Source organism: Micropterus dolomieu, linkage group LG05 (genome assembly GCF_021292245.1).
Source record: "Micropterus dolomieu isolate WLL.071019.BEF.003 ecotype Adirondacks linkage group LG05, ASM2129224v1, whole genome shotgun sequence".
Lineage (NCBI taxonomy): Eukaryota > Metazoa > Chordata > Actinopteri > Centrarchiformes > Centrarchidae > Micropterus > Micropterus dolomieu.
In genome coordinates this window covers 24,548,247-24,620,061 of record NC_060154.1, presented here as the reverse complement: position 1 = coordinate 24,620,061, position 71,815 = coordinate 24,548,247, and the positions used below count along the sequence as shown (strand labels likewise).

The 71,815-nt window shown below is 41.9% G+C and overlaps 3 protein-coding genes across 8 annotated transcripts; 1 reads left to right on the top strand and 2 right to left on the bottom strand.

Annotated features, from left to right (window-relative positions):
• Positions 1 to 17,660: 17,660 nt before the first annotated feature.
• Positions 17,661 to 47,576, bottom strand: plpp3 (phospholipid phosphatase 3). Of its 2 annotated transcripts, none has more exons than XM_046048675.1 (7): positions 47,072 to 47,576; positions 33,231 to 33,385; positions 30,065 to 30,157; positions 28,839 to 29,026; positions 28,681 to 28,738; positions 25,067 to 25,243; positions 17,661 to 19,918 (listed from the first exon to the last, which is right to left on the bottom strand). In XM_046048675.1, the coding sequence occupies exons 1-7, from the start codon at positions 47,208 to 47,210 to the stop codon at positions 19,790 to 19,792; spliced, it is 939 nt and encodes a 312-aa protein (XP_045904631.1). In that variant the 5' UTR covers positions 47,211 to 47,576; the 3' UTR covers positions 17,661 to 19,789. The 2 variants fall into 2 exon arrangements, with proteins under 2 accessions (XP_045904631.1, XP_045904630.1); XM_046048674.1 differs by lacking the exon at positions 33,231 to 33,385 and adding an exon at positions 32,659 to 32,816 and having other exon boundaries at positions 47,072 to 47,570.
• Positions 47,577 to 49,311: 1,735 nt separating this feature from the next.
• prkaa2 (protein kinase, AMP-activated, alpha 2 catalytic subunit) lies at positions 49,312 to 63,725 on the top strand. Of its 5 annotated transcripts, none has more exons than XM_046048669.1 (10): positions 49,312 to 49,467; positions 50,788 to 50,929; positions 51,935 to 52,028; positions 52,982 to 53,126; positions 54,092 to 54,179; positions 55,941 to 56,165; positions 56,677 to 56,839; positions 58,001 to 58,339; positions 58,426 to 58,552; positions 60,254 to 63,725. In XM_046048669.1, the coding sequence occupies exons 1-10, from the start codon at positions 49,368 to 49,370 to the stop codon at positions 60,502 to 60,504; spliced, it is 1,674 nt and encodes a 557-aa protein (XP_045904625.1). In that variant the 5' UTR covers positions 49,312 to 49,367; the 3' UTR covers positions 60,505 to 63,725. The 5 variants fall into 5 exon arrangements, with proteins under 5 accessions (XP_045904625.1, XP_045904629.1, XP_045904626.1 ...); XM_046048673.1 differs by having other exon boundaries at positions 49,384 to 49,403; XM_046048670.1 differs by lacking the exon at positions 49,312 to 49,467 and adding an exon at positions 49,710 to 49,996.
• A 475-nt stretch (positions 63,726 to 64,200) lies between these two features.
• LOC123971515 (FYN-binding protein 1) lies at positions 64,201 to 69,630 on the bottom strand. The gene is made up of 12 exons (XM_046050395.1): positions 69,610 to 69,630; positions 67,794 to 67,953; positions 67,328 to 67,451; positions 67,192 to 67,226; positions 67,025 to 67,109; positions 66,825 to 66,859; positions 66,392 to 66,461; positions 66,012 to 66,083; positions 65,885 to 65,901; positions 65,557 to 65,590; positions 65,077 to 65,188; positions 64,201 to 64,990 (listed from the first exon to the last, which is right to left on the bottom strand). Exons 1-11 carry the CDS (start codon positions 69,625 to 69,627, stop codon positions 65,092 to 65,094), a joined length of 747 nt encoding a protein of 248 aa, XP_045906351.1. The 5' UTR covers positions 69,628 to 69,630; the 3' UTR covers positions 64,201 to 64,990; positions 65,077 to 65,091.
• Between the last annotated feature and the right edge of the window lie 2,185 nt (positions 69,631 to 71,815).

Here is a 71,815-nt window from a genome sequence, read left to right as displayed (position 1 = left end):
AGAGGCATTTTGCTCAGTCTGCTGTTGTCTTGTTTTATAGCAGTTGTAACAAAAAATCAGTGACACTGAGAATTGTATAAGAGCCATGAGACTCAACAGGCTTACTGCAGATCACATTCAAATTTCACATCTTCAGTCATGCTGTATAAATAGTGCTTCTGTGAATGTTAAATATAAAGAAATTCAAACACACACACTCTCCTGGGAACTTGGCCTACGTTCCACCTGAGTTTAGAGACTCTCAGAGTCGGTGGTACATTTCCCAGCTCCAAGGTCCCTGCCTCGGTCTCTCTGTCTCTGCCTCTCTCCCTTTAGGTATGAAACACTGGAGCTTTGGCTGCATACAGAAAACTGCATGTTTGTGTGTGAATGAGGGATTGTGGGTCTGTGACCAAACCAGCTGCCAGCAGGGAGAGAACCAGGACGTTACCCTGCTGGATCTGAGCCCTAACCTGGACACACACTCTGAACCTTTCCCCTGTCAGCGTCAGCATAAATCCTGGGACCCCTGAAACTAGATACATGCCCCCCTGTTTCTGTCCTTACCCAAAAATGGACACCCTTCTTCTATGACTTCAGGGTCTATTAGTTTATGCTGATCTGAAACCACATTTGAATTCATGCATATTTTTTTGACCAGGTAAAACAGCATCCAAAGCAGCAATCATGTATTTCTAAACTGATGTTTAGACTGGAGGAAAAGTGAATTGTAATGGTGGCCCTATTGACATTAAGTCATAGAAAAGACATAAGAAACAAATTTTCTTTAGGGTGTATAAATTGAGATGCAGACTGGTTAGAAATGTTTCAAATAGAGCAAACAAATCTGTTCTTCTGAGAGCAGTATGAGACAAGAGGCTACAGCAAGAGAGGGGGTTGGGTGATGCCACAGAGGATATGACACATGCCTTTGGTGTGCGAGACCCAGGTTCAAATCCCCACTGTGAAACATCCACTAATGTGCCCCTGAGCAAGACACTCAACCCCTAGTTGCTCCAGAGGTGTGTGACTTCTGATAACAATTGTAAGCTGATTTTGTTAAAAATGCATCAGCTAAATTAATAAATGTAATGTAATGGGTTTGGATGAAATCTGGAAGTTTTTAAACCATTTGGAGGCTGAACTGTCAAACAAGCCATCCCAGTATCCCTAGGAGTTCCATTGATAGTGGACAGGATTTAAGACCAGTGGCAATGTTTACTACCAATGCAGGAAGTGGAATGGTATACCCTTTATGTAGCCAGGTGTAAGTGTGAGGAGAGAGGTGGAGAATGGGTGCATAGCATGCCTGACCTTCATTCAGGAGTTCGACTCCATATTTTATTTGTTATAATCATGATCCTTTTATAATGTAACATCAGCACATAAGGCAGGAAGCACGCAAATTGTTCAAAACGTTCTTGTCTGGAGATAGGGTTGCACAAACACATGCCGCACACACATGATCAGTGGATGTACTGCTGGCTAGCAACAGCTAAAATTTGTAGAGTTGCTGTAATTAGGTGCATGTGGCAAATGCAGTGCTGGAGTCAAATTTGCACAAATAAAGCCATGTTCACATTCAATCCTTATACACCTTTAAAGGGACACTTTTTAAAATGATTTTACATATGAAGTTCAGTTCACATGTCATGAGGAGTAATACTCAACCTGTGAAAAAAGACTCTGATTGTTGTGGTGGCAGCCCGGCTGACGGTGAGTGTCCTGTTTATTTCTCCTTGTTTTTGCTTGTGATTCTGTTTTCCCCTGGTGTTTTCCTGTACTCTGCCTGCCTCCCTGTGTCTCCTCCCCTGCGTGTGTTCTCCCTCTCTCTTTCCACCCGTTCCCGAGCCCAGCCAACGACCCGCACCTGCACCTCGTCAGCCACCTCCTCTGCCTGCCACACCTGCCAGCAATCAACCTCATCCCTGCCTGTATATCAACCCCGGTTCTTCACACCATCTCTGCTTGATCGTTGTTGCTCCTAACCTTGTGCTGCAAGTTCACTCAAGTGCCTTAACTCCCCAGTAGATCCTCTCAGTTCTCCAGCTCTTGGTTTTTCCCTTCCCAGGTTCACTTACCCTCATCCTCTGTCCTGTCAGCTGGGCTCGCCCACCGGTCGTCTCCTCTTGGGCAACCTCCATGGCGCTCCCCCGGCTCCCCTCGCTTCTCGCCAGTCCACCTGCCACCACACCGTTCCCTTCCCCGGTCCCCTGCCTCCCACGGCTCCCTCGCCTCTCCTCCTCCTCTTCCCCAGCCCCTCTGTTTCCCCTAAATAAACTACCCTTTTACTGAGTGTTGCATTTGGGTCCGTTCTGTCCTGTTCCGTAACATCTGATTATGTCATTGTGATTGTGATGAGACTTATATTTGAAAGCTTATGTTATAAACCAGACAGGTTTTAAAAGAAGTGAGTATATAGGAGGCAGTCATCTAATGAAAACGCTATTGTGTTGCATTGTGGGAAATGGATGAACCTGTGTTTTTTGGAGTCTGAGCAAGCGGGAAGCTTCCGGTCTGAGAAGCGAGGCCAACGCGGAAGTCCCTTAAACCTGCATTCTATTGAACGGCCTGCAGGGGTGACTCCTCTGGTTAATAATTTTAAAATGCCCTACTTCTGACCTGATTTACCTCAGTAAACACTTTCATAAAGAGTTTATGGTCTCAATTTAGTTTCATGTCTTCTTCAATACAACATGATGTTGGTTTAATAAATTATAGTCCCATTTAGAGGAAAATAAAGCAGAGTATGCTTCAGGGCGGGACTATCTGTGATTGACAGTCGTTACCACGGTGACCTGTCAATCAAACTACAGTGACTCATACCCACGCCACTGTGTAAATTTATCCAGCGCCGTTGAAAAAGCTTAGATTAGGAGTTGGCTGTTCATTTTCTCTGGTGAGTACATTTAGTTTTAAGACTGTTACAAAATTGTCAGCCCTGTTAAAATGACGGTTATAGGGGCATTATGTAGTTTCCAGCGCCCACTAGCGGTGCGGTTCTAAGATTGTAACCAGGTGTGTGCTTGTACGCGTGCTCGCTTGAAGTCATGAGCGAGCATAATCTGAAACACAACCAGTTTCATACAGAAATACCACAATAAACGCAGAATCACCAGAATGCTGGCTGTGGTTTTTCTCCAGACATGTTCAGGCTCTGTTACTTCAACGTTCCCATCTCAGAGGCAGATCAACACCTTTCATTCAGCGCAGCCAGCCGCATATTGGCACCTTACTCCTGAAAAAAGGCAGAGTGACAGCTGCTATAGAGAGACAGGGAGAACAGACAGAGCTGGAAACTCAGGCTCAGGAGGAAACTCCCACTGCAACGTTACAGTAATAGTTTTATCTACTGCAGGTTGAACTAATCCATCCTTGTTACATGATAACGTTACATTTACTGCATTTAGCCGACGTGCTACATCGTTAGCTCGCCTGCTGCTTTCAGTAACTATCTTTACTATCTGTGAAACTGTTACCGGAGGCTCAGCAATGTCAGCACAGCTACATGTATTGGATGATAATGAAACTGTTAGTGAGCTGTACTGAATATTATAATTAGATTGTGTCACACTTTATAACAGTCATACCGCACTAACTAACTTTACTGTAACTAGTGATAGTGGATGGCTCTTCCTCTGGGTTGTTGTGATCGTTTTGTTGTGTTTTATGTTATGTGGATCACGTTAGTTACAGCGACGGAGAGGTGGCGAAGCTGTGTACCTGAGTATCGGTACAACCACAATAAATCTAAACTGGACGTTACGAAGCAAACAGCGGCAGGTCCGAGCTACTGTAGTGTTAGCTGGCTGCTCCTGGCTGCATCACTATAGGATAGTAAACAAATCGCTCCACATTTGCTTTTTGACGTTACATCCTTTCTTGCAGGCTAAATCAACAGTGGTACACAGGATAGTGTGTAATATAATATGGGTCGCGATAGTTGGTGAATTAATGTGGAAATTAAGCGATTGGATAACATTAGCAACTGCTTGCTGTTAGCCTGCGAGCTAATGGCTTTCTCCGTGTCTTAGCAGCTTTACTAATGCTCACTTTGTTCTAACTCTACATCATCTGAACCTGTTTGGTCTGATGGGCTTCAGCACATACACCTTTATTGTTGTTTTGTATCCTTACGTGGAGACTGTGTTTTGCTGTGTGCTTGTGTTTTATAGTGTTAGTGGACTGCATGTCGTTAGCTGCCGTTTTGTCGCTGTACATTAAAAGCAGAATAGTGGCTGATGCAAGCAACGGAGAAAACAGGCGTGTGCTTCATTTCTAAGTGAGTTTTAAGCCCATTGACAATAAGGCAATGACAATTTGATTTATTAAAATCAAAAATTTACATACAGCCCCTTTAACATGAATTACAGATGCACCTAGCAAAGCAAGCTAGCTAGCTCAATACAGAGCCATTGACTCCACCGTCTCTTCCAAATATGGTCACGTCTGGTGCCACTGGTTGCAGAAAATCAACATGGAGGCGCCCTAACGGCTGAACTCGAGCCTTCAAAACGGCAGTCCAGAAACCAACGGGTGATGTCATGATGACTGCGTCCACTTCTTTTATACAGTCATATGAGTTTGACCCATACTAGGGATTAAAGGTCAAGATACCTTGATCTCTGCTGCCTCTCTCTCTTGTCAGACCCCCAACTTTATGGAAATGCAATTTTGCTGGAGCACCTCACTACGTTCCCACAGTGAATCCAGCACCATCTACAGTAAAATGCCTGGTGAGAAGGCTGGTAGCAATATTGAAAAATGTTAACTCTCTGAGGGAATGGCATTCTTTGGCAAAGTTTATTAAAGCCGCAGTATGTTAAATTCTTGCTTTCACTTACTCTCAAATACCAAACATATCTGTCCGACCATGGATCTTGAGGACACAAACACAATGAGATACAAACACAAACATACAAAAGACAAGCAAACTGACAGAGAGCAGATAATAGACAGAGCCCAGAGAGGAGGAGACGGGTCACAGCAGGAAGCCGAGACAGGCAGATCACTGCTGCCAGATAGGAGGACTGTCCGTTCTGTGTCCTACAGCCATAAAAACCTTTTACCTTTCATCCTCCAGCACTCTGTGCTACCTGTTAACCCCTGACCTTCAAAACATGATCTCCTGTATCCTGACCTCTGACCTTTCACCTCTGGAGGTCATGGTCAGTGTCCGGCTATTTCTCTACTCTTCTAACTTCCCTTCATGCTTAGCTGAGATACCTATGAGAGGTTACTTTGCTTATGATTTAGTTTGATTAAAAAATAATAATCCCCAGTCCCCCCTCTTGCTAAACCAAATCAGTCATTCAGGATTGCCTGGAAATGAGCAACAACACATAAAAAGCAGGCCAGGGGTTGAGGGGATTGTTGTTGATGCAGCGCTTACGTCTGTAATCTCAGATGAGATTGAAACCAGATGTCGGGATGACGAGAAGTGGGAGGCAGGAGGAAGAGGAGGGAAGGAGCTGTGTCGAAGGTAAGTGAAGGGGAGGAGGGAAATAACAATGTGTAACCCCTGAGTGCCCTGCTTTTTGTCTTGAATACCATCCACATCTTTCCCTGAGAGAGGGATATTGTGGGAGCAAGATCGTGCCGCACCTCGTAAATCTGCACATTTTCCTGTCGTAATAATGTTAAAGTTCCATAACGTGAAACTTTAGATCCTTTGAAGAGGCCTCCCAACAGTTTACCTCTTGTTTTCCTCCTTCAGTTGTTCGTTATTTCAAGCATCTCTTCCTTCATTTTCTTTCCTTCTTTTCCTTCTGTATTACTCTACTTACAGAAGACAGCATATAAGGGCACTGAAAGCCATTCAAGTCCCGCAAATAAGTCTGAGAGAACAGACATACTGCAGATGTGATGACTGGCTTGTCCAGAGTGGAAGGCCTTCACCTCTGGAGTGTCTTGCTTTTCCATGGAACAAACAATTGATGAGTGACTCTCACAGCAAGGACATAATGCAGAGTAGTCCAATGATGCATTATCTATGGTAAAAAAAAAAAAGATGATGTTGGGGTTCCAGTTGTTGTGAGAATGAGAAAAATGTGAGGAAAAGGACACTGGAATCAACTGGTTCTGGTTCTTGGGGGGCCTTCATAGAAACTGTTTGACCGCCTGACACATATACAAGCCATATAGTGACATGATTCGCCTGTGCTTTAACTCTGATGGCTTGTGTTTTAAGACTGATAATTGTTGACTACTTAGCTCAGATTGCAAAAGTACAAAGTTAAAGTAAGAAAGATGTTTTGCTTAATGTGTCTCTGCAGTCTCAAGCTCGCCCTCCGGAGACCTATGGTTGTACATGATCATATTTCAGATTAAACTGATGTCCAGTAAAGAGGAAGTGAAAGTCTCTTGCTGGCAACTCCACCCTCAACTCAACCCCGTCACGCACATTAGTGGAGGCGTGAAAAGAGGTGTGAAAATAAGAAGAGGGTCAAGAGTTTTCCTCTTTTAAATATATATTATTTAAGTTTAGAATATTCATTAATACATTTTAAAATTTGGTTATATATAAAATATATTTTATATGGATCCCCTGATAATGTCTGAATAATTGTTTTGATCAGCAAAGAAGGCACTATTTGCTAATGTGACATCAACAGCTGTTAAAAGACAAGAACCTTCATTTTGTGAATATAGGAGCAGGGGAGGACTTTCTCTCCTTTTGAAATCAGAAAGAGATGAGAAGAATAGAATGAGTGTTGACATGAATTGATTTAATGTATTTTACATTTGGAGGGATGCATTTAAATTTTGTTTTGATTTTGATTTGTGCATGCATCCAAGATTATGTAAGAGAAGAGATGTTCATTTATTTTGCTTGAGAAGTATAACCTACTATATTTTGCCTTTATGCGTTAAACATTTAAAGGACTATGCTAACATGAGTTATAGAGATCTGCATGATATGTTTTATTACCTTATTTGGAAAATTGTTTGTGAACTGAGGCAAAGGGGTGTTGCAACTGCTGGACAGAAGGACCATCTACCCATAAAAGAAAAAGTAATGTAAAAACCAATCAATGTGATGAACAAGTCCAATGATTGGGGTCCTCCCTATTTATTTCTTTATTTAAGTTGCTGACCCTAGAGCTCTGCGCGAACTTTTGGGGGCTTGTTGAAATTAAATGCGTTTCTCTTTGGGTGGACGCCTTAAGAAAACTAGAAAGAGTTCTTAGTCTCATTTTTTGTCTTTGTTTTCTTCCCCCTCTTCTGGACTGGTAAGTTAGTATTTATTTAACATCCACACTGCCTACATTAACACACCTCATTACAGATAACCAGTAAACTGGCCCTTTAAGGATCTCACTCCAGGTTATGTGTTCAGCAACCTACTCTCTGGTTTCTAAAGCGAGAGAGGGAGAGGGGTTGGCTAGGGAACTTTTGAATCTGGAGTTAGAAATTCAATACAGAAGGTCAGGCCAGTACTTAGTGTTGAAACTAGCTTGTTATCAGAGGTCGACTTTTTCTTAAGTGGAGTCTGCATTCATAGTGCGCTAAGGGCGCCTGGAGATGGTGACCCGAGAGAGCGGGGTTCCTTGCGGTGGGCCACTTGTCGCTACACAGTAAAAGAGACTGCTGTTTTGCCCAAAGCTTGAAACTTCATATTTGTCAGTGTACTCTTAATACACTAAAGATACACAGGAAAAAATATTAATCCTTTCTTTCTGCCTCTCACATTTAAATCCATGTTCCAAGACACAGGCTTAGACACATGTTTCTCAATGGTTGGGGTTACAAAATCCAGTGAGACCAAATAATGTGTTTGGTAATGAAATACCAGACTGATAAAAATGTGAGTAATTGTATTACAGTCCAGAATGTAAAATATATTAAGATTTAATTGGTAATATGTTAGCATCAATAAATTATTACCACATTAATTGTAATGACCTTTTTTGTGCATTTGCGTAATAACTCTGTCTCCCCTTCACTTCTATGGAAGCCCACGCAGTCCCAAAAAATGAACTAGTACATGTTTAATTCTTTTGTAGTTTTTTTTGCTTTACAAAATGCTGTGAGCTTAACTTGAATGGAGGAACTTTGATAACAAACAGTGGGGAAAAGCTTTTGAGGGGGGACAGTGGTGTCCTAGCCTCTCATCCCGCTGTTACATGTCGTTGCAGCTGCTTCTGAAGCCTGGATTGCTCTGACCCGAGGCCACCGAGCACTGAAGGTGCATCTTTCACAAGACAAGTTGTTGTGAGAGGGATCAGGGTCCTGGCGAGGCTCTCACCGTGGAGAGCAAGCCCAACAAGGGATGAGGATTCGCAGGGCGAACAGCTCCTTCTGCCTCCGTACAAACTTGTGGGTTTGGAGGTGTTATGGAAAATTGTGTCCTCTTACATTTAAACTTTTATGCATGTTCTTTTACTACTATTATTATTACTATTGTTATTACTAAGTTTGTATGTATTGTGTTTTTATCCTTAACCTTTCCTTCTTCTATATTCCTTATGTTAGTCTGTCCACATTTACTAGGGTTTAGGTCAGAGCTGTGAGATTGTTTTGGTGTTTTCCTCTCTTGTTGTTCCTCTCCTCTCCTGGAATGTTCATTCAAGTCTGAGAGAGGATCTCTGTTCCCCAAAACATAGAAACCTATACTGTGTAAATGATGATGCATCCCTTTGCTCGGGGCCAGACACCCAAAGCTGCCCTAGGCAGCAGGTCTCTGGACCCAGCTGCATATGTGTTGTAGTACTTCTCTGTTTATTCTCTTTTGTTAATAAATTCTTCAAAGACAATGGTTTGTTGTTAGTCAATCATTTGCTTAATCCCTCACCAGCAAGATACATATTTCCACGACAATTTGGCACCCAGATGGGATGGACGAGGGATTCGGACTCTGTTGAAGGACAGAAGCCGGCTTATTTTGGAAAGAACTTGCACAGTGAGAAATTAGTACATAATTGAGTGAAAAGATCAAAGACAACGGTTTGTTGTAACTCAATTATTTGCTCAACCCCTCTCCAGGAATATAGTTTCCATAACAGGAGGGAGTGCCTTAGCGCAGTGATATGAGCAGCAGAGAGAGACACGGCAGGTTTCGCATTCTGTGTTAGATTTTTGCCTACTGTAGCTTTAACGACACTCACATTCATTAGTTCAAACATGAGCACGTTCAGTGAACAACTCCGTCCAAATCACACAGACAGACTGATTTTAACTGATTTTTAAATCACAACAGGACATTGCTTACTCAGTAAGTGGGTAAAAGAAGGTTTCCCGTGTCCAAGGGCATTACAGTCAACAACCAACAGGCTAGTAGACATGAATAGGCAACACTTAAATAAAATGGAGACAAAAACTTTATGCGGTGTGAGGCTAAAGAATGCAAGAGAGAGAGTTGGAGGCATGCTATTGTTCCAGCACAAACAAAGCAATTAGCAACATCCTGTTTGTGACAGGCTGGTCTTAGTTTTGAAAAACCACTTGGACTAATTATGGTATTTTTAGCAAGAATGGTCTCATTTGTTTATAGTCAGTACCAAGATACACTTGTCTCAATCAATCGGACAGTAATGATGTCTGAAAATACATGTTGCATGCTGAACATTACTAGTTGAACACAACTCGCATTCGGAAAGCTTGCTCTGTCAAATAGCTAATGACATAATTGTTTTCCCCAAAAGTCAGCGTGTCAGCGGTTATGTTGTCAGCGCAGCACACTTTCTTTCTCATTTAGGAATGAAGCTCTTCAACCTATGACGGCAATAAAGACATCACTGACATTCTCTCAGAGAAGCCATAAAACATTAATTGACAGTTATTGTTCAGACTCCCATTATCTTGTTGCTCTCCAGACCTCAGAAAGACAACAAACAAGCGTCTGGCTGGGACAGTTTACTGCACTGTGTCACACCTCTGCATTTCTTTAGCTGTGCTCAGTGAAAGTCTTCTGTAGGGGGTCAGTGTTTAGTGAAAGTGGTCTCCATCTATTCTCTCAGTGTTTGACTCATTTCCTTTCTTTATGTGTAACATCTGCGTGCATCGGGGGGAAATGAAAGTGTCCTGTGAGGAGCCAGAGATGAAAGGTTTGTGGTGGTACTAAAGGAGTCAATTCCTGTAACTCAAATGTGTCAATGGTGGTTAGATAGTTTTGTCACTGGGTCATAGATTCGAGAACAGTGCACACAGTTGTACAAATGCGTGCACAAGGAGAGTGTGGGAATGGACTGGCCGTTTTGGGAGAACCAAAAGGCAGAACATGGTGTTAATTGTGGGCCAAGCAGAGACAATTGTGAAATCTACCGTGAAGGCCTCCGCTCAGTCCATGTCACCCCATCCCCCCGTCTGTATGGCTCATCTGCTTCTGTCTCTCATCCCTCACGCTGTCGGCTCTTTTCTTTTCATTTTCTTTGCTCAAGTGCTCGCAAGCCTGCTAGCATGGCTCTATGGCATGGCAATATCGGTGGGTCCACTTTGGTCTAGGCTGAAATATCTTCACAACATGGAATGGACCATTTTCATGTTTCCCAGATGATGTGTCCTACTTATTTGGTGATTTCCTCTTGATCAACTTGTCCCTTTAGTGCTACCATGAGGTTCACATTTGTAGTTTTAAGTGAAACAACAATTGGATTGCCATAACACTTCGTATAAATCACTCCCCCCTCAAGATGAATTGTAATAACTGTATTTCTCCAACACCACCATCAGGTCATAATTTCAGTTATTCAAATATTTTGGTTTATAATTAAATACCTGCAAAACTGACCACCCATAAGCCTTAGCTATACTTTGGATTTAGTGGTTGTTGGCAAATGTTAACATGCTAACACGCAAAACTAAGATGATAAACTAAGATGAATGACTTTGGTGATCCCAGATCTGATCTATTTATCTATCTACCTATGGATACGTTCAGTCTGCAGGCCCAAATGACCCAAATCCAACCAAAGTCACATGGAATCTGATCTTTTCCAGTTCGGATTTGGGACACTTTCATATGTGGTCCAAATCCAACAAAGATCCGATCTTTTAAAATGCGACCCGAGTCTGGACATGGATCGGAATTGATGCGACTTTGATATCACTCTAGAGCAGCTGTTTCACGCGGTGAACCAAAAAGCTCCACAAAAGCAATAATTAAACATGTGGCTCTCTTTCTCCTCTACCTTGCTATCATCTGCTCACAAATTCCGCAAGCTCTCTTCCGAGTTACGTGCATGCTACTTCTCCGAGCGGACGTATTGGGGAGAGAAAGAGAGTGAGTTGTGTGGCAGTTGCATTGTAAGGTGTCAGAAACCGTAATAAGAAGAACAGAAAGTTGTGAACACACTTAATTCGGGAGAAATGTGACCAGTGAGAAGACAATTAAATAGGTGAGTCTCTCGTGAAAATTGGAGAGAGTTAGCAAGTAGGAGCTAATTGGAGCTAACCAGTGTGGCTTGTTTACTTCTTTACAACAGTGTGCTGTGTGTGACGTCATGTTATTCTTCTGCGCATGCGGGTCACTTTCAGGCCTTGGACAGTTCACACTGCAGTCTGATATGGGCCACATTTAAACAATAATGTGAACTGTAAAACAAATAAATAGGATCTGGGAAAAAAATCAGAATTGAGCATTAAGGTCTGCAGTCTGAACGTAGCCTAATCTATGTCTTCATCCTCCCATGTCCTATTTCCCATGTCTCTGAACTGTCAGTCGTGACACTAAAGCCTCGTAAACCTCTGTGGATACCAGATACCAAATGCAGTCAATCAATGATTCCTGCTTTACTGTTGACTTTCAACCTTAATACACACACATTCCAGTAAATTCCTCAGAGCGAACATCACAGCTTTACGAGTACGATGGATGGGCCAAATGTCAGGAGCAGGTATTCAGCTTGTTGTCAGCAAGGCAGATGCATAGTCCCTGAGTGCTGAGCTCACAGTTGGCTCCCTGCAGGATGACAAAACAGATGCGTAAATGCTCCGAAGACACACACTCACATGGATGACCAGTAAATCAGGCAGTAGCCTCTGGATCGCAGCCAGAGGGACTGAGCTGAATTCTGACTCTTAATAATCAGCCAGTGGCTCAGCGCTGCTGGAGAATTTGTGTGTGCGTGTGTGTCTTTTGTTTGTGTGTACGCATGTGGGAGCAATATGTGTTTGTGGGTTTGAGTCCAGTGTTGCGTGAGCAGGTGAACCACAGGGGTATAAGCATCTCTGGCTGTATAACAGAATTTCCTTTGGCAATCCTGAAGAGAAAAGAAGACAAGACAAAGAAGAGGGAGAGAGATGCTTGCTTAACTCCATTTAAAAGATCACAGAGGCCTGTGTCACAGTCATCTAACCCTATTTCCTTCTCACATTTCACGGCTCTCTCTTCATCCTCTGTCCCCTTTCTTCTCGATCTCTCCCAACCATCATCTGTTCTAAAGGCACTAGACGAGAAGTTGATTCCCAGGAGAAATCTTCACTCTGCATTCACTTAACCTGTCTGACTTCATCAGTGGACACGGTGACTGTGAAAGAGTGTGTAGGTGTGTGTTTGCCTGTGTGCATGTGTGCATTTGAAAAGGTCAAGATGTCATTAGGCTTTTCCCTTGATGTTTCTGTAGTAATAATGGTGTTTGGAACAATGATCTTTGTACAAAAAATGAAAATAACCACCAATAAAACATTTTTGCATCTGTAAAAATCATGTCTAGTAAAAACTTCAGAACAACCAAATCCCTGTGCTCCTTTTCTGACCTGTCCACTCCTCCATATGGGCCATGAGGGGACTGATGGGAGGGGGGAGATGTCTTTTCCATACAGGGAGACACAGAAGTAATGTAATGTAGGAAGATTCGATGTAGTCCCAACTTAAAGGTGGGGATTTAGGTTAGTGAATAAAGTCGAAGCACAAATCTGTTTGTAGACAAGTTGGGAAATAGGGCATCGAAAGGCTTGTTGGAGAGAAATTGTGGATGTGAGGGCAACAGAGAGTAAGAGAGTAGGTGGACACAGAGCCCGTTTATGTGAAGATGACATAATCACCTGTTGCCCCTACATACAGCCAACATCTGTGAAATGTATTAACTTTCTATCCTTCACTCTCCTCTCCCTCTTTTTCCATCCAGCTCACCACCCATGCACAGACACTATGTCACACAGGGATAATGCTGTTATGTGTGAAGTGTGCAATTAGTTTTTATGTTCATACAGTCGTTACATTTCAGAAACAAGACTCTCAAACTCCAAATCTTAAAGGTCTGTTTAAGATTGCTCTACTCAGTAATTGTTGAGCTGTGAAAGTAAAGATACAGTGAATTAGCTAACATTTGAATTACGTCCACTTTGGACTGGATGCCAATTAGCACTAACTACAAAATGCAGCTGAAGTTTATGGGACTGCCTGATTAAATTTGCAGATATTTTGTTATCAATTTCAGAACCCATCAGACATCATCTGACAGCGATTTAGCCTCTGGGGACGACGTATAATGGATATCCAGCCAAGACTTGTGGTTTCCAATTATCAATCTAGGAATCATTCAGCTTTTGTCTGACAACAATTTGAATGCTGATACATTTTTAAAAGCTAATCTCTTTGGTTCCATGATTTATAAAAAGCTTTTTGGACAAAGCATTCCGCCTCTTTTGCACTCCACACGGACTGTTTGCCAGCATGCAGCCAAAGTCCGCTCAATTGTGATTGGTCAGACTACAAACCTGCAACAAACAACTTCAAAATTCTACAATGCCTACAGTTTCTGCATATGCAGATATATGTAGAGATTATTTTGTTATAAACCAAAGTATCAAACAAATTTAAATTTTCATCTGATGATAGCTGGAGAAAATGGTTTACTTTTGCTCTTGAGGGGGACATGAAAGTGTTGTTGAGACATTTCACTTGAAATCACAAATATGAACCTCATGGTTGCACCAAAGGGAATGGTCAGGGAATCACCATAATAATTAGGATGCATCATCTGGGAATGATGAATGTATTTGCAAAATGTGTGCCAAGCAGATCTTGAGATATTTTACTGGATACCTGAAAACCTTGGCCTGCTGGTGGCACTAGATGAAAAGTCACCAGAGTAAATAGGATTAATCCTCTGGAGAATGTCTGTGCAAAATTTCATGGCAATCCATCTAATAGTTATTGAGATATTTCAGTCTGGACCAAAGTTGTGGCTCACCAGGCAGACATCCACAGAGCCATGGCTTAAACTCTCCCACTTAAAATCGGAATACATGAAATAGGTTAATCCAGCCTTCCTGACTGTCACAGTTAACAACAGATTGATTTCTAACTCCATTTTACACTCAATGGAATGAGGTTTCATTCATATCAAAAAGCTCCAAAATATCTCCCGAGCGAATACAAAGACAGTAGTGTTCTCATACAGGATCATCATCATAAAAACATGGCTCTAATCCTAAATATTAATCCTCCTGCCGCCTACACATGTGCCTATTGACTTATACCAGCATCCGGCACCCTAACATGTCCTTCTTTTAATCACAGTAGATTTACCAAAAACTGGGTTAATACTTAACAAAATCAGTCTTCTTTTCATTTACAGTATTTATATGCTGCTCCATTTTTCCAATGTATCTGTTTTTGTAAATGAGTTATTCCGTCTGTGAAGCTCTGTCTGAGACAACAGATATCCAAGTGATGGAAGAAACTGTTGCTATTTTTATCACTCATTTCATCCATCTTTCTCCATGTTTTCAAGATGGAAATCTCATATGAAACCAGCTCTTTCTCATTTTCTTTCTTTCTTGCATACAGGTTTCCTTTTTGGCCCTCTTTGTGTCCTGTGGGCAGGTCATATTATGTCTACACACCTCATGTGTGCTACAAACCTGACACAGACACTGCCATACTGGAAACCATTGACTGCGAGTCTGTGCTTCCCTAAAGGAAGTGCAGAGCCCAGCGCAGACTGCTCTCCTCTGATTTTCTCTGCTGGCTCTCCTCTGGCCAGCGTGAATGCTTCCTCTGGCACAGCTGCCTCTCTTCTCACTGGACTGTGCTGCAGAAAAAAGAGAGCTCAGAGCTCCAGGCCTCCAGACGGCTCTCCTGGAGGTGCCACCGTCGCCGCAACCCAGCCCCATCTCTCTCTCACAAATGCTCACTCACAACATTCAAGCCAAACCAGAGCCACCTACAGTAGCACTCTTGTTATGCCATGATGCTTTTTATATCATGTGTGCCAGTGGGCCATTTCACTCAGGGCTTTTTGACTACAACCACTACATGACAAGAAAAAAAGTCTGTTAGTCAGCCTTGTTCTGGATCGCCAGCTGAAAGCCACACTAACCACTTTCACACATACTGATCCTGAGCTAAACACAAGCTAAAACACACACTTGCCAATACTAACGGCTGCATTCTTGCTTGTGACATACCTTTTGCTATTGCTTATGTGAGTTTGATATTCACCCCTGTCCTTATTCAGCCATATGGCATGTGGATACATATGTTATCAATCTGTTGGGCTTCTTCTCAAAAGGGAAAGGTTTTCCACAGCAATTATGTTGGAATCTCTAAAAAAGTCCAGTTGAGCAGAACGGGGTTAACTTGCTGCTGACACTTACCAGCCGTCAAAAGAAATTTATTATTCCACATTTAAGTGCATCAAAAATGTTGCTTAATTAGCTTTATTACTAACTTATGTTGCATTATTCAATTTATTCATCGTCATATTTGCATAACCATTGGTGTGTGGTGAAAACTGTGTATCTCCAAAATGTAAACTGAGGGAAAACAGCCTTGTTTTTAACATGACCGCTATGCATTTCTGAGTTTATCCAAAGGGTTTTTGAAAGGCTTTTATAAGACCAAGGGTGGAGGAATTTCTCAGCCCACAGAGGAGGACGTAATCCATCCAACTTGTGTTAAAATGTCAACATCACAAACATAGGAGTTACAAGGTTTTCACATGCCAACTGAAACTAGTTGTTTTTTTTACCCAAGTTTGGACACTAAGACGAAGGAAACATCAGCTTCACATAAATTCACAGAAATGAGAGTAAACAGACGAAGTGGATGTACTGTCCAGTATGTGATGATGAAGGATGCACACCCAGCACACTGAGAGAGGTACAGCACTATGTAATGCCTTGGCCTCCCTGTGAAGGCCCTGTGCCAGCTCTGCTGCTGCCAAACAAGACCACAACATGGGCCTCTCTCTGCCTCAGCAGCAGGCCCTCTACTATTACAGCCACGCATGGCTGACCCCAGGCCTAACAGCTGTTCACAGGCTCCGTAAATCTCAGTTTGGTGCTGTTTTTTTACAACTGACCTCAGACCAGCTGTACTGTCACTGTCAATAAAAAGACTGCACTTTACAGCACACTAAGGGGAAACATGCATGCCACCATAAAGATAACATCAGTCAAATGATTGCCCTAAATGATGGCCTTTTTACAAACATAGCTAACATAGCAAGTACCAGTCGTTCATTGCTAGAGGCTCTTGTCAGAGGCATTCTTTCTTTCTCTCTCTTCTTTTTCATTCTTCCTTTCTTGTCATGCTTGCATCCAAACTATAAAAATACATCAGTTACTTGTGGGTCACGTAACAGATCTGCTTAGAATTGGAGATTTTTACAAGTTTTAAATATATGTATGTTAAATACTGAATACCATTATGTGGACATGCAGTTCAAATGGTGGGCTGTGCATGATTACAGTGTAGCTTTTGGATTAAACACAGTGATTTTGAAGCCGATAAACACTTGAGATGTGTCATTCAGGCTTTTCTCTCCTTGGTTCAAACACGCTGTGGTGGAGAAAATGACACTTCTTGTATAAGTCAGAATCATAAACCATGGTGGCAGTTCTGCTCTTTTACTTTGAAATACACACACACACACACACACACACAATGACGCCAGCTCCTCTAGTCTGGTGTCTGCCAGAGTGTGAAATCACACACACTTCTGGGCCCTTTTTCAGTGTGTGTGTCATTACACTTGGATTTCATGTGGTATTTTTGACAAAAGGAACTAAGGCCATGGTGAGGCCAAGAGAAAAAAATCTCTTCTGCAGCTTCTACATTAATTAGTACTATTTTAAGCAGTTGTGAAAATTAGACCCGTTATTTACGGTGTGTAAAAGTAGCAATATCACAATATATAAAATGTTCCTCACAAGTTAAATTCCTGCAGAACAATCTTGATTAAGAACAAGAACAGAAGGACTGTCAGATAAATGTACTTATTTTGCATTATCATCATATGTTTTATTCTCATAATTCATATACTGTTGTGGCTGATCCCTTTGCAATGTAGTGGAGTAAAGGTGTGAAGCAAAATTAAGTGGTGGTGATGGCCAGTGGATAAAACACATGGTGTGAGAGACCTGGGTTCAATTCCCTACTGTGACACATCCACCAATGTGTCCCTGGGCAAGATACTTAACCCCTAGTTGCTCCAGAGGCGTGCGACCTCTGATCTATATAGCAATTGCTGCCAGCTAAATGAATAAATGTAAAATTGAAGTACTGAAATAAAGTACCTCCAATTTGTAATTAAGTACAGTATTTGAGTAAATGCACTTAAGGTTCCACCAGTGGCTGCCTTCACTGTGTGCAGCTTTCTTATGTATAGGGAAAGTAACGGGATCATTTCCAGAAGCAAACAATAACAACAAAAATCCATCAAACCATACAAAACTAACATCTTCAAAACTTGCATTCAAAGTGATGGAATAACAGTCAAGACAAGCCAAAGTTGTGTTCATAATGAGCTTTTTATTTAAAAGCACATGTATTAGAGCTAAGTACATTTAGCAGAAAAAACAGCATTGCAACTATGTCTTTTTGTACAAAAAACGAGACAATACAAAAATACTAATATTGAACTTTAATACAGGGTGTATTTTTTAACGTGTATTACAAACATAACTATTACAACCTACAATAGTTTAGTTATCTAGATACAAAATCTTTCAATCGATGCTTTTTAAGCAGCATTTTGTAAAGAACACAGGTCTGTAATCATAGTGGATATATCTAAACATGTTAAGAAACGATATCTTACAGAGTTAATTTTAGTGATCTATACATTATTTATATATTTATAAAAACAGAGTGAAAACGGCATTGTGAAATGATAGGACGGACTATACGATGAGAAAGATGTGCAACATGGCGGAGTGTGTTGTTGGAGGAGGATATCTGAGTAGGCTGTAAAAAAAAAGGGCTTCTGTATCTGTACTGTACAACTGTTAGTGATTATACAGGACAGGCTATAAACATACAAGGTTAAAGATGCTCCTTAGCAGAGAATAAAAATTATAGATCCACAGTTTTTTAATGTTCACCTGCTCACTTGCTCTGACACACAGTGGCGCGCGCACACACACACACACACACACACACACACACACACACACACCCTTGGCACAGCTGACTGTGTGTGTGTTTCATTTGACACACACAAAGTTTATCAAGAGGGCTCATACATGTACACACAAATTCACACACACGAGATGTACATGTACAAACACAAGCGTACCCATGCAAGCACAGGAGAGCACAGGACACACATACACACACACTGAGAGACAGAACTCCATCGCCAATGAGTGATTGGGTGGGTGGGAGCCCCTCCCTGCCAGCAGAAAGAGCCTAAATCATCCCAAAATAATGTGCCAGCTTTGCTGTAAAATCATCACCCACTTTCCATGGTGACAGACCGCACCCCTTCACTCTGCCCACCCATCCCCTTCCTGTTTAGGAAGTCAAACAGATGGCCCAAACACCAGGAAGTGGCATGGCACAGCCACACCTCTTATACCGGTGCTGGGAGGCTGGGAGATCTGCCTCCCTCCTTCCACAGAAAATTTACCTTTACTACATCTAACCCTCAAGAAATGCAACATCCCGGGTTTGGGCTGCTCTGAAAGTCCACTACAGAAAGCTTGATATGCTGATCTGGAGACAGAAATATTTGAGATTGGAGGGCTTCACCTCCTACAGCTATCAGCACAGTTTATTGGGTCACTGATGTATTGCCAATCAGTCAAAAGTTTCACAGACAGCCAAAGGACTGCTCTGAAACCTGTTATACAGGTCTAAGAAGATCAGTATATGATCCCTACAGTGGCCTGGTACAGGGTTAATGTTATTAAAGCCATGCTCTGCTAACCACACCAGGCTCGGTCGGCTTCTAGCAGTTCATATTTTTGTCTCGTGGATGTCAGCATCATCAAGTTTTCTTCCAGTTAGACATCTCAGGCAGCAAGTGGTGATAATGGACAATGAACTTAAAAACAGTGCTATAAGTTATATTTTTCTATACTGTTAATATTTCTATGCTGCTATTTATTGCAGTAATATCCTTCCCCGTAGCTAAGGAAGTTGTTGTCCTACGGCGATCCAAGGCCACAGAGAGTTCAGAGAGGGAGCATCACTGGAAATCCTTCTCTCCCTAGGCAGGGGGTTTGTCTTTTTTAAATGTCTTTTTGTCTCTTCTTCTTTTGTCTTTATTCACAAGTGTTTTCCCCATCAAACCTCCACACCCTCAGCTCTGCCTGTCAAGTCATCAATTTCTTAATTCATTTTGTCTTTTAGCTTCAAATTCTTTTCTGTTTGTGCTCAAAACGATGGGCTCAAAAGTTGATTAGTAGTTAACATAATGGTAAATAATAAGTCTGGATAGTGAGAGTGGACTCTGCTGTGCAAATCTCAAATCTGACACCCTCATCCACAAAGCGCCACGCTGGGCACCGTAAAAGGGATGGAGGATGCCATTTGAGAAGCAGCTACAGTCTCTCGTCGCTACATTCTACTGTCCGATGGGAGGTGAGCAGCATTGTGATTGGCTCCTCAGTCACAGGAAGAAGTTGTTCGCCTCTCTCACACCATGTTGTGGTGGTTGTTCCTGTCAATGATGTCGGATGAAGGGAGCAGCTCCTTCTTGATGGGGGAGGGCGGGGGCGTGGCTGGCTTCACCCGGGGTTTAAACAGGTCTGACACATAGAACACCTGGTGGACACACATAGGGGAGAGCGGGGTGAGGAAACAGCAAACAGAGAGGACATAAGGAATCAGCAGAAAAAAAGAGAAGGAAAAAATTATCCCAAACCAAATAAAGATGGGATCAGATTGTTCAAACCCAATATGGAGATGGTTATTTAGACGTGTGTGTCCGGTTTTGTAATTTGTTTATATGAACCAAGTTACCAAATAATCCCCACATGTCTGTTCTTTAGCTATAAGGCTTCACTCAAACATGTTTTTTTTTCTCAGATTAGCAGCAGTCATACTTTCTTGATATTAAAAAAAAAATCTAATGTAAATGCACAGGTGAAATTTGATTTAAAAAAATCTTGACTCAAAATTTTTTTATATTAATTTAATACCAGGTGCACCTCTTAGCTGGATCTGCAAACAGTCTGGATAAAACATGGCTGGTCTGTAATGTGCATATGCACGCACAAGTTCTTTTATCTGCAGGGGAGCTGTGTGAATGAACGTTGCATTACTTCACAACGCCATGATGAGAAACTCCCTCTCGCCTCACACCGCCACACTTTATTCAATCCCAGAGTAATCTGGCTGGAGGAAGTGATGTTATTTAAGATCACGCTAAACTGACAATCAAATTTAGTTAAGCATGAACCCTTGCTAATCTTCTCCTAAATGATCGGGTGAATTCCCATTTTACTTCAACTGTGAGGTCAGTCTGGCAGGCACTCGCGGCAAACGAAGAAAGAAAGAGAGAGAGAGAGAAAGAGAGAAAAAAAAAAGAAATCTCTTCCTTATATCCTGATGACATCATATGTCAAACAGGAAAATGGGCAGGGGTGGACAGGAAGTGGGACCATGGAAACTACTGTCCACTGTAACAGTAGATTGTCGTTTCCACTTAAAGGGGTCTGGGGTCATTCATGAGCAACAGTGACTTCAGCTGCAGGCTAATACACACAAATACACATACACGTAATTGGCAGGCGCAGAAGCTTTTCCTTCCGTGCTGCCAGTCGAGGGCGAACAAAGGGACTGTGCCAGGGAGATGGGGAGGGCGGGCCGAGGGGAGAGGCTGCCATTCACTACTAAACTCTGAGAAAGAGAGCCCACTGTGCTCCTGCTCCTCGGGGGAAAACAATATGGATAAATCTCACTGGAGCAAATACACTGGGAAAATACACGGTGCTCTCATATGGGAATGTCCTTGGGAAAAACACATAGTGGCCAGATCAGAGTTCATCTTTTGCTGTTTTCTGGAAAAATGGTGGACATACAGTCAGTGATCTATTTATAAAATAAAGGCTGTCTCATTGTGAGTGGTGTACTCAACACAAGGACATTCTCTTCTATTGCAGCTTGACATTTACTGAGCATAAAATGACCTTCACTGGTGACCTTTGACTGATGGATGACATCACACGTAGATAACATACATCACACACAGCTGCTCCCATCGTTTTAAAAGGGCCCTTTGTCTATACAGTCATTAGTTTGTGCAGTATCTTTACATGGGATTTCATATATGATATAATTAGGGGAGTGCATGGGGATATGATGTGCAGTCATATCTCTGAGAATCACCTGAGCCGTCATGGGAAACATCCCAAGCTCGTTTCCCATCACGATGCTTTGCGTCCAATCACGGCAGTTGTTGCTACATCACCCAACCTTCAACCTATCGCCCCTGAACCTCCCATAGTGGAAGGCTTATCACGACCTCACCATTTCCTGCGTGTGATATACACGCAAAAAGCCTCCAGGCCTTTTGTGTTGAGTGATGCAGACTCAGCAGTTAGGCTACGAAAAAAACCTATATATATGTATATGTGTGCGTGAGTTTGTGCTTCTAATTGTGTGTAGGCAAGCCCGACACATAAAGACGCTGAGTCAAACAGGAAGTGAAGGCACTAACTTGCAGGAACTGTGAATGTCTAAAAAACCACTCACTAGACCCCAAATAAATGGTGAATTTGTTTGCACGCATATGAAACCACCTATGACTATAGTTGCAGCCTAACCACACAATACACTGTTGCATTTACACAAATGTGTTTTGCTAAATCTATATCTTAACCCACTGAGTGAAACTTTATAGGAATTGCTTCGGTGTTAATGGCTGCAGAATTATATTGCTACGGCTCTGTGAATGTTAAAGCTGAGGGAGTAAGATGGGCTCATAAAGGTTTAATACAGTAAATATTTTCTCTTTTATGTATAGCAACCTTTTTCTTTTGGCATTGTTCTGTATTCAGTCAGAGTTGCATCTGCGGACATTTTTTGTACTGGTTCCATTGTATACTGCGGCTGTTTAACTGTGGAGTCAAAACCCTTCCTATCAGAAGGATTTTTCATGTGGTCTGGAGTTCTTCTCTAATGTTATCATGTCACAATGTGTATTACTGTTTATGTGCGAATTTTCAAATAAACTACTTTATATGTGTTAACTGACGGCATGGTAAATTTAGATTTAAAAAAACTAAAAACATTTTGTAAATAAAATATGACATCCTGCTTCCAGTTCACTGACCACACAGACACTGCTTCAATATTTGAGACCCTGAGTATGTGCAGCATGTCCTTGTATGTTTAAATCTGAGCGAGTGAGAGATAGCGACCTCTTGCCCCCTCCTCCTTTAACGCCTGACCCAACTCCTCTCCACTGTGACAATGAACCTTCGAAAAACAAATGGCCTCTGCCCCAGCTTTCTCTCTGACAGCTGCTTCCTGTTGGATTCGATACTCTTGACCTTTACTACGACACATGCTGAAAAGTAGGTCACTGTGTCTGATAGGAAGTGCCAGGTAGGATGGACGGACCATTTCCTGTGGTGGTTCCCTGATTCTCTGAATCACAGCCCCGGCAGACATAGTCTGAAGTGTTTGACTCAAGAGATTAATCTACACATTCTAGACTTCATTTATCCGGCTCAGACACCATCTATCATCAAATGTGAGGGCTGACAAAGGGCTGTAAAGCATCAATTAACTTGCAACAAAGGCAACAAGGCCGCAGTCTAACACGTCACTACATATGAATGTGTCCATACTTGGTTTGTATTGTTCATTTCCAGGCATGCACTGGGGGGTACACTGTGATTTAAGTGGTAACTGTAGTCTAGGGACACCTGGAATAGCAGTGACAATAAAGTCAAGGAGCAACACAGACAATTACTGAAATGTATTTGGAAGGAAGTCACCTTTCCACAAGGCCATATAACTCAACATGTGAGATTCAGAACAATTGGTCACAATTGCACTCTTGGGACTGACGTGCTAATCCTCTAATTTGCCCAATGTGCTCTCTTTTTCTCCGTCAGACTTTTGTATCGAAGACAAGTCCGCTGTCTGTGTTTGGACACTGCTCCTTTCATGCATGTACACAAGCTCAGGCTGGATTAATGGAACACATTACCCAGGCTGCCATGGGGCTCTTAAAAATCCACTGTTTCTGCTTCATGAAAACATCTTATGAGACAATATTTCTCCAATAACACAGCTGCTGCTACAACCGCTGGGGTACGCTAAGAAAAACCTCAAAACCTTTGTCATGTCATGACCTTCACATAAAGCCATACATATAAACAGCAATCATTGTGCACAAAAGCGACAGGTAGTAGATCTAAGTAGAGAAGTGAACTCGTGCTTTCGTTCTGACATTTCAAGAATAATGATGGAGCCTGCACTTGTTAACTTAAGACCTAAAGATGTTCACACTTGGATTTAGTTTTTTCTGCTGGCTTTTCTGAGGCACTCAGGTTCATACCTCTTCTGTCCTGCCTCCACTCATCTCCTGTCAGCTCCGATGTGCTCCGCCGCTTATTGATAGGCTGAAACAGCCGAGCTAAATTATTCACAGATGTGTGTTTCTACTAAGACTGGGCAATTCAAAAGGGGCGTCAAGGACTGTAAAACTAACCTGACCGCCTAGATCGCCAGGGGTTTGACTACGTGTGTGTGTGTGTGTGCATGTATAAATATGTGGCGTGTATGCACATGGACGTAGACATTTTGTCTACGTGTACGTAAGCTGTCTCTCTGAGGGTTGTGGAATAGCTGTGTTGGATTAAACACACGCTCATCCCTGAGCCAAGCTGTAGACACGGCTCCTCTCTCCTGTCACCTCCCTCCCATCACTCCTCCTGCCAGATCTGCCCATCCAGAGGCTTTTTTTTTTCCTCGTCAAAACTGATGTCATCCAGGAGCTTCGCCCAGCTGGAGGAGCACTGATTTTGCCAGAGCAATACAGTATATTGTAACTTGCTGTTTTTTACTCAGGATTCAGCTCTTCCTGGCACCCATGCTGTGTGTGTGTGTGTGTGTGTGTGTGTGTGTGTGTGTGTGTGTGTGTGTGTGTGTGAATGTGCATTTTAGCAGTGCCAAGGTCTGCCTAGGAGCCACAACTAAGTTCTTGCTAAATTTTATGCATATAATCCTTTCCACCTTTATGATTTGGATCATGTAGAAAGATAAGGGTTGCTTGTGTGTGTGTGTGTGTGTGTGTGTATGTGCAAGTGTGTGAGTGTGTCTTTCCATACTTTTCCCAGAGGCAGCAGAGTTTAGCAGGGGCCTGCTGTGCTGAACCAGAGCCGCCAAATAAAAAAACCCACAATAATTAACAGCCTCATTCCTGTTTCAAAGGCTAATACTCTCTCTCTCTCTCTCTCTCTCTCCCCTACTCACTCTCTTTTTACACTGCCTCTTTTTTTCCTCTTGACCCAAATTCAATTTTCCTTGGCTCCGTCTAGCTTAGTGTAATGATGAGGGTTACAAAAATCATCTGGCAACTGCCGTGGCAATATGTCACAAAAGTAGTGAAGAAGGTTGCAGAGTATGGATTCGCACTAATACGTAGACACACGCACACTCCTGGACTGGGGCCTGGCTCCAAGCAATGTGTTATTCATTAAAGGGAATCAGATTCTCCTCACGCTGCCAGCTCCCGTTCTCTTCAGAAAAAGTGAAGTGAAAAGAGAGAGCTATGCGGAGGCAAACGTTATTCGAAGGTTGGAGCTTCTGTAGGATCCCCCACTTGTAAAAAAGTATTAAGATGCAAAAAGATGTATTAATTCATGCTATATCACGCATGTTTTCATAAAGTTTGTATGAATAGGTGCACCTAATAAAGTTAAATTTATGTGTTCTCAGTGACATGTGTGCACTCACTATGCAGTATGCCACCAGGGCTCCCTGCACAAAGCCTGCCAGGACATCAGTCGGGTGGTGCTTGTGATCGGAGACACGCGATAAGCCGGTGTAAAAAGCCATCATCAACAGGGTGAACTGGAGCAGTGGGCGGAGGAGACGAGCGCCACGCCATGTAAATCTGGACTGGAGATAAAACTGGGAAGAGAAGAGAAGACACACAGCATGATTTAATATGGACAGTGTTGTGTAAAGGACACACAAGATGTATATGATGTAAAACATGTAACCCACATCATGTTATTGATGGCATTATCAATGACACTGTCACTCCTTTCTGATGCCAGTAATGACCTGAACCCTCACACACACCAGGCTAGACATTTTCATAAAAGTCATTACGTTTAACATATGTTGCACCTGCAGTGTGTGTGTGTGTGTGTGTGTGTGTGTGTGTATTATTACTGTCTGAGAGGCCTAGACTGAATCAAAAGAGGGCAGGCTGGCCAGACACGCAAAGAAACACATCCTCTCTTCCACACACACACTTACAAACTTGACTGCCTGAGACCCGGACATGAATGATTCATGGTTCAACATCCCAGCTGTAAAAACAACATGACCACAGAGCGCCACTGGAACACACACACACACACACACACACACACACACACACACGTATACCCTGCACTTTGTTGGGATGAACTCTCTACCCTCTATTAGAGTAAATAGACAAAGCGGATGCACCCCCTGCAACCAAAAACCTTTTTCTTTGTCACGATAAAGACTGAGAAGAGCCAAAACAGGAACAACTAGGTCCAAGGCCAATGTAAATACATGGACAGCCTCTTTCTCTTTTTACCCACATACATGCACGGTGGTGAGATCAGCCCAGGTTCCTCAGACATCCTGCGTTTCTGCACCACTCATACCCTTAACTTCCCGTCTCTCACACCCAGAGGTCTGTTAGGGCCTCAGCCAAGGTCTGCCCAGCCCAAAACCTCTAGACGTGTGTCTTATAATCAGCTAGGCTAACAATACCTACAGACAGCCACAACGCCTCCCAGCAATCCCAGTCCACTACGAGCCCCTGTGCGGACATAAAGCTCCCTCGCACTTCCTTTACGACTCTATCATTGTTCTCCTCCTTACGGAAGCACAGGAAGTGATCCCTCCCATCCCTTCCAGTCTTGTTCTCTCCTCCCTGGCAGGGATGTTTAAACTTCAGGCTTCCTCCGCAGTGGTTCTCAGGTAGCGAGCAGGGACTACTGATAAGTACTTTTGTCTAAAGTTCTGCAGCCATGAATGCAACATCCGAAAAACCCTTCGCACAACATCCTAAACCTGTCAATTTTAAGAATGCTTTTATGGAGGATATAGGAGGAAGAATCAGCACTTGCACTTAGCCAAAACACAGAGTTACGATGACCTGCCAATCAACACCGCCCTGTCTGACTGAAGGGCAGGGAGTAGACCCAAATAACCCGTCTTGATAAGCGATTTAGAAAGGTTAATGACCTAAAATCTTGAAATTAATTCTCTCCTCTTTAAATACAGTCCAGACTTAACTAGACTGCAGCAGAAAGGCATCTGCCTTTCTGACCCAAGCCATCCTCCCAGAAATTTGCTGTGTGTCTCAAATAGTTAGATCTAAAGAAAACAACAATAAAACACAACAACAAAAAGAGTCCCAGCTGATTCCCATGACAGAGAGAGACAACAGCGACACAAAGTCTGGTGGTTTGTAAAGGAATCCAGCTCATTCCAGTGAGATCTTCTTTCTCTGGCTTTCTTGCTCTGACTCAAAGTCAGCGTTAAATAAAACAGAACACACACAAACAAGTGAGAAAGTGTGTTTTTCCTGCCAGCCCCCTTCCCTTCCCCTCTTCTGGTTCACACCATGCTGGGAGACAAAAGCATAGTTGTGGTAAAAACTATTTATATCACAAGCAAACTTATTGTTTTTTATTTAACCAACAACATGCTATTTGCCTCAGTGACAGAAGGTTCTTATAGGCACTTAAAACCCAAAGAAATAACCCAGTCCTTTGCTACCGGATAGTTTGTCTGTAGAGATGTGTGCACATTAGACTTAACAAAAGATAGCTCAGTTGTTCTCTGTGGCTGTGGTATAAGTGTTACAGCGTGCCATGCAGTCTGTGTGCCATCTCAGAAGGCTGTGACACTGCTGGTATCAACTCAAACCACATCAGACACAGACACAGCACTCAGACACGCTCGGCAGGAAATGAAATGCCAATTAGCAAATGACTGGAGGCCGGGGGAGGGAGTGTGAGGTGACAGCCACAAAATGACACTTTCACCTTGGTGAGCAACGAGGGAGCAAAGACAAGGGCCGAGGTTGAGGGGAAGGACCCATGAAAGGGGATGCAGATTTGTCAGTGCTTGTAGAAAATGGTTTCTTGAGAACCTGTTTTCACCAGAACTGTACTGCAGAGTGGATGTTCAGATTTAATGCATCTAGTACAGAAATGATTGGTCAGAAAATGTATCAATAATAAATTTGATGAATGGTTTGTCATTTTAAAGAATAGTTACAGTTAGTAGTTACACATGGGTAACACAATAATTCTAACTCAAGGAGACTTAAAGAGAGTGGGAGGTTCTGTGAATGAAAACATGATGTCACATGGTTTTCAGCTGGCAAAAACAAAAATTGCCGCAGATTCCTTTTTCCATTTGGAATGCCACCACTGTGGGCTTTGATTCAGGATGGTTTTGTATTCCAAAACATCAACTACAAATTGTTCCTCCTCTCCTCCTCTGAATCTGCTCTCTTCACTCTTTCTGTTAAACTGTTTGCACCAGCCTCCTCTGGCTATGGTCCTGAGCTCGCCACAGCTGGAACACTGGTCTCGGACTAGTGTGTTACTCCGTGGTCTGGATGCAGCACATCTCCTTTCCCTCGCTGTTTTTTCCAGGCTTTTTATTCACTCTCCTCTCTTTTCCTTGGTCTAACCAGACTGCAGTTGTAGGTTCACACAGAGGCTGGGAAATACCCGCAGCAAGACTACACTGCATGCATACACAACCATACACCAGAGCTTCAACTGTCAGCCCACTTTGAGAACCAAGACCACCTTGTAACCAAGCTCGAGCCAGCCAGACCCAAAACATTGACTCTCTTCTCTCCTCTTCAGATGGGAGGAGATGACAGGCGAGCTATGAGTTGGCAATTGTGTGTGTGTGTGTGTGTGTGTGTGTGTGTGCGTGTGCATGAAATGCCTCTAGGGTGCTAAGCCCCACCCGACACCCAAAACAGGTGGAGTGAGAGGGAGACATTGAGGGAAATGGGAGAGGACAGGAAGTGCACACACAGCTGCTCTGAAGAAAACAGGTGGAGTGCATCCATCCCTTTCTCGGAGGAGTAACAAAAAGAATTAAACTATTCATAAACTGGGTGAGGAGATAAAGCAGAGGAGCAAGAGGAGGAGAAGTGGATAAGTGGATAACAGTGTTTTGTTTTTTTCTTCATGGATCCCCCAAACACAGCCCAACTGTCTTTCCATGACTCCCTCTACAATCTGTAAACCACTGTTTCTGTTCCTCTCATGATGTGTGTGCTTACATGAATGTTTGTGGTGTATGTGTAAGAGAGTTTAATAGTTACTTACAGCCAGGTAGAGCATGGTAAACATTGAGAAAGAGGCATGTCCTGAGAAGAAGGATTTCCTGTAGAGAGAAAGATTATCTTTTGTCATGTTTTTCAGTTTAGTATTTTTAATACAGCATATACACTGTATATTGTGGATGTATTGGTGTTCACACAAACCTGGCCTCCTGTACGTCACTCTCTTCACCAGTGCAGGTATAGTTGGTGATGTATCCCAATGAACAGTTAATGGTGGAGAAATCTGGTTTACAAACATCTATGAAATGGGGTCTCATACGACCCACCGACACCTTGGCAATATCTGTGAACGACTGGCTGACGGCACATCCGAAAAGAAACACGCCCATCTGCAAAATCACACACATTAAAGATTAGACATATATCAATCTCGTCAGTTAAGTCTGACCCTGTCCCCCTGATTTACTGTTGCCAAGCCTGTCAAGCGGTGGCTTTCTGAAACAACATAGGTCCTTAATTTTAGACATAAACGTAGGTAGACAAAAGCAGGCTACTAATTTCTTGCTTGCAACTGTTGGTTTTGTGGCTAGTGACAGCTGATACTAACAGATTTAATCAACTGTAACTCGCTAGCGAATTGCACTAATGATAGCTTCATGAACTGGCAAAATGTGTCTCTTTTAATGTTTTTGTTTTTACATTTCCAGCTGACTCATTTTAAACCGAGAAGCCTGTAAAGAAGTCTTAAGTATGCACTTTGGCTAAATACGTGATATCATGCTAAAATACTGAGGCTAAAGTTACATGTCCCAGGCAAAAAGTCAGCATCCTCACCAGACGATGATCCATGTAGAAGACATGGAAATCAATTAACAGCATTGCTCTTTTATTTCAGAGCAGAGGTATTCAGCCCTAGTATGATATGATTACAAAAAATGTAAGATCAGACTGTATTTCATGCTAAGCTACATTCTTACAAGACAAAGGTGAGGTTTATGCTTTATTGTTCGTATTTTCAAACAGTATGTTTCACTTAATATTTCAAGAGTAAGGGCTTTCAGGATGAGAGCTAACTGATGTGTTTGGCGAATGTACCACCATCTCCAAAATCTAATAGAGCAAGACAGCTTTTTTCAACCTAACCTGTAACCCACAAAATAATGTAGTATGAAATGCTCCTTGGCCTCAGAAGTAGCACTGGTTACTTCTCTTGATAGTAAGCATGTAGCTCGACATGCTAACAATTGTAGCTTACGTGAACAGACAAACACACTGTTTAACACATTGAATACAATACACACACTTGTATTTTTATTTTGGTGAAGGTCACCATGCAAACTCTTTAAATGTTCAGGGGAGGGGTTTAGCGAATGGTCAATTATACAATAATCAGAATATGTATGAAAGCACCCTTTTGGAGAGCTGACCTGTTTGTAGAGAGCTGCGACATAGGGATTCCCAACAAAAGACTTGGTTCCCTCATGTAGCTGGTGAATCCTGAAGCATTCTCCAATCACAATCTAAAAGAAAGGATTGTTTTTTGAGATAAACAGATGACACTGATCACAAATAAAAGACAAATTCTAGCTAAGTGATGCTGCTGAGTCCTACAGCCGTGCAGTACATTTAGATTCATATAACCATGCAGTAAAAACAATAGCGTTTGAGTGTGTATCATGCAGGATATCTAAAATAATTCCAGACTGAAGACACAGATTGAATAGAAAGGATGTATAAAGGACAAACAGGAGAGACAGAATGAGTGGGATTCACACACAGACAAACATGTAGAATGAGCATGGCCTGCCTTTCCCTCAGGCAGTTTTGATGTGATGTGAGATCATAATGAGTGAGTGGTGATGCTCTGCTAAATGATAAGATGGGGCTTTGTATGTGGGATATGGAGAATAATGAGACGGTGAAGGGAAAAGGAACACATAAAAACTTAAACCAAGGATCTAGACTGAGTCAATATCTCAGTCAGACTGACTTTGATATAAGGAGGATTTATATTAGGGTAATGGTCTGCTATAAGGCTTAAGTCAAGTGGGCAGACCCTGAATCCTGCGTTATTCCAGCCAAGTGGTTTTAAGTAACGTTGGGGCCCATGGACAGACCTCATCTATACTGAGGGGGCTTACGCCAAGCTAACCCTCAAGGCATGGATATGTCAATCATATCTGAACCACCTGGAGTATTTGACTGACGGATTGGCTGCTCTCCACTTCTAACCACATCTCTCTTTCCTTCCTCTTTCCACACAAGGCTTCAGTCTTCGGCCTACCTTCTCACTGAGTCTCTCAGGAAAATATTTACCTGCCCATCTCTGAGCTAGCAGACACTGTGAAAGTGAATGGCATTAAGACTCTAAACGTGTGCACATCTTGAGGCTCAGAGTTCCCAGACATCCTATGAAGTCAATACAGATACATAATGTTTGTGTTTACACGTACTGTGTGTGCATTGTTAGGCTTAATGAACACACCTTTCCTGCCTATTGAGTGGTCAGCTGGCAGGCTCACAGCCAGAAGAAATAAACATGGTGGTGTATTAGTGTGTGTATGCTATTGTCAATGAATTGTTCTGATCTGACCTTAAGATTAGAACCACAGGAGGCTGATACAGGCCAGAGAAGTTTATTTGGCTTGTCAGCATTTGCATTCAAACCTCTCGTCCCCTTCTTTATCTCCTTGTCTTGGTTTATTCCTATGTGTCTGGCTGTCTAAGTGCAGACAGGGCCTGTCACGGATACAGCAGGCATCTCTGATCAGAGCAGAGGGCTCAATAGGTGCCGGATGCGTTTATTTTGATCATCAATGAGTATGCTTATAGAACAGTATTTCACTATTGCTAACTCTGCTTCACAGTGAAAACACGGCCTGTCAGACATACATATGTCTCACCAGCGAGACTGTTTCCCTTGCAGTGAAGATAAACAAGAGGCCCAACTGGAATCTGCTACCAGTGCGCGTACATGTTTGCATATATGTGTGTGTGTGTGTGTGTGTGTTTGTCTACATGAATGAGCGCAAGTGTGTGTGCGTTAAAGGAATGGTGTAGGCATGGCAGTAGACGCCACAAATGGAACACAGCTGTGTGAGAAACGCCAGCTTTGCCCACACGTGAACATGTGAGGGAACTAACTAACACAAGCACAGTCTACTGGTTCAAATAAGAAGAAGAGCTGAGCTGTTACAGTGTATGTGTGTGTGTGTGCGTGTGTGTGCCCACCAGAGGCAAAGTGACATCTCAGTCTGGAAACTTATGAGGGGGCTGTGCCACATAGAGTGTGGGGGCTGTAAAGATCATCTAGCCTGACCACGTGGCACTAATTGACATACAAACAGCCCACCATATGCCATTATAACATGTTTGCACTAACTTGACCCCCCTCTAATCTCCTGGCACTACACTAGAGCAATTCCTTCTCTGGAGCAAAAGTCAAGTCATAGGAATGAAGAATTCATGGTGTTGCTAACTGGTTAGACGCCTCAGGCTTTCAGTGAGGCACTGTGGGTATGGGAGAGAGCACTGACACAATTCACCCGAAGCAATGTGCAGGGCACAGAGGGCATGGAGTCAGGGTGCAGGGATACGAGTGGGAGGTATGAGAATGGACCAAGAACTTGTAAAATCTCTTTGGTCTCTGGCATGCATGCGTCAGCACACACACAAACACGCACTTCCTAATGTCGATTGGGGGTCATCCCGCTACAACTGACTCGCTTAGTAAAGTCATAAAAACAGGCCATTACAAATGCCTTGGATGAAAGCTAACACGGAAGAATAAAGTATGACGATGAAAACATTATAGAATGAAAGGACAGGACATAGAGCACATTAATAACAAAAGACTGGATTATTTCGGAAAATACTGCATGATAAATCACTCAAACTTCTTGATTAAGGGGCTTTGTTAGTGAGACTAATCTACAGGACTAAAGTACATAAGAGTTCAAAAGAAGTGAGTTTAAATTGGAGTAAAAGCAACAAACAGAGGGAGGTTTAAAGGTCGACTTACAGAGAAGATGGCAATAAGAATGCCAACACCAGTAAGCACGGCATCGCTAATGGTGTCTCCCTCTTTTCGGGGGTAGCGGATGGACTCGTCCAAACAGTAAAACCCACGCTGGTACGGCTTTATGGTGCTAGTCTCAATGATCAGGAAAGGCAGGCTAGCTACAAAGAGCACAAGGAAAGAGGGGAGCCAAGAGAGAGAAAGACAGGGAGAGGGAGAGAAGAAAGAAAGCATAAAAGCACCAGGTCAGTGACACAGACATAAACAGAAGAGAACAGGGGGAGCACAAGGAGCACACTGGCAATAGGGGATCATGGGATATGGCAGAAGTGGGTGGGGCTTAAGGACGCCATGTATGGTCAGCTTATAGCAAAGGAGTGATGGATGTCCAAAATCTGATGCAACTGACACCATAAATGAAAAGCTATGTAAAGACGACTTTTCTGAACGTTACTAGATCTCATGTAGCCTTGTCACTCCTTCACAGCCACCATCATAAACCACCAGCCCTCCCTGTTTCTGCCGTTGGTGTTCCCCAACACCGAGTGCTCTTTGTGTATGGGGGGGAGACTTACGGACACCGCAGGCAGTGTCAACCCAACAGTAGTAAGCACTGAGGAACGGACGGTGCTTTTCTTGTATGGGTAGCTCAGGCTTGAGTCACTGCAGTAGAGACCCCTCTGGTATGGACGAACAGAGGTACGGTGTAGAACCAGGCTGGGCAGCATAGCTACGCACACACATGAATGGAAGCATGAACCCATGCACACATATATACATAAGGCTGGCTCACAGTCACACCTATTATAGGGAATCATACTCCATCATACAGCTGACTCCACTTACCTGTAAGCTGAAGAAAAAAATATCACATTAAAACACAATTAACAGACAAGAACCTTAACAGGTGAATGTGAGCTCAGGCTATCATTGATCAGGCTATTTACTCAGCAAACCCCCTCCTGCTGCTCCTGTTAATAGTGTGACACCAGGCTATTGAGAAATGAGATTTATTCTTTAGCACCCCCCCCCCGAAACAGAGCAAATACACTGACATTCAGGGCTAGGGGTCCATTATTGGAGACAAAGGAAACTCACCAATAAGGGTGCTATGTAAATACATTGTGAAAACTTAAGTGTTATGGATTGCAGGGGAAGAGGGTGCCATTCCATGTGGTGTGTAGATGTCTTTTTCAACAGAAACCATTTGTTCAACATTTAAGGAAATACGCTTAAGTACTTTCTTGCCAAGATGAGAAGAGTGACTCCATTAGTCCGGCAAATATGTAGCTACAGCCCTGCAGCTGGTTAGCTTAGCTTAGCATAGAGGCTGACGACAGAGAAGAAAACATCAAGCCTGGTAACAAATCCATCTTCTGTATGAGATATAACATGTTAATTACTTTTGAGGTGTTTGTAGGCAGATATCTTTACCTTTTAACAAAGCGAGGGTAGCCGTTTCACCTTGTTCTCAGTTTAAAGTTCTCACTTTATGCTAAGCTAATTGGCTGCTGGCAGTAGCCACATGTTTACTGTACAAACGCGAGAGTGGTATTAGTCTTCTTGTCTAACTCAACAACAAATGGACAAACAGTTGAAAGCAGCACTAGAAGTTTGGTTGGTCAAATTCATTCTGTTGTTGGCTTCTTTAACAACACACTCATGAACAGCCACATTCTACTCTGATAAACGGAAAATAAATACATATCTCCAAATCAAAGGACTACAAAAACAGGCGTGCAAACTCTGGCTGGGACTTTTAAAGTTTTCCCTAAGGGATTTTAAAATGTGTGAATACCAAGAAAAACAAAACCAAGCCCACCCAACTCACTGGAAAATGTTTCGCATGAGAGCATGTTTGCCTTGTGTATGTACGACTGCAGTAGCTCATAAATAGAGGGAGCACAAGACACAAAGGCGTCCTGAAGACCCACACACAGACACACCGACATATATATTTAACAACAGACTGTGCAGAAACTATTCCCACATGCAGTTCATGTGGTTAGCTCACATCACAGGGATTATTTGACATTTGGGTCAAAGTCAGAAACCTGCACGTGAATGTTTCTGAACCGCGGCCGTTGTCTCACCAGTGATGGGAGAGGGAGATCCTGTTACTGGTCTGTCGTGAAAAACACAGCAATCACCAGTAACCACTCGAACGAATTTCATAAAGACCTCAAAACACACTTTCTTATGCATTCTTGTGGACACACTCTCAAGGCTCTCACAGCTCCTTAACATCCACACTCTGGCATCTGCTCCACTCGAAAGAACAAAGTCTTGTCTCAAGTGTCTACTAGATCACTAGGTGCATGTCCAAACTAATATGGCTAAATCACAGAAATGTCTTAATGTTTTTGCATTTTAATATATGTGGTGGTGATTTATGACCACAGAACATTATTATTTAAAAGCTTGCGTTGTGATCTAAAGCTCCAGAACAGCTGCTAAATGGACACTGGGGTGAGAATGTTATTGTCAACTTAATGATGAACATAGTAAAGCAATCTTGAGAAACTTGCTGGCACACTCGTCTTCTTCTTGTCTAACCATAACAAAACAATATTTCAAAAACAGCTGAAAGAGGCATAAAGAGTTTGAAGCAGTTTTCTATTGTTTTGCTGATTTAGTGTAATTGAAGCGGACTGTCTCTTTCTCCAGTGGTTGGCAGAGGGCAGCAGATGGGATGGTCACTGAGGACAGACACCTGCACAAACAGGGTGCAGCGCCAGAGCTCGACAGCCTGCTGGTGGGCCTGTACAGGGCTGGGCCGGGCTTTGGTGGTGTCTGAGAACCACACTGTCCACACAACAGGTAGGGTTAGCTTTGGGTGAGCCTTCTCATACAGAATTACAGGGGGCAAGGCAGGACAGGAAAGTCAACACAAGAAAGAGTAGATTCTGGTACAGATGTGAGTTTCACTACACGTGAGTCACTTAGCTTAATGCCAGAGTGAGGTCCAGTTAAATTTTTATTATTAGATTATTTTTAATCATTCAAATTTAAGTTAATAATTAGTGAATTCTTTTAAGTCCCTTCTTAAAACATAATTTAATAGGAGAGCCTTTCCCGATTTTATTTTATTTTTATTTTACTTTTTAATTTTATTTTTATTAAAATATATTTTATATTTATCTTAAACGTGTATTCTAGTCTTATAAGTGTTTTCTTGTTTTTAGCATGTAATTGTTTTTATGTGTTTTATTGTTTTATTGTGAAAGCACTTTGTAACTGGTTTTTGAAAAGTGCTCTATAAATAAAGATTATTATTATTATTATAATAACATATTTTTCTGTGGTGAGGCAAACTCAGAGCATATATTCATTTTTGCTTTACACTGACTTTAAGTCACATAATGAGTCCATACAATGTTTTGTTGGGTAAACACTCTGGGGAAAGCTTTGTTCAGAAATTGGATCACGCTTTGTCTCACGCCAATCTCTACTCTGCTTTTCCATTCTCTCCTCCTTCTCCTTCCCTCTCTTTCACCATCCCTTCACTCTGGCCTACTTGTGTGTGTGTGTGGGGGGGGGATTCACATGCTAATGAGGAGAAGTGAAAGGAGAGCAGGTCATGGGCTTAACAGACATGGGAAACACACACACATGCAAACACACACACGCTTAAAGGCTAAACCGATTGGAGAATGGCAAACTCAGGAGTTGACCAGCTGAGAGACAGAAAAAGGAAAGTGAGAGATTAAGCACCTTAACGCTGTGTATTGACTATTTATAAAAGCCTCTGTGTCTACATGCTGCCCGGCCTTGACCTGCCAAGCTGTTTTGTGCCCCCCCCGTTCCATCTTCCTGAAAACAGCCTGGTATGTGGGCATTCTCCTCATACCACAGTCAGCTATGAACCTCTCAGCACAAGCTAAAACATTCCCTAGCGCTAACCCTTACAGCCCATCTGAGCCCTGTCTGCAATCAGTGGTTGTGAAGAAATATAGACCTCTTTAATGGCAATGGGATAAAGAGCGAGTGACCCTCACGGGGCCCGCTGACCCAGAGAGAGGAGGAGAGAGATGGGGGAGTGGCAGAGGAGTGATAGATAAAAACAGAAAGCGGAGAAAAAGAAAGAGGTGGGTTGGACTGTTGGCAAAAGCCTGGGGTGCGTCAGTGAATTAAAAAACAACTATTTTACAAGCTCTGTCATGAGGTCAGTAACATTCAGTGATGCCTGAGATTCACTGAAGACGTGGGAGCACCTGTAGTGCTTGCAAACCGTCCTACTTTTTTCACCACTACGGACAGAGAGGAAGCTAAATGCTCAATTTTGCATTTACTTCAAATTGTTTCCACCCTTCGTTTTTATGTTTTTGCCCTGCCAGAGAAGTTGTGTGTTCTGTGCTTTTACAGCCAACGAGCCTTATGAGCTATCAAGCCACTGAAGCTGCTTTTAAACGGCACAAACAGGCGCCTGAGAATAATTGAGGCCTAAACACCCCTCAATGGGGAGAAAGAGGAAGAGAGAGGGAGGGTTTAGAAAATATTAAGAATGCAGCAGGAGAACAAACACACATCCTAAGTGGGTGGCTAATCGAGTTTGGGGAACAGTTCTATTTGTCTTATCAGATCTTGTCATGCATTTCTCTCTTCAGTCCATGAGGAGAACCACTGCAAGCCACTACAGACTACTTACCACAGGTCAGATAGAGAGAGACAGAGAGAGAATGTGTGTTAAGGAAGAGAGAGAGAGAGGTATTTCTTTGGCTGGTTGAATTAGTGTTTATATGCAGAGGTCAAGGCAGGGCCTTTGCCTGTGCGTGTGTTATTTTCCATCCGTAAATCCACTCACATGTTCAGGCTCCACTGCATGCTAAAAATCACGGCACAAAGTATGTCGGTGTGTGTTTACATGTGGTTTGTGTGCAAGTATTTGTCGGTTTAATTTTATATGTGTAGCTTGCTATGTATGTGTGTGTTTGTGTATAGACACGCATTTGTTTGTGTGAGAAAGATTATCCAGCAGGCACCCGTATGATTGGCTTTGGAGTTAAATTTGGTATATCAAGTTAGCGCTTTGATTAGCAGGACTAACACCGCTAAGTCTGATTTTTACATTTTCCACAGACATTAGGGAAGAAACATGAAGGGAAATGTCTCTTTTATCAGCTTACTACACGGTTTGAGCTTTGATTTGGATTTGCATGTAGATGTATTTCAACACCGCTCATTAATATAAAGACTTATAAAGAGAGATACAAAGTTCCTCTGTCCTGCAGGGTTAGGATCAGCGAGGTTCTATTATTTTCTCTCATCTTAAGACCGCTTGTACTTACCAGAACAGGACACAATAACTATTCTTAAGGCAGCTAAAGCTCTGCATCGCTTAAAAGGTTAATTCCCCTTGACATGGCACTAATTTCCCTGTAGAGCAACACCTGCGTGTCTACTTAAACTAGAGCTGAGGCAAGCTTCCCGTTCTCCCGCTCTCATGACTCTCTCACCCTTCTGGGTTTCTATTGGCATTTTAATGGGCTCTCATGGCTTTCGGGATCAGCATAAGAATTATACCGTGATTATGGTGAGCGAGCTGGAGTGTCAGCAGTGTGTGTGAGAGGTGAATGGGAGGCGGTACGGGGCAGAGGAAGAGGTATTGTGGTCTGCTCTAATGGAGGATTTCCTCCTCCTGTCTTTCAAACACACCATGTGACCCATCCTGACAAGGAGTGGGACCAAGAACTCAGAGAAAGGTTAGCGAGGGCGGAGTCTTGACTCCATAGACTGGCCAGTCAATCAATAAGACTTTGTTTTCTCTTCTTCTGTGATTTTTCTTTCTGCTCTGCAAAAATCTGATAGCTGTTAGAGAATCAGTGGCTCAGCTCAGCCCAGAGTATGGATGTTTATCTAACCTCAATGCTCTTTAGTACTTACCAATTTCTTTGGGGGCAGGTTCTATACGTTTTGTTTTGTCTGTAGCATTAGAAACAAAACCTGTCAACTCCCAAAAAACAGCATAGGATATCTGGTTAGATCGTAACCTTATTTATTTTTTATAATAGATATGTTTTAAAAAAAATATTAAATAATATTTATATATTATTAATAATAATAATATATTATTAATTAATAATATATTAATAATAATAATATAAAATAATATTTTGCAGGAAAAAAAACTTGAACCTGTGTTGCATTTGTGATAAGTGCTGAAACAATTAGTGGACTAATGGATTAGGCAATCAACAGAATATATCATGAACTACTTTGATAATGAGATCATCTTTCAGTTATGTATTTAGCAAAAATGCCAAACATTTTCTGTTTCCAAATTTCCAGATGTAAAAATTTGCAAATAAAAATGATCAATGAGTTTTTCCTTGACAGTGTCGCCAAGTGCTTGCTCATGGTGGGAATTGTTGGGTCTCTGTTAAAAATATTACAAAGAGTACGGTCTAGATCTGCTCCATTAATGACATAACTTTTGTTTTGAATTGCCGCTATGTAAATACAATTAAACTCAACTGAATTGAAACCATGAATCAACCTGAGCCCTCTAATCCAATAATTTGGATAAATGCCCTCCTCCAGCAGCAAGTCACAGTACAATAACAGTGTGTGTGTGCAATCTCAAGAAGACATATGCGTGTGATTGTGTGAGAGAGATTAACCTTGTGTGTGCGAACTGTAAGAGAGAGTGTGTGCTGTTTGCGTGAATCTAATAAAACGAGGCATCAGACAGAATGACCACTTGTTGGTGGACAATGTTTGGACAGAACGAAGGCAGGTGAGCAGGAAGCTTGCTGAGTAGCAACAGCATATGGGGTAGAATCATTTGAACAGTAAAACCTCCAATTCCCTTACATTAATATATATTACCATTTAGGGAGGCCACCCACACAAACATACACATCAGCTTTCAACTAAAACACTGCTGTGACCTCTGAGGTTTTGAATGCGGCCCACCGAGCAGATGCCTTGGATGTTCTGAGATGTGTCACACATGATCAAACACTACACAGTGCTGTGCGCCCACACATTTAACTTTATCTTAAGGTCACTAAAGCCACGAGCTTGAGTATGTGTGGCCTTCCAGACATTTGGGAACGGAGTGCACAGGTTAACTGAGGTTCATGACAGACCCTGGAAGTAGCTACAGGACCATGGGTCAAAGGTGAGGGATGTGACATAGATCTAGGATTATACTGTAGGATACAAGAGCAGGGCACACATGTCCCTGTAGCACTGCCTATTATATCTGTCAGCCATTGTGCCTGTGTGCCTGTGTGTGTGTGTGTGTGTGTGTGGCTATGTGGGTGTTAAAGTGGATTACTGTGGTTCCACTGGTAACTTCAGCAAAGCCTTTCTCGAACATGTTTAAGTTGTTGACCACAAAGGGCTTTAAAAATGCTCTCGCAATCCAAATAAACAAACTCAGCTCCATAAAAACCACCCAGGCTTTATCCATACGTATAATCATAAACTGTTTAGGAAACAAACATTCAGAAACACGTGCATGAACATGCACATGTGTACACTGATGCAGATGTTTGGCTCTAGATATCAGTCCTTTGTTTCCACAAGCTGCTGATGTGTCTCACACATATACAAAGCTCACAAATACACAAACAGACACACACACACACATATATACAGGAGTGGCTGAGGTCAGCAGAGTGGTGCGCAGAGTGAATCCCTGTCCTTTTTCCCCCTCTGTGTGAATGCTGCAGCGACCGGGGGGCCGCTGGCTCAAGCATGTGCTTACTCAGAGAGATTTTATTCACAGGAGCAAATGCTTTTTACACACAGGCATCTGTTGGGACACTCTCTACGTGGACTTTTACCAGCAGGCACCTGCAAGGGCAGCCTCAGAATGCTGCTGCTGGCTCTGCGTTGCTGTTGGCTTGTAGGCACATTTGAAGAGAAGTTGGATTCAACACTTTCTTTTTGTGGGAAATTAACTATGGTAATGGTCCACATTACTGCGTAGAGGAGGCAAGAGGATATATTTGAATATGTCTTTCAAAAAGATCAGTTATTCATCAAGACATTCCTAATGCTTGGCCAAAGTGTCAGTTGAAAGAGGAGGACGAACGCACAGCTGTCCAATGAAGTGACATTTGAGCAGCGCCCAGAGGCCAGATCAAGATGATTTTGGCTGGTTGGGTGGCTGGCTGGCTGGGCGTTTCTATGTTGTTGCCATAATGGCATTATTACCCCCTGGGACAAAAGCCTGGCTGTGGAGAAGAGGGCTGTGGAGATGAGGGCTGTGGAGTCTTTGAAATCTGACTCCTCTGTCTGGATAATGCTCCCCTAAACTGAACTCCTTTCTTGTACTCCTTTCCTATCATGCTCACCTCTGCACACAGCAGGAGCCGTGTTTATCTGAAGACAATAGGTGTCAAATTGGAGCTACAGTGTAAATGTTCTGCATGATGTTTTCTAGTATTGCAGGGAGACTCTCTTATAAACAGGATAGGGCTCAGTGGCTGCAGCAAAGATAAGGCCCGCGCCAATAAAGATGCTGAGCCGATTACTGCACAGTGCTGAGCAGATAAGTACTGCAGCCCACAATCCAGTCAACAATACTAGAAGCAACAACGGCCATAAACCACTGACAGATAATCAAACGGCATTGAGTGCCAGGCAAGGAGTCTCACACTCTCTCATCTCTACCTCATTCACTCTTTCCCTCCCTCCATTTCATCCTCCTTCTGTCTGCCACTGGCCTATTGGTCCTCGTTAACGAAACAAAGGGCGCTGAGATGCATCAAAAGGGGTATTGTTCTCAGCAAAACAGTGAAATCTCTCTGACCCCCAACCCCCCATCTCTGGCTGCGCACAGCATGTGCATGCACACAAATACAGAGGATTGTAGTGGGCAATGTAGTAAGAGAAAGTGACAGACAGAGGGGCCTGTGTAACAGCAGGGAGGAGGCCCAGGCGAGGACAGTGTGGTGTAACAGATTCATGTAATGAGGTCTATAGTTTTGAGCCTGCTGGCTATGAAGAAGCACTGCTGCCCATGCTCTCATTTACATGAAATGCTAGTTGCATTGTTGTTTGTTTTTTAAGCTGCTGATCCAATGTTAATTCTTGGAAGTATAGAGAGTAAACCACAGTTCTTATTTTCATCGACATTTGGGTGTTCATAAATGTGCTCACTGCCCAGTCACAGGATTCCATAAAATATTAATTTACAACACCCTGTGAAAGCTCAGAAACACGAAAGAATGACTGCCAACAAACGTTTATCGTCGGGTCCAGTCCAGTTATCCTGTTTTATCTGAAATAAGCAGTTTGAGGGTGTTTACCGAAGAAGGATATAATTATAGATAAGAGAGTGGAGAGAGACAGAACAGGCAGAGGCTTTACTACACTATCGTTGTCAAAGTGTAAACTACGAGCTGTTGTTCATCTATTGTCAAAGTTTAATCTTTTATTGTGCAATTTAATTGTTTGCTAGGATAGGGGCAGGAGTTAAAAGAGATGAATGTGTCTGGTTTATATAACAGCATGAAGAGAGACACTCACATCAGTCAACCTGAGGCCTTCGGCTTGCCTACGGGAACCGCATGGGACACACACAAATTGAGCCACAGATGCCTCACACATGTTACCCACACACGCGTTGTAGACATAAGCATACACATACACAGGCTCCTTCGCCCTTTAAGCTATAGAGTCCACGTAATGACAGCTCCCGGCGCTCCCTCTCCATCACAAACCCCACGGCACACACATGCACACGCTCACACCCACACACCTCTAATAGCAGCCCTGCGCAGACACAAACCCCAGGGGTTTGTCATTTAAGTCCTGGACCAGCAGAAACCAGCCACATGTCACAATGACGGGCTGAAAATGTTACACACACAAGTCTGGCCACAATACCAACGCTACTCTCCATCACGACACAAAGAAAAACATACGTGTATGCAAAAAAAGCACTTAAAATCACATACATTCTTAGAGGACTAGTAGCCCTATGGCCTGTTGATCTTTATCTTTTTACATAACACAGTGATTGTCTTCTACCAGAGGGCACTCCTCACCTTCAGAAGAGTCCTCTAACCATGCATTGTCCTGCAGCCATAACATAAACACACATCGTAACCCACCCTGAAGCCACAGATAACTGCATACATACAGTGATGTAATCACTGTAAATGCCATACACATATCGACTATTATCAGACCTGAATCTTGAGGCTGATCTTACATACTCCTCTGTGCATGGAGCCCTTGCCTGTGTGTAAGCACAGGGAAAGAGCACTTTGGGTCCTATATGATTCTATTTTGTGCCTGACCTTTGACCTTATCTGACAGGCAGAAGAATAGACTGACAAGGAGCATCAACAGTGGGACTGAAAATGCAAACAACTTCAATACTGCTCTTCAATAGATCCCTGTGTTAGATACTAATGGCTACTAGTAGAAAGTGATCTATTTTGTTGACTGTTACAACACCCAAATTAGTTATGTTTGACATGACAGACTTCATGGAGAAATGAGTATCCTGGCATGTGTTTTCCACAATTAATCCAACCTCTCTTTGGCAGTCTAGAGCACCACTCCTCTCAGAGTAAGCTCCTGCCCCTGAATCGACAGACTTACGCAGAACTCCTGATAATATTTGCCCTTAGATTAAGGTCAGCAGCTTTGGATTGGAGCTTGTGTTTGGGTTTGTGTGTGATGGCCTCCCACACAGTGTTTGATTACAGTTTTACAGTGATTACAGTCTACTTGACACTTGGCAAAAGCTACTTATCTGTTGTGGTTGTTAGATAGATGAGTTTCTGAGAGGTGCAACTATGGATAATGCGATTTCTGGGGAACATCAGACTAAATATTGCAGTGCACTCGCCTTCAACGACACTAACCAGATATTACTGTATTTCACTCCATCGAATACATTTACATGCCATCTTTCTCCATTAGTGCAAAACCAGTTAAGAAGAGGAGAGCTCAAGTGGAGGGGGAACAGGGAGGAAAGGAAAAGGGAAATGGGCTGGGAGAAAAAAAAGGACAGGATTTTATTTCACAACCACACCTACCTCCGACCGACACTACCTTTCCGTTTCCCACCCTTTCCTGAGCACCACTAGGCATACACACACACACACACACACAAGTCATGCCCCCTGGTTCACTCACTCCCAAAATTGCACCAGATGTCACATCAAGAGTCTTCGGCCGCAGCACTGCAGCCATATGAAGAATTTGAGAAATTCTGGAAAATATTTGTGGAGCGGCTCAGGATTGAAGTGGCTGAGGCCTGGAGAGGTAGAGGTTAAACCTCTCCAGCTTTAATGAGGGCTGTGTGACTGACTGCTGTAATGCTATAGCAGCTAATGGGGAGGTGGGAGTTGGGCAGAGCCATATAGGGTTAATGCTCCAGGGCCAGTTATAAAGCTGATGCACCAGGGCCAAAAGGTTACACTCCCCTCCACTGCTAACAGCAATCTCTATGTCTGTTGCTCGTCATGTCACCATAAACTGGACTATACTGTGTATAACAGATGAGAAGAGATCGTATGAAATCTGAGAAGCTGATGGGAAAAAGGCTTTCAGTCAACTTAGATCAGCATTTGAGGTGTTAGGCAAGCTTGAGCCTGATATACACAAGTGGTTTGTCACTATAGCAACAATAAGACAGACCTTGTGAAGCTTTTAAATCAATTTACAGGACTGAAAGTCAGTGGAGCCAGTCCTGGACAATCCATGTTTAAATTCTGCAAAAAGACCCTAGCAGCTAAAACTTTGAATGGCTTCCAAACCCAGACAGACAGTAACGTATGCGCCCAAGCAAACATACAATGCATAGTCTCTTTTGCATTGTGTAAACCTAATCTGGGTTTAGGTGGGGCTACTTTTAGAGGTATGGTTTCCTGGTAGCTCAAGTCTCTTTACAAAGTGTTTTCAGAATAAACATCCTCTTTAAACTGGATGATAGTGGGCTATCGGACAGTGTATAGCCACATTCATGAGCTCATGTGAGACAGGGAAAAACAGAAGAATGAAATTCCGCAGTCTGCGGTGGAGTTTGTGTATTTATAGTGAGCGTACGGTGTTTATGTGTGTGTGTGCTGCTTATAGCGTTGCTAAATCAACTCTGCTGCTCAGTAAGAGTGGAACCCAGGCCAAAGTGAAATCAGCAGTTGATTCTTGTTGCTTAGCTGCCAAAATCGTACACTGTAACTCTGGCCTCAGCAGTTGTGTGTGTGTGTGTGTGTATTAGTTTTTTTCATTACCCATTCTGGTCCTGCTGTGTTTATGCATCATTAAGCTTGATTAGCAGAAGCAACATAATGAGGGAACCTTTTTTTTCAGTTTGTACACATGTGTTGGCATGTGTGATTATAGATGACCTCAGATGGCCTTTACGCAAACAGAATCATTAGCTGTGTGTGAGGGTTTTCCTGTCAGACAGACTGACAACTTATAGAACGGTGTGTGTGTAACACCAGCTGGCAGATAGGAGCTAATTAAAGGTAATGACATATTTATGCATTAACTAGCTGTGTAGTGTACACTACCTTTTTCTGATATGCACGCAGAGCTAAGCCCATTCATGATCAGGCATTCTTCTGTGCCCTCTACACACCCACATTCCTTGTTCCTCATTCAGGACCCCCCTTCTCCTGGTCTTTCTTCTTCTCTCTTTTAACCCCCCCCCCCAAAACTACTAAAGTGGGCCAACCAATCATCACCCAGCAGCCAGATTGTGTTTAGCATGACAAAGGAGAATCTGTGTGACCATCTGTGCGTGTGTGTGTGTGTGTGTGTGTGTGCTTACATGCATGCGTGTGTGTGTGTGTGTGTGTGCTTACATGCATGCGTGTGTGTGTGTGTGTGCGTGTCTGCGGGTGTGTGCATGCGTTCTCCTTACATGACTGCAGAGCTTTTACCAGCGAGCGAAGGAAGTTGGTTTATGCAGGAAATTCACTCCATATGTGTTCAAAGCTCATCTACATTTATGTGGGTGCAGATAAAACAGTGTATCTCTCGTCTGAGGTTCTTTAATAATCAAACCAATATAAACCCACTGGAAAACTTTGTGTCTGTCAAGCAGATCTGCTTCTACTACACAGCACTTAAGAAAATGTGGAGTTAATCTGCACCATTTGTAACATCCTGGGTAATAAAATACCGTTCCTGTGTGGCGATGTCACATATTTTGTTACTACTGTTGATGCTTCAGTTTCTCCATATAAAGCTATTGGTGTGGCTCCCACCTGCTCCTCTAATGCCTGGTCAGCCACGCATTCTGCTTCTCCATCTCCCTCTGTTAGACTGGAGAGGCATTCCCCTGCCACAACACATGCTTAAGCAATTATTCCACGCAGTCCTCTGGACAGAGAGGGAGAGAGAGGGCTAGATAGAAGGCTGGAGGGACAGAGAAAGCAATTTCAAGTGGAGTGATCAGGGGCGGCTGGCCAGGGATTTGCAGGGTTCTGGGAGAGAATGTGTAGACGTTTAGCGCAACTCCCATAATCCTTTTCTAAAAAAGAGGGAAAGGAGAGACAGAGGGAGTGAAAACAGAGCTAAGAGAAATGGGGGCCACTGGAGCTTGAAACTAAAAGGACTGGGCCACAGTGAAAAACAAACTATCAAAGCAACACACAAACAGTGGGCACAGAATCTGGACGGGACACTAGCGGAATAACAAGTTAGGACTAACACACAAACTCTACAGCACAAACAAGTTGGACAGTGACATCGCCTCTGCTTCGGTGACAGTTTCATCAATACCTTAATAATTACACTACGATTTTTACTTCAGCCGTGTTACATCTCTACCTATGGACAGCTGGAGCTGGAATGGCACCTCTGGAGGTTAGATGGTTAGATGAACAAGGTTTTGAGCACACAGGAGGGGTGTCACTGGCTATTTAAAGGGCAGGTTGCAACACTTCAAAACATTTATGCCCCAGGCAAGTTGGCAGGAGCATCAAATGCTAGGTCCCAGTGATTCTCTGTGGACTTTGAAATGATCAATATATTCTGTGATGACAACATTTATTTATTAATTTAAATCTAGCAATGTACTGGGATATATTTATAATTGGGCTAATACACATATCATGTAGTGAGTGGGTTGTTGCATTGTGAGATTGTATGCTCTCCAGTGTATTTTTCTAACATTGTGAAAGTCTGAAAAAGTGAGTGTGGTCAGTGTTTAGTTCCCTGGCATGGTGCTGCGTTGGAACTGGATGATAAGGGGATGTTGCAGATTAAGTTGCCTTCGTGTCACAGATAACAGGCCATACTTTTAAAACGATAAGGCCTTTAGTGCCAACAATTAAAATATTGTTTATGCTTTTTTTGTGTGTGAATCCAGAGTTTCTGAAGTGGCTGCCTCTTAGTCTAAATCAGCTGATGTGAGCCCAAAAGAAACACTAAACAATTAAATTTATAGCCTAACAGATACGAATATTTCGCCTAAACGTATTCATAAACTTACCAAGTAGAAGACAGAAGATGTCGAGCGCTATTAGCAGTTTCTTCTTACTGTTGTCAACACCATTGTTGTTGTTTAACGTAGAGGTTCCTCCGTTCCTTGTCTCTTGGGCCATCGCTTTCTCATACATGTACTTTTGCATTTGAGAACTCCCCGTTTCAGGTCTAAAATCCCACACCACGCGTAAGGTGAAGAAACTCTGTCAGGCTTTCAAGTCCTTCAAAGATTTGTCATGCACTTCAACGGGAAACAAACTTCGCACCTCGGAGGTCTCGTGAAGTTTCAGATGTGTTGATGTCTCGTATTTCACTTTTACAAGAAAATAAGTAAAAGAATATATCTATATGAGTAGAAATTATCTGGTCCCGGACCCGCGCCGCGGACTCAAGAAAGAAAAGTTGTCTGCGCACGAAATGAATGGAAAGCCCGCTCCCCTTTTATCGCCCTTGGTTCAAAGACTTGGACTGAGTGAGAATTGCGCTGCGCATCGACAGCCGCTCTTGTTATATCAATCCTTCTTCTTCTCCTCCTCCCCCTGCGCTCTTCAAGTTCCCCCAGCAGCTTCAAGGCTCAGCCCTCTTCCCTCTGCTAGCGGTGGGTAATCACCTCCATCCCTGCATGGAAAACTTTCTTGGTCTGGAGACCAGGAGCGGGACAGGAGAGCAGCGCCCCCAGCGGTTAAGCAAAGCACGACAGACGCACCAGAGCGATGGTGGCTCGCAGTTTCAAGTTATTGGAAATGAAGGTATTTGCTCCTTCTTTTCATTCCGAGAATAATTAAAGCAATTAGTCATTATTTTAAATGCTGTAAATGTAGTTTCGTCAGGTCTTGTTGAAAGATGTATGTTGACAGACGAGAGTGAAAAAACGAGGCCATACACTTTGTAAGTATTTAAATGTTTTATTTCTCATTACATCCTAAACAAGACGTTGATATAATTTGTGTATTTTATTAATAGGATACTGAAACTTTATATATATTGTGCCAGTATCCATACAAAAAACATGTAGATAGAGGTTTATAATTCATCATTATTATTGACATTTTTCTGTGGAAATTTGTAAAGGGGATTTGCTGAACAGAAAAAAAGGATGTAGACAAACCATTTAATCTATTTAATCTAAATTTTGAATTTCAAAAATACACATTTAAAAGTGTAAATTCTAATTTGATTGCTCTAGTCGGTGAAGCCAAGCATACACACTCTGAGGAAACGAGTATTAAAAGGCATATGATTTAGTGCTTCTTTTCTAACTTTGAAAGAGGTAAAGCGCCAGTTCCACAAATGCTTGCAGATAGTGCACAACGTAGGAGCCGTTCCAACAGTCATATTGGATGTTTAGAAATTAATCTTACACTGCCATCTAGTGGTACAAGTAATAGTAGCCTAGTTACACGAACAACTGCAACTCATTCATCACTTCATTTAAATTCTGTTCGTTTGTTTCTTGTGGGACTGATACTTTAGAGACAATGGCCAACAAAATAACCTAAATATTACACTGTGTGTGATATGACCTCAGGGAGGACGCAATCAATATAGGATGAACAGTTAGTGCTCCGATGGCCTCGACTAGGTAGGCTACTTTGCATAACCAAAACAAAGTAACACAACAGAAACTGAATCATTCATTGGTCTTCCATTCATCCCGCATTTAGCAAATGTGAGTGATGTCTTTCAGAACTATCATTTTTATACCCCAAATATCAGCATGTGTTGCTCACAGCATGATAGGCTACTCCTTTCTTTTTTCTTTATATAAATGTCTTACTGAGGGCGAATCATATGCTTACTTAACACACAGCAGCTAATCTGATTTACACCAAAGGCACGAGTCTTTAAAGGCCTGTGTAAATAGTGGCGGGCTAATAATAGCCAATCCCACAATCTCAACCATATCTCTAGTAGGAATATGCTCATTTTACACCAATTTATCTAGTAGGCTTATAGTAGGTACAGTATTAATCAGGGCAGGTAATTGACAAACAAGTGCAAAATTGGACACAACGCTGGGTCGGTGGGAGATGGCAGAGGCCGCTGGGCTCTTGGGGGGGATAATCCCGGTAATGCCGTACAGGCAATTGCGACAGATGTCAGCTTGCCTCCAGGAAAGCAATTACGTTTATCTGCTACAGATTTCACCGTGAACCTGACAGTGTGCGTTTATCGGGCTCCGTTGCTCTCCTCTTCCTCGCAGTGAGAGAGAAGTGAAGGGCCCCGCCCATCCGCGCGCCCCACCGGCTACCAGGCAGCACACCCACCACACCAAGCGATCCCAGCCGTCGGTCACGGAGAAGATGGCAGAGCGGCAACAACAGAAACACGAAGGCAGGGTAAAAATCGGCCATTACATCCTCGGCGACACGCTCGGAGTGGGGACATTCGGGAAAGTGAAGAGTTAAGTCATGTTTTTGTGTCATGCCGACATTATTGTGTACGTTTGCACGTTTCAGCTGGAGTAACGTGAAGTAACGTTTGTCGCCGTTCCTCTCCCTCAACGGACAGTGTTGAACTTAGCGGTGAGCAGTTTGCGTAGCTGGGTGGTGTAACGGCTGCGACAGAAAGGATTTAAAGCGTAAAGGCGGTCTGAGAATCTGTTCGCTTGAAAGTCAAATTCTTTCATCGAAGTCCCCTGTGTGTCGCTAACGTTACTGTCTTCAGCTATGACAGGTGTAATTACCGGTGGGACAACAGCTACAAGGAGATGCACACTCGTGCTCACATTATTATCGTGTAACATTAAACAATGTTACGTTAATGTCGTGGTAGGCTTCTTTGCCCCGTCTTGCGATAAAGGACGTCTGTGTGAAGCTTAACGGTAACGTTACAGCTTGCTCGATAGCGTGAGCGTAACTACTGTTCCCTGACAACATGTTTACAAACAGCGTAGTTAACGTTAGTCCAGTATGTTATCATGGCAAGCATGGTAAGTGATTACTAAGTCGGGAAAATCATTTATAGGCGCAAAGTTTCACTGAAGAGGCCTATCACGGGATGTTATTTCAGTATTCCTACTAGCTTGTTTTCGAGCACTCTGCATGACCTTGTGAGCTTTTACTCCGCGCTCACCCCGTCTGTTTCTTGAGTGCGCAGTTTATGGGATGTGTTAGCTTAGCAGGTGGTAAACCCCCCTGAAGTCATGGCTAGCTGCATATTTCAATTCTGTATGAGGGAAATCTTTGTAGTCATCATAGCAAGCAGTAGAATCCATGCAGTCTGAAATCATAGCGTTTTAATACAGAATTAAATCAAATGTTGCTATTGATAATGGTTTGCTAATAATGGTTGTTTGTGTTCGGGGAATGCCTATGTGGGAGTTAGAGCACTTCATCCACCATTTGTCATAAGTGATGTTTGTAGTCAAGCTGTGAGTAGGGGTTGGCAGCTACAGTAACAACATGGCTTCAGAGCCTCATGCAGGCAGATAGCTGAACACCCTAAACCTGAACAAATGCAAATGCCTCAAGTAAGGGCTACAGTAAGCCAAAAACTTTATTAAAATATATATATACACAAAATGATCATAATTTACTGTTATGTTGAAGCTTGCTATACAACAGATATCCAAATCAAACCTTAACTCATTGGTACCTCAACCTCACTGTGGGCATCCATATATCTTGTGCCTAACCGTCTGTGTATGATCCCCTGTGAGGTTTAACCATCTGTGTGCTGTATCAGGCTATCTGCTTCATATCTGTATTATTTTGTTTTCAGTTGGCGAGCATCAGTTGACAGGCCATAAAGTGGCTGTGAAGATCCTAAACAGACAGAAGATCCGCAGTCTCGATGTCGTTGGGAAGATCAAGCGCGAGATCCAGAATCTCAAACTATTCAGACACCCACACATTATCAAGCTGTAAGTGGAGAAAGACGACACATCCTGTATCATATTCTCTGTGACTCTCTGTGCAGACAGACGACCTAGAGAGATTATGTAGTTGTTGTAATGTTGTCCTTTTGCTATGCTGTATTCCGGCATGCTTTGCTTGTTCCTATTTGTTTACTTCAGCTGTCCTGTACAGACCATGCCCACAGTACCATGCCAGGAAGTAGAACACACAAACATACCAATACACACACACACACACACACACACACACACACACACACACACACACACAGGCCTGGAACTAGATAAAGAAATCTGTTCTGGTCAGTACAAATCTTCAATTAAGATGATATGAAGTTGCTGTATTTTGTCTTGGCTACTGTCTTTTGCTTTCCTTCTGTCTCCCCAGCCCTTTCGTCCTTGTTAGTCCATGTCTCTTTTTCTCTCGCAACAATCTCTGTATTATTTTTAGGCCAGGTTTGGGGTTAGTCCACTGTCACACTGTAAGCTATGGTAGATATGTGAGCTCTCAGGTCCTGAGCTGGAGCGCTGTGAAACACTCTGTCACAGACATATTCACCCACACACACAATTATATTTTATTTGTTACAGACAGCTTCAAGTGTGGACGCTGAACTCAGCAAAGCAGACTCTGTGTGACATATTGGATCTGTTTGTAAAACCAACACAATATGAAACAAATTGAATATATGAAAAAAAATAGGTATTAAAATGTCCCGGGGGGAAAAAATAGAAAAATAATGACATTGTGATTTGGTTTGTGTTTATTTCTCGTATGGTGCCGGCATGTTGTGCTACACCCGGTTCAACAGAAATTAAGTAGATTGTGATGAAGTGTAGTATCTCCAGGAACCAACCATTCATGAGATTGGGGCTGCATATATTTAATTTAATATACCTGACCTTTATAAAAATAATGCCTACACTCAGCAGCCATTCATCACAGCTTAGCCTCACAATTCTGTGTATTAGCTAACTTCATGTCAATACAAATGTATGTTTTTGTTTTAGGTACCAGGTGATAAGTACACCCACAGATTTCTTCATGGTCATGGAGTATGTGTCTGGAGGTGAGCTGTTTGACTACATCTGCAAACATGGACGGGTAAGACATTTCGTCTGCCATTAATTGTCTGGTAGATTTGAGTACACACCCACTGGGTTCCAGTGGTCTGTGCATCATCAGAAATTGTTAGTTCACTAGTAACCACTGCTCAAATTGGATTAACAGTAATGCCGTTGCGAAGCAGTGGCTGAGGAAGCGTGTAGTCTGGATTACAACTTTCTATTAATGGATTCTTTTTTTAATTGAATACATGGCAGCGAAGTAAGACTTCTTTCTTTAGCAGTCAAACAGTCTGCTACATGCTACTATTGTTTTATGTTACTTTGTAAATTATTTTATTTGAGATAAGTTGCATGAACAATTTTTTTTACTTTCTGAATGTATTCTTCCTCTGTAGAGAAATTAAAATTACTGTCAGACATTTGTTAAACTGCAACTATCCCCATCACTTACATATATTTTGCACCAAAATATTTACTTATTATGTATTGTTTTGGCAGTCAAAGCACTGTACAAAATGATATGATTTATAGTTTGAGTCATGAAATTTTGTTTGACAGTGTTCCCACCACTGCTCCACCATTCTAACAGAGATGTTTATAGGTATTTTAGTGTTTAATCATGTTTAAATGTTCACTTGTAGTTTTTTGAGATTTAAAGGATGTAGTGAAGTGTGGTATTCAACACAAACACACACACATGTTCAAGACAGATACTGACAGCTATGTAGAGACAACCTCTTCTGGGGACTCTTTTTATTTTTAATAGAACAATCCTACTTGAACTTTATCTTGGCCCTGAGCCATAGCAACCCCATGACCAACCCCGAACATGATATATTTGTTCTAAACAAGACACCACATGACCTTCATTGTTCTTTACACACATGTGCTAAAGTTTTGCTTGTGAGCTTGTTCTGTAACACTGTCTCTCGTTCATACAGTTAGACAAAGCCACAGTCCAATCATATCCGTTCATGTTGTGTCTTCCAGGTGGAGGACACAGAAGCTCGCCGTCTTTTCCAGCAGATTATCTCAGCTGTAGACTACTGCCACAGGCACATGGTGGTCCACAGAGACCTCAAACCTGAGAATGTCCTGCTGGATGCCAGCAAGAACGCCAAGATAGCCGACTTCGGTAGGATCCCCAAAGAACAGAGTTACAGTTAGAGGGAGTGGCAGAGGGATTGGCTTGGCTGATGAATTATTAGTGAATTTCAGAGGAGAGAAAGCATAACAGAATTTTCTTGGGAGGAATAGAAAAACAAAGAGGCAGAGTTTATGGCAGAGCCAAGTGGAATTATCAAGTAATTGAACTGTTTAATTAGAGTTACGTGAAAGTTTGTTGCAGAGTTGTAGGACAAAGCCTAATTCTACACTTAATTCTACATTTTTAGAAAAGTGTGAAATCACCATCATGCGCCCGTTTACCTCATTATTAAATGAGAATGAATTTCTCACTGAACACTATCTCTGCTGTGATATAATTGTTCTAGCTGATTTGTTATAAGACTATGCCTGATGCAAAACGACCATGAGCGAGAGAAATATTTCCAAAAACGCATTAAAGCCCTTGTGTGCAGCAGGGTGTGTGGGGTGGTGAAAGGTCCCCTAGCAACGGCCAGGTCTCATATCATGTCTGGCAGGAAGCCTTGAGGCCCAGTGTCACCTGATAGGGAAGGAATCGTTGGGGTGCGGCAGGGGTGTACAGCAGGAGAAGTGTTTTGGCTGAGAGCAACAGACACCGGTGAGCAGTGAGAGAGAGTATTAAGGGAACAGGGATAAAAGATAAAGGGAAGGTCAGCACATCGCAGAGCGTCTGGTGTTTAACGTTTGGCTGAGGCCCTGGCAGGCAGAGAGAGGCTCATCCAATTAGATGAGCTTTGTGTTCAGAGCTTAGGGTGTTGGAGGGTAAAGAAGGATAAAGATATCAGTGTTGTCCACAGTGTATACTCCTCACCCTCGGTGTGCAGGGCCTTGCTCAATTTAACCTGTGTATCAAAGGATCAACAGCAATAACATGACAATAGAGGATTGTTTCATTAGTCTGTGTTACAGAGTAAAAACCAAAGGGTGTTAATATGTCTTGTGTTTGGGCAACAGGACTGTCAAACATGATGTCAGATGGGGAGTTCCTACGGACGAGCTGTGGCTCACCCAACTATGCAGCTCCAGAGGTCATCTCAGGAAGGTGTGTGTTTATGTGTGTGTGATCACATATATGCTAATTCTACAATGATAATCACAATTATTTATGTGTAGAGGATAATTATTTGATTACTATAATTTATAGGGCCTTCCTCAAAACTTTTGCAAAGTCAAATTTTTAAAATCTTGCATTGTTTACTGTAAAACAGGCTTTTATTTGCTAAAATCACTGAATAGACCCTGCTTAAATTTGGTACAGGCGTCCATATGGGACAGGCCTTTAATTCCTTTTGCACAAAACTGAAACTACTATGAAAACAGTTTATTTATTTTAAAAAGTATGAATATTACTTGTAAAAAAATATTATAGCAAATAATATCAAATACACTTAATTTGTTTGATCTAGCTCCGACAGACGGCTTATGCACTTTTATTTTGTAGGCAGCAATGTAACAAAAACAAACATACCCAACAACACGGTGCAGGATGAGAGTGTGGCAGAATTTAACAGACAGAGAGCAATGGACTTCACATGACAGGATTCACAACTTGGATTCAATTTTATGAAAAGCTGTTTTGATTCTTTTGATCGGTGGTGCTTTACAGACTGAAGGAATATAAATAATCAAGGAACAGACACATTCGGACTTAACAAGCGGACTTAATGAGCGAACTTAAAGAGGCTTCAAAGGTAATGGGAGTCGGCACTTTTTTCTCTTGTACCATGGGGGTTACACCGGTAAATCATTATGAATTTGACTTTGGCTCTTGTTTCTGTTAAATGAACTGAACGATTGAATTGTTGAGAGTCTAACCTATCTAACAATGTGTAGCATGTTCATATTGATCATACGTTTGAACATGAATATTTGTATGGGTTTAAGAGGTTTTATATATCAAGAACTTCTATAAAAACCAGACCAGGCGTCTAATGGAGACCTGCGTTTATTAGTCAAAATGTGTTCCCACGTCAGGCCAGTAAAAAGGGTAGATGGCTATTTGGGACTCTTTGGGACTTAATTGAAGTTTTATGGTACATTCATGTTTTTAGCTTGAAGTCTTCTTCACCGCCTTTGCTGGCACATTGCTGTGTTCCTGTACATTGCCGCCACCTGTAGATCAGTGGAATAATGTGCAGTCATTAGAAGGAATGTGTTTCGCATCACCTGCCTGCGTGCATGTGTGTCCTCAAGCGCATTCGAACAAAACAGGAACCCATATGTAATAAAAAAATGTCAGAAAGAGGTTAGAAACTCCAGAGGGTACCTTGAGTTTCATAGATTCACACTATGTGTAACATACCCGTACATAAAAATAAAAAGTCTTTCTTCACTTGAGCTAAACAAAAAAACTGGACTTAGTCTTAATAATCACCACATCATGAAAAGAATTTATCCCTACATAGGAAGGCATTTATATTAGATTTGTGTGTGTGTTTTTGAGTAACACTTAATTTTAGCACCTCCTATTAAACGTTTAAACGCAGTATATAAACAAACTACCTAGTTAAATTGTGTTCTGAAGCTTCCATTAATTATATAAACACCAGCTGTGGATGCTTCATTGGGGAAGTTATAGTTGTTGCCAAACATATCAATAAAGACATAGGGCCATAAAAAGTTACCTAATATCTTCATACAATTATATTACATAACATTTACAATTACGTTGTTATAAACAATTAAACATTTATATATCAAAGCTATGTAATGGTGGTTAAAAGACCGCTGCTTTTCCAGAGGACCTACAAGAGTGACATGGATCGTTTTGTTTGTTACGTGTCACATCTCATCACTCTGTCAGGCTGTATGCAGGTCCAGAGGTGGACATCTGGAGCTGTGGCGTGATCCTGTACGCTCTGCTGTGCGGCACTCTGCCCTTTGATGATGAGCACGTCCCCACGCTGTTTAAGAAGATCAGAGGAGGCGTCTTCTACATCCCAGAGTACCTGACTCGATCTGTGGCCTCTCTGCTCATGCTCATGCTGCAGGTGGACCCTCTGAAGAGAGCCACCATCAAAGATATCAGGTACTCACCCTGCACGGGTGTCCCTGACAGAGGCCTCCTTCAATTCTTATTGTTCTTTTCTTTTTCTTCCTTCCCATTGTGAAGTGTTGCACTGGTTTCAGGCACTGTGCTGTGCTGAGGATTGCAGTCTGAAAGAGTAACATTTTTCAGCTTCATGCACTGCCCTCAATACGCCATTGCCTACAAGTCATCAACACTGTTAGATGATTGCTTTGAACAAAATCAGATAGAAGTAGGACTGGTTAAAGTTGTGGGAGGAAATCTGAAGTTAACATACATACAGCAGTGTGTATCCTCCATTTTATTGCTACCCCGTTAACTTTAAAGATTCCCCAGATGAAGTGTCATTACACAAACACACAACTGTGTTTGACAACAGTTCAGTGACTTCATGCAGGTTTAAATGTTATATACTATACATTTTGAGAATAATCACCAACATAAATCCCCATTAGATTTGGTTTTATTCTGTTAAAGTAGTTTGAGTTGACTGATTACTCTCCTCTGTCAGGGAACATGAATGGTTTAAGCAGGACCTGCCAGGCTACCTGTTCCCAGAGGACCCCTCATATGATACCACAGTCCTGGATGAGGAGGCCGTCAGGGAAGTGTGTGAGAAGTTTGAATGCACTGAGTCCGAGGTTGTGTCCAGTCTTTACAGCGGAGATCCACAGGTACGCAATCAATTAGTATTTTGTGACTATAATGTGACTGTTTATACCCCACCTGATTATGTATGTCCAATATGTATGTTTTTATATATTTCCGGGGACATCTTTGGCGTCATAATCTTCCCAGAAGATCATTTTTCACGTGACATTGTTTGAGTAGAGTTTGTTGATAAAGTTGGAGGCTCTTTAGTTGTTTTTTGTTTGTTTATTTCAACTATTACAATACATTGCACAGATATATATATCAGCTTATCAATTGAAAAATTATAATTTTCACAGCTTGTACTTCAAACATAAAAAACACAAACATTTATGGGAGATATAAACTTACAAATATACTATATACCTTATTTATCCTTATAACAACGTATTTTTCCAATTATTTGACAGCTTTTTTTAAAAAAAAAACAGATGTGTTTGAAGCAGTCTGGCCTTATGGATGTGATCTTGCGGACAAGACGGACGAGCTTCAGAGCATTGTTTGGAGATTGTGAGCCTGTATTAAAATTCAGAGACAAGACCATGTCTTCTAATGTTGGTGTAAATCTAAACATAGATAAAGCAATAGGGCAACTTCAAACCAGAACTCTTCAGAATAAGTTAATGCATGGAATAAGTGAATTCGGTTTCTGTTTTACAGAAAGAACATTCTGGAGAAATGTCTACGTTAAATGTATGTAGTAGTTTACTACAGAGATAGTATCTATGTAATATTTTCATGTGAACTTTTACTGGAATGAGTAATTTGTTAAGGTCTGACCAAACTTTTTCTCTACTAAGATCTCTGGAAAAGTTTCCATAACAGAGGCATCTTATGACATCTCAGACATCTTAGGACAAACTTGAAAATCTGATTGATTGTTAGAAAATGCATTAAAGTGACCTTCAGAGTTGCTTCTAATGCATGGTTTACTTTTAACATACTCTGTTGTTTCTCCATATGAAGTTAAATAGGAGAGAATCAGTGGCTGCACATGACTTTGGATCAACTTAGAGAGAGATGGCAGGGTGTACTGTTCTTGAGAGATCTCCTTGCTTTGACTCATTCTACCCACAATAGCTAATAGACTAACATTAGAGTTGTAATCTAAAGGTCATCTTTAGTTTCAGTGAATTATCTCCTTAGTCCTCAGTTAACTTTCCATCCTCCCTCTGTCTGTGCAGGATCAGCTAGCAGTGGCCTATCACCTTATAATAGACAACCGGCGCATTATGACCCAGGCCAGCGAGTTCTACTTGGCCTCCAGTCCTCCACAGGGCTCCTTCATAGAAGAGGGCATGCCGCTACCCCCCGGGGTCAAACCCCACCCAGAGAGGATGCCTCCGCTCCTTGCTGACAGCCCCAAGTCTCGTTGCCCTCTGGATGCTCTCAACACCACCCGGCCCAAACCTCTGGCAGTGAAGAAGGCCAAGTGGCACCTCGGGATCAGGAGTCAGAGCAGACCCTATGACATCATGGCTGAAGTGTACAGGGCTATGAGACAACTCAGCTTTGACTGGAAGGTAATAATATATGTTTTACACATGCACATACACACATTATACACATAGGTCTGCATTCGAACTAGATAGTCTGTTTTTTTGTGTAGGTGGTGAACCCATACCATCTGCGGGTACGGAGGAAGAATCCAGTGACAGGAAACCTGGTGAAAATGAGCCTGCAGCTATACCAGGTGGACAACAGATCCTATCTCCTCGACTTCAAGAGCATCGACGGTTAGTGATAGACAAAACTGATTTCAGAACATTTCTGATGTGTAATATATACAACACTGAAAAACAAGTTTCTTTTCTACTTTGTTTTATTATACATTATATGGCTGTACCTTACCGCAGATGCAAAGCTGGTGATGCAAATGCATTAGCAGTGCCAGAACTCAGCAGTTCAATTTGTATGTTTTGTGTTATAAATCCAGCGCAGACCTTTCTTTACAGCGGTGGCTCTCGTCCGTCCCTTAAAGACCAAACTCCCTCTCAGCCCCACGTGTATGCAGGATTGGGGCTTACTTTTGCTAGCCTTCAACTCAACAATCAATCATGATCTCAGTTAAATGGTAAAGTTGCTGTTACTGTTACCTTGTCTGTGGTCCTCCGTGGATTTGATGATAGACTGGGTGCTTTCTGATCAGGTGCCGTCGTTCTGTTGCGGCAGGCTACATAAGTTTAGTTTTACGGTGCACAGACTGTCAAATTACAGAGTTGTTGTTTTCTTTTGCTTGAAATAATCCCATACTTTGAACACTTTCTTCTTCATCCCTCGCTATTTTCTCTCTCTTCCTCCATTTTGCAAACAGCTCCATCATAATCACGTCATGTTCACTTGATCACAGCGTTGTGCAGCCTGCGACAGTAATAAATGTTCATGTGAAACAGTGTGCTATATAGTTATATGGATTAAACGAAGCATCGATGCAAAGAATATGCGTCAATGCTTTTTAGTAATCTATGAATCGTTTCAGCCCCAAACTTGATAGTCACCATTATTCTCTTAAGCCTATGGCATTTTACCACGCATAAATTGGCCTAGCAGCTAGTGAACCTTTCCTCTCCTCATAGCTTAAATGACATATCATTTATACTTACTAATTTAATGTTATTTTCCCTGGTCTGTGCTTGTAAAATATCCACTGTGTCTGCATCTTCTAACATTATATCGTCTATATTTTTCTTCCACGGTTGAATTTCAGCGTTATGTAACCTAACGACTTGAGTCAAGTAGTTCACCCATCACCTGCTCTGCTTCATTCCACTTTGTGGAACACACACACACACACACGAAGCCCCTCAGTGCCCCCCCCCCCCCCCTCCAAAGCAGTCAACCTGGAGGAAACACTGCATTGCTGTCGCCTGCTGTTTAAAGTTTATAATGTTGGATTACTATTTGTTATTTCATGGGCAATTTGGGATTTTGGGGTAGTGCATAATATTTAAAAAAAAATGAAGCATTCAATTTTAAAAGTTCACTAAAAGCATGATGTTTCCTAATAGTCAGTAGTCAATCAGTAACACAGATTCAGTGTTATATAGGAGTACAGGTGGCACCCATGACCTTCTTCTAACTCTAAAACTGCCTGTGAATTAAACTTGGAATTTTAGCCGTTGATGTACTTGCCTTCATATTAACATAACAGTAATTTGTTGGAATTGCACATGCAAAATAAAAGTGCATTTTGGTGGTGGCACAATAATTTTTACCATAATAGTATAATTATGAAATTAAAACATATTAACCTAACCTAACACTGGTGACCTGTCCAGGGTGTACCCGCCTTTTGCCGACGTCAGCTGGCATTGGCTCCAGCCCCATCTCGACCCTGTACAGAGGATAAGAGGTTGAAGATGGATGAATATTAACCTAATAAACTACTCCTCTGTTCAATGCTGATGTTACTATCCTCTGCTAATCTGACCCCTCAGATGACATCATTGAAGCAATGGGCTTTAAATCGGGGTCGTCCACTCCTCAGAGGTCAGGTTCATCGGCCGGTCTCCTCAGACCCAGACTGAGCATCGACTCTGCAAGCCCAGCGATTGATCTGCCCCAGCTCAGCTCCTCTCTCCCTGGGTCGCTGTCCGGTAGCTCCCCTCTACTCACGCCACGTCAGGGATCACACACCATGGACTTCTTTGAAATGTGTGCCAGTTTGATCACCACGCTGGCACGCTGAGACCTGTCAACTCCAAACCTCGCTGTAACCTGTTTTTTAAGCCAGCCTGATCCGGGATGTAGGGAGTGTAGGTGTTCAGAGTGACTTCCTCTTTCTGTCTCCTCTCCATCTCTGTTCCGGTTGAATTATACTGGATGGGTTAATGGAAATGTGAAAAGCAAAGCCTGTCACCTCAGATTAAGGAGACATAGAGAGGAAGCCTTTCTCAGAAAGGCAGATAGATAGCTTCTTTTTTCTTATTTTGACAGAGTCCTTGGGTCAGAGTCTTGAAGTTTAGACATCTGGCCACAGTTTGTGAAAACTGATCCTGGGACTGGAATCTGTGAACTAGCAGAGGCCCAGTAAAAGAGAGGTCACAATTCACATGGGAGTCAGCAAAGGTCAAGTTCTCTACCACTCCTCCCACAAATACCCTTATCAACTGCTGAAATGTCATCACCCACCATAACACTTAACGGTGGGAAATCCTGCTGCATTTTCCCCAGTCACTGATCAGAGGTCAGTTTAGCTACTTGTCGTATATTTTGATTAAGGCACTGGTTGTTAAAACTGACATTAAATCTGTGTCTGAGGGAACATTAACATGTAAGATTTTATTTCAGGTTTTACAGTATATAGTTTGTAAAGAAACAGCTTTTGTTATTCATTTATATTATATTTATATACAATCAGATGATGTAGCTGAAAAGGTAAATAAAGGTATACCAAATAACAGACTTTATAGACCAGAAAGAAGATTATTATTTAGATATCAGATCCATATTTATTTTTGAGAGATTGTTTTTCGGCACTGTAGTTATTTTATTCTAGCACAGCATCGAGAGCTTTATCCTGATTTTAAGTAGATTGTAGAAATTTAATGAACCTAGGGAGACGGCAGGATAGTAGGACCATAATAATCGGTATTGCACGGTACTGACTGTGTCCTTCATTTAGTGTTGAAGCGCAGAAACACACCACCTCCCGTGGGTTTTCACAGCCACAATATTATCTGACTTTTTTTGCACAGCAATGGATGTATTTCAAAGATACTGTGCTTATTGTACTTTTCTCTATTGCGCATTCAGTAACTGTCGCAAATATGCAACACGCATACACAGGCTCGTTGACACTTCAGTCTAGTCGTTAAAAATCTGAGCAGTTGTTAATATGCTGCTCACCCATGCATGTACAGATTCATTCAGTCATTTTAAAAAAAGCAAATCTTTGTCAATTTTCAATATGGCACTGATAAACTTAATTAGCCCTGTGTCCATCCTGTAGGTGGATAAAAATGAGGGGATGATGATAATCCAGGAGGAGTAAAAGAGGCAGTGAGATGGTGTGTATCTGCTGCAGGACAGTGTAAGCCACAGAAACCTTTCTCCAGATGCCTTAAAGAATGCAACACAGTCATTCTGTGCATATATTTATGGAGAGAGTGTGTGCATGAGGATTTCTGCAGAGATTTGTGAGATTTGTAGAAAGTGTGAATCGGTGAACAAAGTGACGAGGGTCAAAACATGATGCTTTGGTGTTTTTGTAGCTGTGTGGGTCTCCTCTGTTTAGTAGTTGTCTGTTCAGTCTGCACTTTAAAACAGACGCCAGGAGTTTGCGGATTTACTGTACCTGTTGTTTCTGTCCTACGTTTTGATGAATGCCACTGTGTTATTTCTTATACAAATGTTTAATGCATTGTCTTGTCAGATCGTACCAGGCATTGTGTATCAATGTTGTCATACAATATTTTTTCAAAATCTCTTCTGACTGAATGTAAAGTGGAAGGTGCCGCTGCTCAGATGAAGCCTCTCATCTATCTTTCTGTCTGGCTTTGTTCTCTCGGTTTTAGAGCAGTGTTGTTTTGATGGAGAGCAAAGAACTGTTGCCTTTCTGCTGTTCAGTAAAACACAGAGGTTGGAGGGGCGGTACAGACTTTACTTTAGACTGGTGTCACAAATAGGAAACCCCAAAATGGCCAATAATTAATATTTTTAATATTCTGTGATTATATGTAATTATTATTATATTTTAATCATCATTGTTATCTTCACTTGGGGCAAATGATTGGCAGAAGGGCAAAGAGGCAGGGGTTTGTGATAAAACTAAATTAAATAAAATGTTTTATAGAGTTAGTATAACATAAGAGTGATTACCTAATATTTGATTATAAGGAGGAGAATTTGGTAACGTTGAAGGTTCACACACATCAGTCTAGACTATGACTCTTCAACCAGTTGCAATGTTGTTGACTGAGTACTTTGTTGGACCTACAATAATTTGATGTAGACTGAGGTTCTAGTTTGTTGCATCGTGTTTGAAATGGGGTCACTAATGTTTGCCTTATAAGAGCATTGTGAAGGCTTTTGGTCAATTTCTTGACAGTCTTTGTTACTCTGCTGACACCCTTTATTACATGTATGGTGTTTTTATGTCCTGTGAGGGGTTGCCTTTCCACTGAATATACTTTGATGTCAGGGAGACCCTCTGCTCCCTGCTGCAAGACACATGCAACTGCTCACACACAGCTTTATAAACACTAATCCATGTTGTTCAGTCAACCCTCTGTATTACACTCTATTGCTGTCTTAAATGACTTGTCCTCTGTATTGTGAGGTCACATCACGATCAAATCTGGTCTGATCCATTATGCATTTGTTCCTGATTCTGCTCTTGACAATGTAACATACTGATCAGTGAAGTACACTATCTTACAGAGGCCATGGGTTGTATTTATAAGCTCCTGATATAACCAATATTTGCTGTCAGATGTAGTACTGTACCATTACAACTGTATGCACCTACCAGTGGCATGTTAGTCATGTAAACTCTAATCTTTGTCAGAGCTGGGAAACACATGCCAGAGGGCCTAATCAATACAGACTTTCCGTGTTGTACCAAAGTGAGTATTTTCAACAGCAAGGCTGTGCGCTCTGTTTATCTGTGGTGGGGTTCTTATGATTACCGTAACATTAAATACCCCAGTGTATGTCATTTGTGTGTGACATGTCTGCACTCGCACTGGTTATTGTGAAGGAATGTGTATAAGAGTGTGTTTCAGCGTGTGTGTGTGTGTGTGTGTGTGTGTGTGCGTGAATGTGACAGTGTGTTTCACTTGTCTCTCCTCGTCTCTGTCTGATTGGGGTTTGGATTTCTCTTGTTATGCACTGCATGATGTTGCTGTTATGATTTGCACTTTAATGAGTATTTATTGAAAAACAATAAACAAACACATAAAAGCAAAATGTTTTTGTCCTAAAGGCTTTTTTCAATTTGGAAATTGAGACGCATGCATACACACCCATCACAGAGGATTAGTTTACTGTTCCAAACAAAAATGCACCCTTAGATGTCAACAATATTTTACATGAAAATGACCTCAGGGGATCATCACACTACTTTCTTTTTCTGTAATACTTCTTATTCATCAGCTTGAGGGAAAGGCTGCACATAAAAGTGACACCTGCCACTACATAAAAACGAAATAAAGAAAATAAAGTTTATGGACAAGTCGCTCCAGAAGGAGAAAGTAAGACCATTAGCAACTGGTACTAGCAGAAACCTTTTTTATATTATATGTGTTTAAAACTTTCAGCATATAAATACTATGACATGAGTAGTTACATAAGCACTTCCATAATCTGTAATGATTTTTAACAAAATAATCAGGGTAAATAAAAGTAGAAAAAAATGCTCATGTACAAAAAAGGCACAATAATACAAAAAACTGACCAATATCAAGTAAATATTTAGAATTGGCCATGAAAACAATGTTAATCAGTCCTATAGATGCACATGTAGAAGAGGACAGAGCATGAAATGAATGAAAATATATCCCTTGTGGGGTTCAGGTGGCCACACAGAGACTTAATTATTGCTGATGACCAAACCTAAAAATTGATTAAATCTTTGTTCATTTGAAGTTTATTAGATATATTGCTATTTATTCATTTGCTACCAACACTGTAAACTGGTAACAAGTGTGTAGGACATTCATTTCATCCAACCCTTGAAACTGCTGCATGTAGACCAAGATCCTCAAGGTGGTGTCTCAACTGGAAAAATACCTGGTGTGAGAAAAATCTATATTTCTGGTATTTGCATGGAAATTATGTAATTTTCCTTGTAAGAACCTCCAAGGTCACAGTACCCAGAAAGCTTCTGTGTGTCTGAAACAGTTTGCAAGTCCTTTCCTGGGATCAGCAGTCCTTGGTCCAAGGTTCAAAGTCACTCAGAGCCACCAGGCAAACTGTCCCTCACTGGTTTAACAGAGTGCTTCACAAAAAAGTTCTGGTTGCTGAGATGGTGTTTCGCTTGTGGAGAAAATCCACTTATCTTGCTCCTCTTGTAAATCATCATACTGATCCACACACACAGTCGCCACGTAAATAAGGTCACAATGAAGAACATGAAGTTGCCGTCACAGTATTAGGTGACTGGCACAGGTCACAGCTTGAAAAATAACAGAGGGAAAATCCTGTTTCCTCTGCCTCGGCTGCTTTTTGTTCTGCTGTTCCAAACAGAAACACATAATGTCAGTATGTGAAGTGCACAGTGATGAGTAGTGAAAAGGCAGTCCAGGTGGTTCATCCTCACCTTGTTTTATGATAATTACTCCATGGTCAGGTCAGCATATAGGTCAGGAGGAGGTAAAATGATCATATCTGTTTGATCAAAAGCTACTTCCTGTGTTGAGCTCGCTTCAGGCCTGTGGAAAAAAAGATTTCAAAATCACACAACCTTTCCTCTCCCACCTCCCATTCTTTACTGGAGTAAAGTATTCAGGTGCTGCCACGTTGCCTAATGGACCAGCAGGGACAAAACTTTGACCACAGATCTGATCCCATCGATAAATGTGAAGAGCACATTACAGTAAATCAGCAGCTCATTCTCCTTCCAGGACACAAGCCAATATAACTTCCTGGTTGGAGAGTCCCCTTTCTGTCTCTCTTTCTCTCACAGACAAAAATAAATTAAAATGTCTTTTCATGCTCAGCAGCCAAAAAGGAAGTAAACATGTCTGTCTACAGGTTGCACAACATGTTCGGCATTTTTCTTTGTGTGTGTTTTACATACGGGTGAACTGATTCTTCATTCACAAGCACAGGACCTGAGATGGAAACAAAGCATTTAGGCATTAATTTCAAAATCCACTTTTCAAAGGCTTTATAATGGGAATGAATGGATCTAACCAACTACGAGCTACTGCTATTAAGCATTTATTATTTACTTTATAAAACAGATTTGTTTAATGATGTGAAACATCAACAACACCATTATACAAAATAAAATTAAATCATATCATATTGGATAGTATTTATATATTGTAAATACATTCTATATTTCTATACAGAATTTCTATAGTTTTAGTATAGTTTTTGTGGGATTTTCAGGCATCACTTACTTGTCTCTGGTTCAGTGCTGTTGTAAAAAAAATGGAAAAGCAAAAAGTTAAACCGAGTTTGTGTGTGTCCCAACATGTGTGTGTATGTGTGTATACGACTGGTGCACCGCATGTGCACCATGCCTACCTGGCTGCTGGCTCCACAGGTTTGGGTGAATGGAAAAATGTGGACAACTTCTGAAGTGCTTCATTTTTTGTTCTGATAAAAAGACAAATACAGCATTAGTATATATACACATTAAAAACTGTGACTCGTGTCACAGTGAGGACACTGCTTAGAGGGATAAGACTTGGTTTTAGGGTTCAGGTTACAAGGTTGGGTAAGGGGCTAGGAATATATTATGTCAATTAAATGAGGAGGAACAAACGTGTGTGTGTGGGGGGGGGGGGGGGGGGGGGGGGGGGGGGGGGGGGGGGGGGGGGGGGGGGGGGGGGGGGGGGGGGGGGGGGGGGGTTAGGGGTTAGGGGGTTGGAGATTGACTGTAAGAATGACACTGGTAAACTCACTGCACGTAGGAGCCATCTGTGTAGATATCACTGCGACTGTGCTGATGGTTTATACTAAGATCTTTATTTCCTAAGAAAATAAATAAACAAGACAGATACATATAAAGCACCTTCATAACAACAAACCTGCAGCATAAATTATAGCATAATGTCACCAGGTAACCAACTTTGGTATATATATATCTCTTCCTGTTTACTCAAACAACCTGCTCATCCAATCACGACTGTGCATCAGCATTTTAAGTATGTAAACAGGGCTTAGAAATCACCTGCCCTACACTAGCTGTAACAACCTGGAAAACCTTGATAATAAAAAAGTAGGATGTTTGTTTTATTTCTTGTATATTGTATCGACATACTACAACAACACATGGAGGAGATACAACAGAGTTGAAGTAGTGTTAATAAAGAAGACTGGTTTGGAATTTCTTACCCATGTCTGGCATTGAGAATGTCCTGGTGTGACCCCTGCAGAGGAAAGACATTGAGCATTGGACTTCAGAAAACATATAACGCTTTGCCACCAGTGACTAATCAGAGATCACTGTCAGCTGTGCTGCTCATATCTCTCTGTCTCAAAAAGTAGAATACATTGAAAATCAACAATACTGCCACATAGTTTCACGGACTTACATTGGAGCCAGTGGATTTGCAGTGTCAGGGAGGGGGGAGAGAGGTTCGTCGTCGTCTACGGTCCACTCCTCACTATCATCTGTGACTATATACATCAACATCAAAATGCCGCAGATCAACTCAAATATATATGCTGTTGTTATGAATAAGAACAGGAATATACTTACAACTTTCTTCTGACGGTGGATAGTGCTCCGAGTCCCTGAGAAACACGGCTGTAAGTCACCCTTTTAACTTGACGGTGTAATGCACAATGAGTGAGAAGCTGCATAATGCTTGTTTTGTCTGTACGTGAATAAATACCTGATCCCCATGCTGATAGGCTCTGCCTCGAAAACATTGCTGTTGCGGTTGTTTGTAGCTTTCTTCCCCAGCTCCAACATCTCCTTGATGTCCAGCTCCACGTGGTCCACTGCAACATACCCATCTGGAAGACACCCACAAAGTAAGCGGTTGTCAATCAATGACTGCAGCGCATCAAGTTGCTTTTCGGTGCAAACATTTTTTTGCTTCCAAGCGGCCCAGAATTTATACAGTTGTTTGTGTATAAGGGAGGTGCAAAAATATAGTAGCTTCCTCGTGTGATTTCCATTGTCTTCGTCACACTCAAGGTGTAATGCAGTGTGTTCACGTCTTAACAGGTTAGAGAAAAGAGTTCATGAAACTAATAGACATTTCTTTATGTACCTTCCCTTCTTTATGCACCCCTTTACCCCTGAAGTGAACACATTGCTAATAACAAGTTATTTTTGTTTTGTTTTTAACTCACAGTTGTTGCTGCTGTCCCTGGCCAGCCATTTGCCTTTGGGACAGTTGGTTGTTCGGATGATGCTGATGTTGTCACCGCTCTTGACGGGCAGATCATTCTTACGTCCCTTGGTCGTTACGGTTACTTTTGCCCGGTACATGGCATCCTCCTGTCCTGTGATCTAACAGCATAAACCACATATACACAGTATGTACATATAAACACACACACAAAAATTGTTCAAGCACACACTACTTGCTACAGGTGAGGTGGAGACAGAGACACTTTTCTCCTGAAATGTGATCGATATTAAAGCATAAGAGAGCAATATTTTGAGAAATTCCATCTATTAAAAGAACTTCAAGATAACACAAAATTAACAATAATCCTAGAAGGACATACGACAAATCTTGCCAACAAGTGTATGTCCCTGTGTCACAACCTGAGGGAGAGCGAGTGACTCATTGAACTGTTACACTCAGTGTTCGCTGCATGGGAGGTTAAATCTTGTTAATTCTTCTTTGTAGTTTACGTTCTATCTGTATCTGCATTTTGTTGTTGACTGAATGGTCAGCATAACATTCATTCTTGTTATGTTACGTTAAAAATGTAAACTTTTGCTGCAAACCACTTTGGCAACATTGTTTAACCTAAACATTCATGCCAATAAAGCACATTGAATTGAACTGAATTGAAATTGACTGTGATAAATATGACATACACCTTTTAATAGACCTTTTCACGGCAGACATATTGACATGTCAGGAAAAGGTGTAAATAATAACATAACACAAAAACATAATAAAATGTCTGCTTTCCACTTAAGTGAGGTCCTGGCATTGTGCTTGCAGTCTGACTAGCATAGTTTACTGCGACACTTAATGGAAACGAGCCATCATTAATGTGTGACTGTGACTACTGTGACAAGTGAAAATGTCAGCTGTGAGAAATTTTTGTCTTTAGGTGCTTCATATTTAGTGACATAAACAAAGTAGCTAGCCAACAGTTATCTATTTCCTCGTCCTGCAGATACTGAAAAACATTACATTAAAAAAAAATATGTTTGAATGCTTTGAGGGCCTGCTCTGTAGAGCTGAAGGGAACCACAGAGTTGGTTAAATAATTATGGGGGTGGTGACGGCACAGTTAGATAAGACACATTCCTTCGGTGTGAGAGACCCGGGTTTTAATCCACTGTGAGACACCAATGTGTCCCTGAGCAAGATACTTAACCCCTAGTTGCTCCAGGGGCGTGCGATCTCTGACATAAATAGCAATTGTAAGTCGCTTTGGATAAAAGTGTCAGCTAAATTTATAATGTTTAATTATAATAATAATAGAAATTCTCTGTGGGTTCATCTCTAAGAGTGACCCCATTTACATCGTAGTCATGTGATCCATTGGTAATGTAAAAAAAATTATTATAGCTGCTTTAATTATACTGGATGGCATGTTATTTGGCTTCATTGAAGTTATTTAGAGGAATGTATTGCCAGTTCTTACATAACTACAATGTGTACTATTCTTTCTTTTTGGTCAGAGATATTGGTCTAGATAAAAGTTTTTGAACACAAGCAGGACCTGATGGATCCTGAAGAAAGTCATGTTCCTTTGTTATAATATGGTAAGAATATATTGCAGGAGTGAAGTATTATCACCAACAATGAAATGGATGTTGACACAGATTCCTTTTGAGCCTGCACATGTTGCTCAGCTCAACTCTTGCTCTGGGAGGAATGAATCCAGACAGGTTTGTATGCCAAGACATAACCCCACCCTCCCTGGCTGCTCGTTCAACTTCCATAGCGCCCTCCTCAGTCAAAACAACACCACTCACTTTGAATTTCTTCTTCATCTCGTTTTCCTTCTTTTCCCTTTCTTTCTGCTCTTTCTTTTCCCTTTCTTGTTTCTCCTTTAGCTCCCTCTTCTCCTTTTCCAGGCGCTGCTTCTCTTTCTTTTTCAGCTCCTTCTCATCCGGCCTGTCTGCAGCAGCTTTTTTGTCGCTCCTGCAGAAGAGAGAATGAGGGATATCGTCTTGTTTGAAAGGGACTCCTCGCCGCATGTTTAAATGGCAGAGGGGATTATGAGGGCTACAAAGGCAGACCAAACTCTCATCACTAACAGTGTCTGGATGATGATAAAAAGAGAACAGAGAAAAAAATAAAATAAAGGCCTTACTTTCCAAATCTGCCCGTCTTGGTTTTCTCTTCATTCTGTAAACACAAACAAAAAGATATGGCTTAATTAATTTTACACTCCATCATTAGATTCTCTGACAGATGAGCAACAATTGTTTTTTTAAATTGAAAAGGGACTTTATTCTCACAAAGCTACTTACTTTTTCCTGTGCTGCCTCAGCATATGGATCTGTGGAAAATGTAAAAGAGGTGCAAAAGTCAATGAAGAATCTAAGGGATGTTCACAGCACGTAGAAAGATTATAGTATTCTGTTTTGATGTAGCCCTCAAAATAGACTCACACAACATTATTTATGTATGGCTATAAGAATAAGTATTATAATTTAACACAATACTATTGTGTTTGCACTTCTGTCATTTATATTTGTGGTTAAATGTTAATGCTAAAATTTCTCTTAAGTTTAATGTCACACTTCATCATACAGCCAAATACAGTAAACTTAACGATTTCACTTGGTGAGCGATTTAGATATCTTATTGATATAAATGAATTTGATATGACGATATGCTGTAATTGTATCTGGTGTTCAAATGGTCTAATGTCTAATTGTGTTAACTGAAAAGAGTCCTTACTCTTTGGTGTTCCTTTGCGTTTCTTGCCACTTTCAGTTTTCCCTTTCTTTTTGGTGGCAGACGTGGGCATGTCCTCGTAGACATTTTCTGTACTCATGTAAACACCGTTGTTGACGTCATCTCGGAGGCTGTGCGAGTCAGAGGGAAGAACAAATGGGAATCAAAACCAATTATCCAGAGATGGGCAAAGTATTTCAAAGCAAAGAGAGTAGAACAGTTCATGTCTCTTACCCTGCTGGTGGTGGAGATTCCTGAGCGGTAGGAATGGAGGATTCAAGTAGTGGATTGTCTTGGTCTCCAAATGCTGGCGCTGCATGGACCTCAGCTGGAGTAGTTATCCCATTACTGTAAAACTCTGGCAGGTTCTGTGCATCTGGACTCGTGTTCTCCTCATTCCCCCACTCTGACGCCTGCAGCTCTGGAGAATAAGCATCTGAAGCCACATCGTCAAACTCTGTTGTGTCAGTCTCGGAGAATTCAGGAGGAACAGGGATCTGTGTAGCTGAGGGGGAACCACAATGTGAAAACAATGTTAGGGGGGCTGTTATAATAGGCGGTTTCCATTTGGCTTCACAAAGTTTTAAGTGTAACAATGGTGGCCACACCATAACATTGCTCAGAAGGAGGAGGGGTGAATTTACTCAGGTTGACAGATGCAGGACCCACAGACTCAAGGTCAGGGAGGACCTTCCTGGGTGGAGGAGGTGGAACCACCATCAGCTCTGGGATAGGTCGCTCCTCAGTGATACCCTCCAACACTGGAGAGGCTTGCCCTGCAAAGAGTTATCATGTTGAATGTATGTGTATCATGATACAAATCTTAATGTACTGTCTATAGCTAGCTTGAGAGCCATTTTCATTGTCATTTGAACACAATGAAAAAAAAACAGTAAAAGCTGCAGCTGAAAGACCTGAAAGAAGTTTCCAAACACAGAAAGGGAGAGAAAACAAGAGCCAGCTGAGTGGAAGAATTTGATTAGTGAGGAAACCAAACCGAACGGAAGCTGTTGTGAAATAACTCTGCAGAGCGGAGATAATGCAATTATGAGTGAAAAATCAGAACGGCTTAGCTGCAGACCTTACTTCAAAAAAATTTCTAGTCTTCTTTGTATTGTTTCTGTGACTTTGGTTTTCAAGACACTTGTCTTGTAATCTAAAGAACTTGTAAAGCACTCTGTTGTAGAAAGGTGCAATATAATTAAATTATAATACTTTTCTTCCTCATAATGCAAACTATCTACAGTCCAACTTGTATTCAAATTTGAGGACCCT

Bases quoted from the DNA above. Each gene is read 5' to 3' on its own strand.
- plpp3 (XM_046048674.1), bottom strand. From the start codon at position 47,210: ATGCAAAAGTACATGTATGAGAAAGCGATGGCCCAAGAGACAAGGAAC. The intron at 30,158-32,658 runs GTAAGTCGACCT...CCTTTCTTTTAG, and splicing joins TTCTTATTGCCATCTTCTCT to ATTGTGATTGGAGAATGCTT. The intron at 19,919-25,066 runs GTGAGTGCACAC...TGTGTCCACCAG, and splicing joins CCCTGGTGGCATACTGCATA to GTGTTCTATGTGTCAGACCT.
- prkaa2 (XM_046048669.1), top strand. From the start codon at position 49,368: ATGGCAGAGCGGCAACAACAGAAACACGAAGGCAGGGTAAAAATCGGC. The intron at 49,468-50,787 runs GTTAAGTCATGT...TTTTGTTTTCAG, and splicing joins GACATTCGGGAAAGTGAAGA to TTGGCGAGCATCAGTTGACA. The intron at 58,340-58,425 runs GTAATAATATAT...TTTTTTGTGTAG, and splicing joins AACTCAGCTTTGACTGGAAG to GTGGTGAACCCATACCATCT.
- LOC123971515 (XM_046050395.1), bottom strand. The intron at 67,452-67,793 runs GTGAGTTAAAAA...GGTGTCTTCCAG, and splicing joins CAGGGACAGCAGCAACAACT to ATGGGTATGTTGCAGTGGAC. The intron at 67,110-67,191 runs GTAAGTATATTC...TGATGTATATAG, and splicing joins TCCACCGTCAGAAGAAAGTT to TCACAGATGATAGTGAGGAG.